Source organism: Geotrypetes seraphini, chromosome 1 (genome assembly GCF_902459505.1).
Source record: "Geotrypetes seraphini chromosome 1, aGeoSer1.1, whole genome shotgun sequence".
In the NCBI taxonomy this organism is placed as follows: Eukaryota; Metazoa; Chordata; class Amphibia; order Gymnophiona; family Dermophiidae; genus Geotrypetes; species Geotrypetes seraphini.
In genome coordinates, this window is record NC_047084.1 from 367,743,674 (window position 1) to 367,815,762 (window position 72,089).

Below are 72,089 nucleotides of genomic sequence, written 5' to 3' on the forward strand. Positions count from 1 at the left end.
ATATATTCATTTCTCAGAAATTTCCAAAAAATTTATTTTTTTTGTGTGATATGTGTTATAATACCAGGTGAATAAGCACAATGCCAGCTTGTGGGAAACAGAATGTATTAATCGTTGAGTTCAAAAGTATTCATTTGGAAACTTTCATCATTGAAATTCAGTTGTGTAAACATGTGAGAACTCTAGTGCTTGGGAAAACAGCAAACACCTAAAGCTACTCTTCTGTTTTGTTTACTACCTTATTTTAGAATGAAAAATGTTATACGTTAAGATTAGATTTATATCCTTAGGCTCTCTGTATGCCATATTATTATATAATAGTCCAATGTTTTAATTAAAAAATGAGACATTGATCATCAATGAAATATTGCATTCAGATAATTGACATTTTCCCATAATGAACAATAATTTAAAAATGCAAACTAATTGTATTGGGCCATTAAGACATAAGAACTGTTATACCTGGTCAAACCAAAGGTCCATCTAGCCCAGTGTCCTGCTTCCCAACACTGGCCAATGTACTGTAGATTACAAGTACCTGGCAGGATTCCAAAAAAGAAACAAGATTTTATGCTACTTACAGCCAGAGATGTTTTATGGATGTTACCTCTAGGAATTTATGCAAACCCATTTAAAACATAGCTATATTAACTGTTTTTATCACATTCTCTGGCAACAATGAGTTGTGTAGAACGGATAAAAGTGAACTGATTTTTTATACTTTCAAAAATTATAAGACTAGGTGACATTCAATGAGGCAACATAGAAATACCTTTAAAACAAATAGGAGGGCATATTTTTTCACTCAATGAACAGTTAAGCTCTGGAACTTGGGAAAACTGCCAATTCAACTTCATTTGACAGAACACTTAGAATTTATTAGACAATTTCTTTTAGCGGCAAAACTCTCTATAGTACAGAAATAGAAAGATCACCTTTTACCTTCACTACAAGAGTGGCTAGATAAAAGTCTGGTGTATAGCTGGTATGGAGAAATTCATTTGGCTTTTCAAACACAAATTATGGAAATATGAGCTCTTTGACATTATTAAAAAACAAAAACAATTTGGAAAGTTCCAGGAGGAAATGTCCTAGTGTGCTATTGAGACAGATATGGGGGAAGACACTACCTGTCCTAGGATCAGCAGCATGGAATGTTGCTACTATTTGGGTTTTCTGCCAGGTTATTGAAATATGCAAAAGATTCAACAGAATATACCATACATTACATTTTCAAATATAATAATTGTGAAACAGTTATTTAAAGAAACAAGTGCAAAATAATTGTATGGAATTTACAACAACTGTAAATAGGCAAGTATTATTAATAAACAGAAGAAATAAAGACGATGTCTGGAATACCAAAATGCAACTATGTATGAACAAACTAATTGCAGCTCATTTTTGTACCAAGACCTCAAACACCTAAGACACTACTTAGTTTGTTTTGTGTCCTTGCTGGGCTGACGTGTTCATCATCGGTCTTAAGTTTTTGTAATGCAGGTTCTACCCTAATGCATCTATGTGGTGCTACACATAATTTTGGAAGAGCAGTTAACTTATAGCCTGGTGGAATGTTTCCTCAGGGGCTGTTACTCTTCTCTTCAACGTTATTCTTTAGTATCCCTGGTTATCCAGCGGTGAATCACGACACATTTGCTCCTGCCTGTGCACAGCCACTAGCTGATTGGCAATCTGCCCACCCCCCACTGCAATGATCGTAGCAGGAGAGATGCCTAATCTCTCCTGCCACGATCGCTATCCCCCCTGAACTGCCGCAAAGCACGGCAGCAGAGATGCTCCGCTCTGTGAATGGCTGCCGCCATTTCTTGCGGGTCCCATTCATATGACTAATTTAGGAAGCAGCTGTTAACGTGATTTAATTTCAGAAGGTTAGCATAGGAGGCCCCCTAATGCTATCAGCAGTCAAGTCTTCTGTATTTATGTTAGCCCAGTCACCTTTGCTCTATGCTACACTTTCGCCCTCCGCAAAAGTGATCTAAATAACAGAAACTCTTTAACCCTTATTAGCCTTCAAACACACATGCAAATTAATAACTACATGGCACTACCTATCTCTTGTCTGTGATACAATGTGCAGTTTTCGGTGATTTCTTTAATTGTCGTTCATGTGCAAGATGGCGGATCCTACCATCTATTGATTTCTGTATTGTTTGCTATGCTCAAAAAAGGCAGGGATCAAAAAATAAATATGCATTTATTTCTAGAGACCAAGCTGAAGTTTGTGCCTAACATTTAGCTGTTGATCCCTAACCCTATAGAAGTTGCATGCCCTCTGCAAGTATGTAGCACACAAAAATTGACGATACCATAAGTAGTAATGAAATTTTTGTTCAAGTGTTAGATTTCAAGTTTATTAGGGATCTTCTTATATTAAGGGCTCCTTTTACGAAGCCGCATTAGTGGTTTAACGCACACTAGTGGTAATAACGCACACTAGTGGTTAGTGGTAATAACGCACTAGTGGTTAGTGGTAATAACGCACACTAAACTGCCGGCTGAGCTAGACACTAATGCCAGCATTGAGCTGGCGTTAGTTCTAGCCATGTAGCGTGGGTTTAGCGTGTGCTAAAACCGCTAATGCGGATTTGTAAAAGGAGCCCTAAATTTAGAGGGGGAAATATCTAGGTCAATTAAGAATATTAAATAGATAAGAGACTGGAGTGTTTATAAATTGTATTCTGTGTTAGAGATTAATTAATTAATGAGAGCTGAATAATTAATTGATTTCACATAGTGTTCATATTGATATCTGTGGCTCCTATTTTAAATTTTATTTCTATACATTATTTGTTAAATTGTTGGTTTTATTTATTTATTTTATTTAAAGTTTTTGTTGTTCTCAAAGAGGAATTGGGGTAATAGATTTGCTGTTTTTTAAAGTCAGAACGGTAAGGTTGGTGTTGGGTTGGGGGAATATTAAAATCTAACTTCAAAAGTAAATGAATTTTATATTTATTAGGGTTATACTATAATTTCTATAATTTAATGGGAAGAATTCATGCAGAGGTAATTGATGTTAATATGCTTATAATTAGGGTTATATTATTTAATTTATTACTTTGTAAGTAAATATAATTTTATTATTATTAGATCTACTGTAACTTAGTTTGTCATAAAATGGGTTAAAACTATTAGTAGCTGGTATTACAGGATGATGTGCAAGTGTGCCTTGGGTACTTCTATTCACTAGTCTATATGGATGTATCCAGGTGTTCGTATGTTATAAAGGGTAGGGGGGTGGAGGGAGGGCTAGGAGGGATAATGGGTTCTGGATGTGTATGGGATTTATGTTATTTATGAGTTATTTGTTGGGATATAGAAACATAGGTCTCCTTTTACGAAGCCGCGTTAGCGGTTTAACGTGTGCTAATTTGCCAGCCGCACTAGCTGCTACCGCCTGCTCTTGAGCAGGCGGTAGTTTTTCAGCTAGCGCAGGGGTTAGCGCATGCTAAAAATGTGCGTGCAATAAAGCCACTAACGCGGCTTTGTAAAAGGAGCCCATAATATGAGTCGTCATATAAGGTTTAAGAACATAAGACCATAAGCATCGCCTCTGCCGAGTCAGACCATAGGTCCATCGTGCCCAGCAGTCCGCTCCCGCGGTGGCCCGGTCAGTGACCTATAAGTGATCCTTTACTTAAGACATTTTATCCTATATAGTACCCCTCTATACCCCTCATCCCCTTTTCCTTTAGGAACTTGTCCAACCCCTTTTTTAAACCCAAAATCGTACTCTGCTCTACCACCTCCTCAGGAAGCGCATTCCAGGTATCCACCACCCTATGAGTGAAGAAGAACTTCCTAGCATTTGTTCTGAATCTGTTTCCCTTCAATTTTCTTGAGTGCCCTCTTGTTTTTGTTTCCCCCCGCCAGTCTGAAGAATCTGCCCCTCTCTACCTTCTCTATACCCTTTATGATCTTGTAAGTTTCTATCATGTCCCCTCTAAGTCTCCGTTTTTCCAGGGAAAGAGCCCCAGTTTCTCTAGCCTCTCAGCATATGAAAGGTCTTCCAAGCCCTTTATCATTTTTGTTGCTCTTCTCTGGACCCTTTTGAGTGTCGCCATATCCTTCTTAAGGTATGGCGACCAATGTTGAACGCAGTATTCCAGATCCGGACTTACCATCACCCGATATAGCGGCAGGATAACTTCTTTGGTTCTGGTAGTGATTCCTTTTTTGATAATGCCCAACATTCTGTTCGCCTTCTTTGAGGCCACTGCGCATTATGCTCCCGACTTCATTGATTAGTCCACTAAAACCCCCAAGTCCCTTTCTAGGTTGCTTTTCCCCAATACCATCCCCCCATCTTGAAGTTGTACATCGGGTTTCCTTTCCCTATGTGCAAGACTTTGCATTTATCTATATTGAAGCACATTTGCCATTTATTTGCCCATTCACTCGGTTTGTTCAGGTCCCTTTGTAGTTCTTTACATTCTTCAACAGTTCTAACCCTACTGGAGAGTTTTATGTCATCCGCAAATTTTATAACTTCGCACTTTGCCCCCACTTCCAGGTCATTAATGAATATATTGAACAGCAGTGGTCCAAGCACTGACCCCTGCGGGACACCGCTCGTGACTGCTTCCCAGTCAGAGTAGTGTCCTTTTACTCCTAGCCTCTGCTTCCTGTCTGCCAGCCAATTACAGATCCATCTATGCACGTCCCCTTCCACCCCGTGGTTCCACAGTTTCCTTAGCAGGCTCTCATGGGGTACCTTTTCGAAGGCTTTTTGGAAGTCCAGATACATGATGTCTATGGGGTCACCTTTGTCCAATTGTTCGTTTATCTCCTCGAAGAAGTGCAGTAGGTTCGTTTAGCAGGATCTTCCTTTACAGAAACCATGCTGGCTAGTTCTCAGATTACTTCTTTCTATATGCTCATTGATGCTGTCTTTGATTAATGATTCGGCCATCTTCCCCAGAACTGTGGTCAAGCTCACCGGTCTGTAGTTCCCCAGGTCACCTCTGGATCCCTTTTTGATAGATAGGTGTAACATTCGCTATCTTCCAGTCCTCCGGGACTACCCCTGTTTTCAAGGATAGGTTGCAAATCTTCTGTAGTAACTCCGCTATTTCGTCTCTGAGCTCCTTCAGTATTCTCAGGTGGATTCCATCTGGTCCCGGCAATTTGTCAGTTTTAAGTCTATCTATCTGTTTGAGTACGTCCTCGAGGCTCACCTCTATTAATAATAATTTTTCCTCTTGATCCCCCCCTTGAAGATTTTTTCCGGATCCGGCTTGTTAGATGTGTCCTCTTTTGTGAAGACTGATGAGAAGAACATGTATAATCTGTCTGCTACCTCCTTTTCCTCCTTTACCACTCCTTTTCTGCCTCCCTCATCCAGGGGTGGTGTTAAAATTGTTTTCTTTAAATGTTAATGGGCTTAACAATCCCATAAAAAGGAAAAAGATCATTAATGTCTTAAAGCAACAAAAATCTGATATTTATTTTATACAAGAGACTCACTTGTCGGCTATTGAATTAATAAAGTTGGAGGGTGGTTGGGTTAAACAATGTGTTTTTGCTCCATTTATATTTGGAAAAGTCAATGCTGATCCTTTGGGAAGATGGATTCAAGTTGACTTGAGCTCTGAAAAAGTTACTCTGAAGCTTCTTAATGTCTATGCTCCCAATTCAAATCAAGCCAAATTCTTTAAGTCTCTTCAACAGCTGATCTTACCACTGGCTACTTCTAATTTAATAGTGGCAGGGGATTACAATGCTGTTATGGACCCTTTGTTGAACAAACAACCAAGGAAACTTATAAAATCTATGGATTGGATAAATTGGTACATTCTTGTGGTTTGAAGGATATTTAGAGCACAGTTCTTCAACCGCCAGTCCGCAGAAAATTTCTGCCGGTCCGCGCAGGGCCGGCGAGATCAAGTCGGCAGTTAAAATTCCTGTCGACTGCGGTTCCTCCCGACTGCGGTTCCTGCTGACTAATGTTCCTCCCAGCCTCAGGCGATCAAGACAGGCTGCCGACGTCGGGGCCTTCCCTCTCTGAGTCTCACCTGTTCGGAAGCAGGAAGTTGAAACAAAATAGGCGGGACTCAGAGAGTAAAGGTCCCGACGTCGGCAGCCTGTCTTGATCGCCGCCCCTGCCGAGTTGCTGAAGAGGGCTGCAGGGAAGTTGCAAGTAGAACGGAGAGAGCTGCAGGTACAGGTGCAGTTGGAGGGAGATGGTCAGAGTGTGCGAGCAAGATCCTGGGGAGCCTTCACAGTGGCTGTCTCCCCTCCCAACAGCTCTCCTACTTGCCAGGGCAGTGATTTACCAGCAACTTCCTGCAGGCAAGTACTGAGAGCTGGAAAGGGATGGGAAGAGAGTTAATGTTGGATAGAGGGAGGAGGGAAGGAAGAAGGAAAAAAAGGAAGGAGGGAAGGGAGAAAGAAAAAAGGAAGGAAACAGCTGGCAGGGAGATTACAGGAGGGGAAGGGGGACAGGGTAGAATGGAGAGATCAGATGAGGGAAAGGGGAGAAAGGAATGAGAAAGTAGAGAGACATTGATGCTAGAAAGGGAGTCAGCAGAGAAATGAGAGAGGAATAAAGATGCTAGATCTGGAGAGGGGAGTTAGACAAGGATGTCCGTTATCCCCTCTGCTTTTTGACATTGTATTGGAACCTTTATTGTTAGCTATTAACAAGTGGAGGAGATTCAAGGTATTCCTTATGCAGTTCAGGAATATAAAATCTCTTCATATGCAGATGATATTTTGCTTCATTTGAGAAATCCTGAAGCTACCATACCACATTTACTGGAATTAATTGACAGATTTGGTAAGTTTTCTGGCTATAAAATAAATTGGAATAAATCGGAAATTCTTCCACTAAATGTTCATTGTTCAAAAGGTTTATTAGATTCATTTTCTTTTATTTGGAAAGAAGATGGTATAAAGTATTTAGGTATTTGGATACATAAAACGGTGGAAGAAACGAAAGTAAATGAAAAATTGCTTTTGGCAAAGGTTACAGAAATGTGTGAGCATTAGAACCCTTTACATTTGTCTTGGTGGGGGAGAATTCAAACTGTTAAAATGATGATTTTGCCTGTGGTTTGTTACCAAATGAGTATGATGCCAGTGTTTTTTCAGGTGTCCTTTTATAAGAAGTTAAACTGTATTCTTACTAAATTTGTTTGGCTAGGGAAAAAAACTAGAGTTGCTTTAGCATCTTTACAAAAATCAATTGCAGCAGGTGGGGTAAATTTTCCAAATTTTTATAGGTATCATCAGGCCTATATTATGCGTCAGGGTATGTACTGAGTCCTTCCAGAGCTCAAGGAGCATCTTCCGGACTGGTTGTATTTAGAATGGCAATTGATGTCCCCATTGAGATTGCCACATGTATTGAGTATTAAGTTACCAACCTATGTTAAGGATATTATATTAATGGATACATGGAAAACTCTTTTTTTTTTTTAAAAAAAATATTCTTTATTAATTTTCAAAGTTACATTAAGTGTTAAATATATTCATTCAGATTAACATTAACTACATCACTTACAAACAATCATTAATATATTACATAAAAACATATCCCTTCCCTTTTCCCACCCCACCCACCCTTATATTCCATTATCATATAAAACATGTAATAATAAAATTCCCCCCTCCCTACCCCTTAAATTGATAAGTATAAGGGAAACAATTTCAAATTAATCTTTACAATACTTTGTTAATGGTTTCCACACATCCTGAAACTCTAAAATATATTAATAATCTGTCTGATATTCAAATAGAGAAATCCACATGTCACTCATTATGGGTAAACTCCAAGATTCAAATTGGCGGGACGAAGATTGTCTGGAAGCATTGGATGCAAGCAGGTGTACGTACTTTAGATGATGTTGTATCTCATGGGAAATTGCTTGAATTATCACAATTGCAACAGTCCTTTGGTATTTCTAAGACTCAAATTTATAAATGGTTGCAACTGAAGCAAGCCATTCAGAAAGGGTTCCCTATGTTTTCAGACTGATTCCCTGGCCTCCCGGTGGTATAAATTAATAACTGACTTATTGAATAAAAAACCAAAGACGAGTCTTAAAGACATTTGGAACATTGAGATCAAGCAGCATATTTCTGCAGCTCAATGGCCATGAATTTGGACTTGGAGGATGAAATGTACAATGTCAGCGTCTATGAGACAAACCTGTTTTTTTCTGTTACATAGAAGCTTTTGGACCCCTGTGCGTTTACAAAAAATAGATAGTTCCAGATCTAATAGATGCTGGCATTTTGTCATACAGATATTGGGACATTAGATCATCTGCTGTTTTTTTGTCCTCTGATACTCAGCTTCTGGAAATCGATATGGGGACAAATCAATGTAATACTTGATTCTGCAATTCCAAGTTAGTGTGGGGCCCCTAAGCAGCATTTGTTGCATCTATTTAAGATATGTAATTATATATTTATGTCTTATATCTCTTTTAAATTAGGTTTCATTCCCATACACATCCGGGGGAGGGGGGATACCGCCTATATATTTGATGTATGTTTACATTTCTGAGTTATACAGGGCTGGGGGGTAATGATGTCTTTTAATTTCTGTAGATCAAAAGTGCTTTGTAATGGTTTGATATGTTTCAAATGTATATATTTATATCACAACAAAGAAAAATGGGGAGACCCAATTATCCACAGTGAAAACAATCCACCGATGAAAACAAAAACTGGATACAGATGTTCTGGAGATAATTTATTAAACACTGACATATAAAACCATGAAAATTCAATTTAAAAAGTACAATGATAAAAAATACTGTGATAAAAATCCAACCGGACCCTACACGGTCCATGTTTCAGCAAACACGCCTTCCTCAGGGGTCCAATGGTTTGCAACTTCACATAACAGTCTATTGTCTTTAAACATGTGAGCAAAGAACATCGCAGACAAGCTGACGTAGCAAAAAACTGAGGGAAGATCTTCTCTCAGTATTCCTGAATCCTTGCTGAGCTCTGAATAATGCAAAAACCCTCCTCGACCCAGAAGACCAGATGCGGCTGGGAACCCTTAGAGCATTGCAGATGTGAATAGATATGCAGTAAGGAGCTGTGTTGGCAGAATATTCCTGACTGTGATTAAGGCTGACAGCCAGAAAAATAGAGGTAATTATTCTGTTCCACATTTTTGCAATACGGGGAAGTGTTAGTTTCTCCACTTTTTAAAATTCCTTTGAGAAAATGCAGATGTTTCTGGGATGATTGAATACTGTGAAAAAGAATGCACAATTTACTATGCAATGTAGACATGGAGGGGCATTTTTGATATGACATACAAATGTAAAGAAAATGTTTATCACAAAATATGCAAATACTGAAGTCCATAATGAAAAAGGCAGACCTTTCCAATACACCAAAAAAACATATATAAAAACGATGCACTGCAAATGTTGGAGCCATATAGAGGTAGACATCTGTGCCAATCAGAAATATACTACACAAAATGTGCAACGGCGATAATGGTCCACTGTGTCCAGAAAATATCCATGGCAAATACCAGGACATTCCCTGCATGTGCAACACATGCATATATACCTCCATAGAATTTTTTTTTTTAAATGGGAGGGAAGGTTGCCTGTTATTGGGGGTGGGGGAGGAGTTGAAGAGAGAATTTGGGCCTGATGTTTGTGGGGGGAGGGGAAAGAGAATATGAACCCGATGTGTGGGGTTGGGGAGAGATTTGGGCCTGGGCCAATGCGAGTGGCATGCTTCTTTTTTAAAAACATTTAAATGTCAGCATTCATGTCAGTGCTTGAACCAATCAGTAATCAGGCACTGATAGGAAAATTCGCATAGAATAGTGAACAGCTACTTAAAACCGTGATTTTAATTTGTACGCTCATTATTCATAGCCTGCTGCAATAACTTTGTTGTGCAAGATTCACAGCAGAATTTGATCCTACCATGAACCTCTGAGCATCGGCCTGCTACTCAGCAAACTCACAAAAGCCATATTCATGTGAGGACTTAACAGCATCAAGACCCCATCAATGCTCCCACCACCCATTGGGATCTCAATAACGTCTTGAGACAGCTTACACAACAACCCTCCAAACATTTCTCTTCAGTCCATCCAATATTCCTCTCCTGGGAGACCTTCTTCCTAACAGCAATTACTTCTGCTTATTGTATTAATGAGGTTCATATACTGAATTCTTCTTCAACAAAGTAATTCTATGCACCCCTCCTAAATTTCTGCCAAAAGCGATGTTGGAGTTCCTCCTCAGCTACCTGCTTTCCAAGTTTCCAAATTTATTCCTAGTTTATTCAAATCTTACTATCTTTTAAGTGGCTTACAATCTAAAATCCAAATAACCAAAAATTAGTTACACAAAATCACTAATAAAATAAAAGCACAGTTCAATTAAAAAAAAACCCATATAAAATCAAATTGTCTCGTGTCTTTACAGGATTTTCTCAGTGCTGAACTATTACTATTTATTTTCATCACTTCTGGCGAGTTGAGAAACCGCCACGTTTGCGGCGGTTTTAATGTAATGAGGAGCACAATTTCACCACAGAGAGAGCCCTGGAAGACACAAGATGAAATAAAATCCTTTCTTCGCCCACTCTTCACTAAACTTCACATTGGCAGGCCATGCTACATAGATTGAACTACAGAAGTGCTCTCACCCACTACAATGAACCCAATAGGCTTTTTTTTTTTTTTTGGTGATCTTGTTAACTGTTTTTCTCTTTTGACCTGAATCAGCCTGGCTGCCTAGTAACCAAACAGACTTTGTCTATGTGGATCTTTGCATCACATTTTGCTGTCAGCAAAAATCCATTTTGCTGCTCATCAGAGTAATAGTGCATTGGCTATGTACCATATCAATCTCAGTAGCACATCTGCATTCTTCCTCTGTAGAGGATATTTGCAAAGCAGCCATCTAATTATTGGTATACACCTTCATGACACACTATTGTCTGGATTTTGCTTCCTCCTCAGATCTTTGGTCACAACCTCAATTATGACTATGAGAGTAGAGTACACTATTCAATTCTCTCAATGCTGCTTAGATTTGTGGTATATATGGAATTTTTAAATAAATCTGTACTGAGTACTGTGCTTTATGACCTAGAAGGGGGAGCGGGAACTTGTACACTGCCTTCCTGTCACTTTGGCATTTCAAAGCAGTGGGTAATGGGAGATTAATTGATTTGCCCAGGATCACAAGAAGTAACACTGGGATTTGATCTCACAACCTCTGGGTGCAGAGGCAGCAGTTCAGCCAGTGAACCACAGCCCTTGCTGAGGTGATCAAAACTATTCAAAGTTGTTAAATTCCATACAGACTGTGTAAAGTTGCAAGAGGACCTTGGGAGGCTGGAAGACTGGGCATCAAAATGGCAGATGAAATTTAATGTGGACAAATACAAAAGTAATGCACATTGGGAAGAATGACTCAAATTATAGCTGCATGATGCTAGGTCAGGGGTGGGCAACTCCGGTCCTCGAGGGCTGGAATCCAGTTGGGTTTTCAGGATTTCCCCAATGAATATGCAATGAAAGCAGTGCATGCAAATAGATCTCATGCATATTCACTGGGGAAATCTGACTGGATTCCGGCCCTTGACCGTTGTGCTAGGTTCTATAATAGAGGAAAAGGATCTAGGTTTCATCATTGAAATCTTCTACTCAGTATGTGGCAGCAGCCAAAAAGCAATCAGGATGTTTAGACTTATGAAAAGAATAGTTGACAATACAAAGAATATCATAGTGCTGATGTGTCTGGTAGCGTTATAGAAATAATTAATAGTAGTATCACTCCATGGTGAGACTGTATTGTGTGCAATTCTGGTCTCTGCATCTCAAAAAGATGTAGAGGAATTGGAAAAGCTACAGAGGAAAGTGACCAAATGATTGAAGGGCTGGCTTAAGGGTTAGGTTTCCTCAGCATGGAGAAGAGGCTCCTGAGGGGAGATATGAAAGAGATTTGTAAAATGTTTAAAGAAATGGAATGCATAAACACAAATTGATTACTCTTTCAAAAAATACAAAAACTAGGAAACATTCTAGGAAGTAACACAGAAGCACATTTATAATAGGAGCAAATACTTTTTCACTCAGCATATAGCAAAAGTCTGGAACTAATTTCTGAAGCTGTTTACAAAACCAGCTGGACAAATTCTTGGAGGCAAAGTCCATAAACTGTTATTAAGATAGACTTTGGGAAAGGTACTGCTTATCCCCGGGGTTAAGTACCATGGAATCTTGCTACTTTGTGGGTCTCTTGACAGGTACTTGTGACTTGGACTTATCCTGAAGACAGGATACTGGACTGGTTGGATCCTTGTTGTGATTGAGTAGGGCAACTCTTATTTTGTTATTCCTGAGAACTGTAACACCACATCTCTGGACCTCTTCTCAGCACAACCTGAAAGTGTAGAATTTCCAACAATTTGCAGGGCCAGAGACTGCTCAGTGTAGATTTTCTACTTAAAGTGAGTTTAGATGTCTATTAGGTAGTCATATTTAGATAGCATAAGACCTGAACTTCATTGAATTAAGATTTAATCTGAACTGAGTGCTAGAAATATTCTTATGTTTCATTAAACACCTTTGAGTTCAACTACCAGAATAAATTTGTACAGCTGGAGGGCCAGCCATAGTCCTTTGAACTCCATCGAGACACTATAATTTAAACAAATCAGGCCTGAGAGCGATAGAACAGCCTTCTTTGTTTTATGTATTTGGATTTTATTGCAGATGACCTCTAGTGGTCAGAATAAAATATTGTATATTACTGTACAGTACATTTGTTGCAATATAGTGAAAATGATAACTAATTTTGTATTCTCACTGCCTCTGTGTGGGTTTTTTTTGTGTATGTGTGTTTTTAATAATCTAAAATTTTAACTTACATTGTGTGATATATTTTGTACACACTGGTTTTATTTAGGTAAGATAACTCTAATTATTCAAAGAAGTCAGGGTGCTGTTTGTTACAAAATGTTATCCTTCTGTTGGGAAGGAGTGAGAAGGATGCTAACTACTGTGAAGGAAAAGAAATGGGTAGCAGGTATAGAACCATCAGCATAGCTATAGGTGAGCCTGGGTAGTTAAAGCTACAGTCTCAGCACCCTGAGGTTGTGGGTTCAAATCTATACTGCTTCTTGTGACACTGGGCGAGTCACTTATTCCCCCACCCCATTGCTCCAGGTACATTAGATAGATTATGAGTGTGTCAGGACAGACAGGGAATAACGCTTGAGTACTTGAATAAATTCATGTAAACTGTTCTGAGCTCCCCTGAGAGAACATTATAGAAAAATCTAATGAATAAATACCTAAACAATATGAAGTCAGGCCTACCTGGTCAGCTGTGGTGATCTAGCCCAAAAGCAAGATACCTGTAGCAGTATAAACATCCAAACTGCCTACCCGTACCTACTCCTGTTTAAAAAAAAATCACTTCTGGCTAGGTTACTGTATGGAAGAGAAGCAAGGACCTGAGACACTGCTGAGATAACTGATAATGAGTGTGGCTGTAGATATACATGCTTTAGAATGAGATTTACAGTATGTTCTGCTATGTCTCATCTCTAGGCATAGCCTGTGTAACTGTGGAAAGCAGAATTTTGGGAAAAATCATGTCAGGATAAAGGGTACGTGAAAGGATACATGGAAATGGTTGAGATGGAAGGAGAAAAGCTGAGGAATAAGGGGAGATACTAGAAACAGGGTTGGAAGAAGGAAAACTGTAAATGAGAACAAAAGGTAAGATTAACAGGCAGAGAAAATGGGTGGTGGAAAGACTAGAAATATAGGAAATTAAAATAGAAAGAAAATATTCACAACCACCAAATAATTTAGATATAGAAAAGCAAACTAGACCCACATAAGCTCCAGCAGGTAGTACCAGAAAAATTACCCCTGGATATTCAATGGTGATGCCTGGACATAGACTAGCATTGGATATCTGGGGCTAAATTAGCTAGTGATAGTCAGTGTTAACCCCCCCTCCAAAAAAACAAAAAAAAACCCCAAACAAACAACAAACGCTGACCGCTGTCAGTTGAATATCTACTGAATAGATTGTATTTTTCTTGCTTTGATAATTGTGATTTGGATTTCCTTCATCTTTTATATTCTTTTGACTATAAATTTTGAGGAGTATTTCACCAAATAAAGGTGATTATCAAGAAAAAAGTAGAAGTATCATGGCCTGTAATTTTTTTGAAGACAGAACATAGAGGCAGTGATGCAGTGAGAGTTTTGGAGTCTCCTGCCAACTAGGACACTTTTCTCTAAAGTAACATCTCCAGAGTGGATAAAACACCCCACTCATGGGATTAGTGCTACTTACGTAAACCGAGCATCCTTGATATGAACACTGAAGTGACTCACTAGGTTAGAACCTGTTTGAGAGGAAGGCAATGATGCGTAGTGGTAAATGGCATTCACTGCAAGAAAAAGAGCATTACCAGTGATGTGCTGTAAGAACTGGTCCTTGGTTCTCTTCAGTATTTTTGTAAGTGATATTGCAGGTGAGCTATCTCGAAAGGTTTGCCTATTTGCAGAAGATACCAAGGTCTGAAACAGGATACATGTTTTTGAAGGTGTCGAGAACATGAGGAAAATGCCTCCTGGCATTGAGGCTTTGTGCTAATATTTCAGAGTTTAAGAAGTACTTGAAGGCCTATTTTTTAATACAAATCTTTTTAGTATAAAGTATGCCTAATTCTATTTTTACTTCATGTTGAGCATAGATTGGTTTATTACTGTTACTGTGCTTGTTATGCTATAGTAATTAGTGGTGTGGGGTTTTTTTTGTAATCCACTTTGGCTTAAAGCAGAATATAAATAAGAAAATTACATTCATATACAGATTTTGGTAGTTAAGATTTAATGCTAAAAAATGCAGGGTCATACATTTTGGGTTCAAATAAACAGAGACATATAAACATGATGGTAGATAAAGGTCAAATGACCCATCCATCCAGTCTGCCCTTCCACAGCATCCACTATCTCCTTCTCTCCCCAAGAGATCTCGCTTGCCTGTCCCATACTTTCTTGAATTCAGAAACACTCTTTATCTCCACCACCTCTACCTTAGATCAGTGGTTCTCAACCTTGTCCTGGAGGACCACCAAGCCAATCAGGTTTTCAGGCTATCCCTAATGAATATGCATGAGAGAGATTTGCATATAATGGAAGCGATAGGCATGCAAAGAGGGGTAGGGTGGCTGAAAAGGAAGCACAATAAACCCTCCAGCTAATTTTAAAGCTGTATCATAGCAATTTGGATAGTGTCAAATTGAAAAAAAAATCAATTGGCAAAACCAAATCAAATCAAAATTTTTTTTCCTGAATCGGATAGCTCTACTACACTGTAGTCCCAGACCCTGTATCAAGCACATGGAGCGAGGCACTAAAAGGAGGCTGCTCCCTGTTCTGCAGGTAAGGATGGGAGGGAGGAGTAGAAACAAAACCCAAACACTCCATGCAGCATAACTTTTAAATATGTGTATAGCACAACTGCACAATTTCTAAAGTTACCCGCCTCCACTGGGTCTACCCCATGATCCTGCCTCTTAAAATCAGGAAGTAACCAAAAGGAAGCGGGATTGAGACCGGCAGTGACTTGGCAAGAGGGAAGGCCACTGCAGCATCTGACTTCTTCATTGCCAGATGGTTTAGCGGGACCAGGACCAAAGGCAGGGCTTATCGCAATCCAGATATGCTGTTGACTCCTCCCGACGGCTGGCAAACAGCATGGATGATCACTGCGGCCAGTGGTGGTAGGAATCAGCTGTCTGCTTGCAGCAGAAGCAGCACAGTAGCAATGACTGGGCTAGGAGTGAGCAGGAATTGTATACACAGAAAGATAACACAGAGAAGAATCTAAAGGTAAAGAGTTGCAACATTCAGACTGAGCTACATTTGCATCTGTAGATCCCCAAGGTACATGACAGACACCATTGAAAACCCCACAAAAAAAGCTTGACTGAGAGCACTAAAACAGTAAGCTTTACATTTGAGAACATATCTGCATCTGGAAAAATCCTGGACATCTCTATTCATGACTCCTAGTGACTGCAGTAACAAAATTACTTTGCACAGTGAAACTGATTATGTGGCACTAGTAGTGTTGGGCATTAGAAAATTCATTAAAAAAAAATAAAAAATGAAGAAACTTGTTGAACTTTCGACTCCATTTTACTATACCCTAAATGAGTGTTGAAAAGAACCAAATTTCTTATCAGTGAAAAGTTAGTTTGACTTAACAGGTAAGAGAAGCATTGCCCTGCAAGAGCCCTTTTATCAAACAGTGATAGGATAATTGCTTCTGCCATCAACAGCAGAGATAGTAATTTGTCAGAATAAAAAGATGATATCTGCAACTTATGTTTAGATGACATTTCATCAGATTGATTTTCAAAACTAATGGTAGGCAGAGCTGTCCTACAGTAACAACTGCGTTTTGAGAACTCAAACTCTGACCCTCTTGTTAAAAACATCTTGGCAAACTATAACTTTGATCAATCGTTTTTATCCTGATTTGACAGATAGATGTTTAAATTATATATAACCAAATCTTTTCCATGCAGCCTTACTCTTTTTTTTTTTTTTTTTTTTTGCAGTGAGTTAGTGATTATATAAAAATGCTACCAAATAGAAAGCAAACCTATAGACTCATTTCTGTTGAAGTAATACCATTACTGTAGTCTATGAGAACAGCTCTTGAATAGGTGGTCCTTGGTGAAATCATTATTTTTAAAGCTGACATCTCTTTAAGTTTCAAGTTTAATACATTCTTTGATTAGATCACAAAATCTCATTTCAATGCGATTTACATCAGATAAAATAATAAAATCCACATATAATACATATACTGCTAATTGACATTAAAACATTAGAGAAAAGGGCAACTTAAATTACAATATTAAAAAAATAAAACCAAAAACAAGAGACTATGAGGGGCCGCTGAAAAGTTCTCAGCCCAGCCAAGAAGTGAATGGCATGGAGCCATGAAACTTACAAGTTATGCCACACTTTTCTTGACACTTTCATTTCCGAGAGGCAAATGCATCTAGTAAATGGGCACAGGTATAGGAAAACCAAGCCATTGTGACATCATCGATGAGGTTGGCTCTTAAGCATTGGTGGAATGAGGCATTATGGCATCACACTACGAGGGGCTGCTGAAAAGTTCTAAGCCCAACCAAGAAGAGAATGGTGTGGAGCCGTGAAACTTACAAGTTATTCCACACTTTTCTTGACACTTTTTGCTTCAATGATATGAAATGAAACGAAAAGTGTGGAGCAACTTGTGAGTTTCATGGCTCCACACATTCTCTTCTTGGCTGGGCTGAGAACTTTTCAGCGGCCTCTCGTAGAAACAACTGTGAATTTTTAAAAATAACTTAAAAAAAAAAAAAAAGAATGGCATCTGAAAGTTTGACCCATGTTAAAACCTTTAAAATTCTGAATTAAGGGCTCCTTCTACGAAGCCCCGTGCTAGCCGAAAAACTACTGCCTGCTCAAGAGGAGGCGGTAGCGCCTAGCGCGGCCGGCAAATTAGCGCACACTATTATGCGTGTTAAACCGCTAACGTGGCTTCGTAAAAGGAGCCCTAAATTTTGCTGCTTTTAGTATCCTCTTAGGGAAAGATGTACCAACGTATTTTTCTAGTTTATGTATCTATTTATCTACAGTATACAACTATCTTTTCTCTGCTTCATTAGAGTAGTTCAGTTAAAGATTGCACTGTGCAAAATAAGTTGGTATATATGCTTTTTAAATAAGATGACAGGGATACCCTTTAAATTTTGCATATCACATCATTTCTTCAATCTGTACTTAAAATTCAAAAAGAGTTGTACATAAAGGCCTTAATCAAGGAAACTGTCCTATCAGGATGCCATTATGCAAACTTCCAGGATAAAAGCTATGTTATTGTGAACATCTTGAATGTAGAGGTGTGAAACTCATCTAATGAAAACATGATAGTGACACCCAAAACTGCTATAGCATGAGAGCTCATTTGTGCTGAGAACTATAGATTGGTGTTACAAGTATTGAGCCATTGTATACAGTAAATTTCCCTGAAGCACTTCAATGTGTCAGACTAAATAATAAAAATATCCAGCCTGATATTCAACTGATGCAGTTAGCATGCTTTTCAGTGCTGGCTGTGGAGGATAAATAAAATCTAAATATTTGGATCCAGTAACCAACTTCAGAATAGTAGTTCAGGCAGTCTTGCTTCCATATCTGCATTATTGTAATTCTCTATAAAATAATATCCCAGTGAAAAAATTTAAGAGATTACAACTGCTCCAGAACACATTGGCTAGACTAATCTTTTACCTGAGCTGGTTCGAGATGGCCAGTCCACTTCTGGCAGAACTACACTGGTTACCTATAAGAAGTAGAATCCGGTTTAAGATTGCCTGTATGGTTCATAAGGCTATATGAACTATTTATGAAAGGTACTAATTCGTTGGGGCTTCCCTCCTCCTCTCAACTGGGCTCGGACCCAGCCTCTTGGTGGGATATCTTTCTGAACCAGAATCTTCCGAGAGCCCTCTTCTGATAACCTCAATTCAGAACTTGTCAACTATCCCGTAATATCAGGTGCTGATGTCCCTGTGCCTGGACTGACATTTGCCACTAAAATCAGGCATTCGAAAACATCCTAATATTTCAAAGTGGCTTTTTTTTTTCTCCACAAAAAATCCAGCGTAAAATGCTCTTCGAGTCTACCTTTGAATTTCAAGGTCCCAAAATATAGAACTCTTCCAAGTAGCTTGCAACAGATCTCTTACCTTCAAGTCAGGAAATTGCTAAAGACATATCTGTTCTCCTTGTAATCCCAAAACTTAAACTCAATATGATCTATGATTCTTGATGTAGCAGTAATGAAAATCCATAAATCTTATTGCAAACCATAAAGAATCCTTGCTGACACTTGTGGGGTATAAGAAACCGTATGGTATGGTATGCTATTTAGATTGTGGCCATCACTAAATATCCAGATAGCACTATCCGGACAGTGACGATATTCAAACCACTACGCATACAGCTAACTGAATAAACTTAGGGTAGTTCCTCTGGATTATTATCTGGTAGTGGTCTAAATATTGCCCCTAAGTGAGTAAATGCTCTGCACACTAGTGCTGCCTGATTCAGGAAAAAAAAATTTTGATTCGATTCAGGCTATTGAATCGATTTTTCGATTCGATTCTCCTGCCCAATTGGGTGTTTTTTTTAAACATCCTGGTGGGTTTATTTTATAGCCTCTTCACCCCTTTTATAGCATCTTCACCCCCTTTGCCCCTCTCCTACCCACACTGGCGCTGTGGTGTAAACTAAATAAACAAAAATGACTTTTCCTCTCTCTGTTAAATCCTAGCTCACGTTTGCGGTCTAACACCAGCTCTGGTAGGATACACTTTTCAAATCTGACATATTATAATCACAAAACAGAAAATAAAATGATTTTTTCAACCTTTTGTTATCTGGTCATTATTCAAATCTTGTTGGTCCCAGGCTCTGGTTGTCTTCAGATAACTTGCTTGCCAGGGTCTCCTTCTTTTTTCTTTCTCCATGCTAACCATCAATCTTCTATCTTTGTCCTCCCCTTCCGTTTCCCTTCCCTCCTCTGGAGGTCTGGCATCTTTCCTTTTTTTCATCTCCATCCACAGATCCACCTTTTCTCAACTACACTTTCATCCAGCATCTCTCCCTCCTTCCCCACCACCCCAGGGTCCACCATCTCTCCCTTTCTGTTCCTTTCATCCCTAAATCCCATTATCCACCATCTCTCTCCCTCTCCTGTTTTTAGACCCATTATTTCTTCCCTCAAAGTCCGGCATATGCACGTCTCTTTGAGCCCCCCTTCCCTCCCTCTCTCCCTCTATGTACTTCTACACCAGGGCCCCCTCCCCTGAAGGTCTGTCCGCCCTGAAGGCCTACATCCCACCCCTGAAGGACTGCCTGTCCCCCCTGAAGGCCTTCACTCCCCCGAAGGCCTGCACCCCACCCCTGAAGGCCTGTTACCCCCCCACCCGAAGGACTACACCTCCCCCAAAGGACTATCACCCCCCCCCCGGAAGGCCTGTGTGTTCCTCCCTGACCTCCCATGCCTCCATTTACCTGATTCCAGCAGGGAGCAGCCTGTAGAGAGAATCGCCGGTACTTTTAGCGATAATTGCAGGTTGCCATAGGCCTTTGGAGCTGTCTTCCCTCTGCCGCGGTCACACCCCTCCTCTGACATCAGAGGCAGGATCGTGGCAGAGGGAAGACAGCTCCTGAGGCCTATGGCAACCTACAATGATCGCTAAAAGTACCAGCGATTTTCTCTACAGGCTTCTCCCTGCTGGAATCAGGTAAATGGAGGCGCGGGAGACCAGGGGGGAAAGCCGGCCACTATAGCATTTCACAACTAACCCTCCCCTCTTGCCCTCTAAAGGAGGAGCGGCAGCAGCAGGCCAGCAAGAGGCAGCACTGCCGATCCTGCTTTAGGGGGCGAGGGGTGAGGGTCAGACAATGAATCGGGAGGCTGATTTTTTTTGTTATTTGTTTTTGAATAGATTTGAATCGAATCGGGCAGCCCTACTGCACACAGGCCAACCTGGCACTGTGCGGGTAATTCTATAAGGGGTGTTTTTACTAAGATGTACTAACCAATTTAGCATGTGCTAAATGCTGTGAAGTCCATGGGCTTTTTAACCTTTAGCGCATGCTAATATATGGTTTTTCATTCCCCTTTACATTTTGTTGTTTTTCCCCATAATATATTGTAAATCTTTCTTTCCCTTTATAACCAAATTGTGTTTGTTTTGTCATGGTTGATTTACCCTGTGTGTCTTTATTAATTTTATAATTTTTAACCCTTTTCATTGTAAACCGCTTTGGTTTAATAATCTTGTTTATTTATCCTAAAATGTCCCACCCACCTGCATGACCTACTTGTTCCACCCCCACATGTCCCACATGTTCCTCTCTATGGGACAGAACTTGGACTTAAACGGCATTGGGAGTGTCAGCATTCATCTCAGTGAGCCCGAAAACTATGGTTTAGACACTAATATCTGTCGTTTTCGATAATTTTTACGTCAACCCCTTCCCACCCCCACAGTATTTTACCCCCTCTCCATGCGTTTCAAAGTTTTACATGTCACCCCTTTCTCAACCCCACAGTATTTTTCCCCATATAGTAAGCCATATGTATACCAAGTTTGGTTGAAATCTGTCCATGCGTTTCAGAGTTATGCTGGAACATACATACATACACATACAGATACATCCAATTTTATATATATAGATACCGCAATTATTAACTGTAACTGTAAATTGGTTAGTGGACCTTAATAAAAGGATCCCTATAGAAGGTGTGAGCATTTAATCACTAGTTGCATACATAAAAGTTTAGAATACTAGCATATATCCTGAAATTCTCATAGGGCTGTTAGCCTGTTTTTTTATGGTATAGCATCGAGTCTAGACATATCTTATATAGCACATATTTGATGTGTATGCTTATTAGATTATTGATGTCCTGCCTTTGCTGAGCACAGATCCTAGTGGCTTACAGTAAAATGTTATGAAAGGGATTGCTAAAATAAGAGGATAGACGGCAGATCATTCATTCAGAGTATATAAAAGAAGTTAAAATTCAAGTGCAAAGGAACCCATACTAGCTGTCAAAACAGAGCAGGCCACATGGTGCTCATGGAGGAAGTTGGAGAGATATAGGAAACTTCAAACTGGTTTGGGAGTATGGGCAAGAGTAACCCTGAAAGTTATTCAAAGAAACTATAATAGAACTTTGAATTTTTGGAAAGATAGATCTGACTTAAGAAATGGTGGCAAATTATTCCAAAGAAAAGGTGAGAGGAAAAAGAAAGCTGAACTCATATTGAGCTATTTTTGTGGAAGGAAGCACTAACTGATGAGAGTTTAAAGAGCACAGGAAACAAGACAGGTGGGCATGCATAGATTTACAAAGATTCAAAATAGCACTCCAAAACAAAAGCACCACACAAGCCAAGAAAGCTAGCTTATTACTTAAGCGAAAAAAAAGCCTCAGACAAACGGAGAGGTGTACCCACACTCTTCCATCCAAGCATCATAGGCAAAAATAACTTTCGCACAAGTTTAAAGTTAGCAGGTGGGAGCAAAAAATAGCCGAGAATGATTAATGGTAAAAACCACTGAACACAGCTGCAGTTAGGATCTGCGTACTGATAGCCTGGATTTGGTGCTAAGGCCCTGAAGCATTGGTTATCGACCACGAAATGATCGTCGGCCTGGCCTGTTTGTGTTCAGTGGTTTTTACCATTAATCATTCTCGGCTATTTTTTGCTCCCACCTGCTAACTTTAAACTTGTGCGTCTATGATGCTTGGGTGGAAGAATGTGGGTACACCTCTCCGTTTGTCTGAGGCTTTTCTTTCGCTTAAGTAATAAGCTAGTTTTCTTGGCTTGTGTGGTGCTTTTGTTTTGGAGTGATATTTTGAATCTTTGTACTATACTTCCCTCCATTCCTCCCTGTTTTTTGTGCATGCATAGATTTATACATAATTATAGAATAACTATATGTTAAGTGCATACATGTAAGTTCATATGCACATGCATTATATACCCAGTGGAATGCCAAAGAAAGAGGATCCCAAATAAATACTACAAACAAGATACCTTTATTAAAGCTATCATCCAACGTGGTCCATGTTTTGCTCACATATGGGCTGCCTCAGATATGCAATACTATGAGAGGGTGCTTGAAAGGCCTCAGCCCAACCAACCAACTTCCTAAATGTTGAGCGTTATTTTGCCACTGTAGCTGAAAAGTGTATCATCTTATTTCATTAAGTGCTACTTTGCATAAATAAAATTCTGTGTTTTTTGACATTGTTTCAGATCATTGATTGAACCATATCCAAGTCATTCTCTTCTTGGCTGGGCTGAGAACCTTTCAGCACCCCTTTGTAAAAGCAATAATCAAAACAATACAATAACCACAGATCATAATATAGTATATAATTTAAATAAATAACAGAAAACATATAATACATGAGAGAACCAGGAAAATATATATGCACTAATAAGAATAAAAACAGCATATAAATTAAAACATACCTTTATACTTTAAATCATTTTTATTGAACATGAAGAAGTACAATTAGAATTAGATATAAAATAAATTTGTAAATGTAAACATCAAAGATCAGATTTAAATAATTTCAATTATCAATCTCTATCTCACCAACCCATTTCCCACCCATTACATTACCTACCCAATTTATAGAGCAATAAATATGTAAATATAATAATTGAAAAATAAATAAATGAGTAAATAAATAATGAATATATCTACCCATATCCCCTTCCAGAACTGCATAAATATAATAATTTTTTTAAAAAAATTAAGGTCTTCCTGACAAAACATGACTGCGAGAAACTAGAGTCAATGTTTCTAAAAATGGTTTCCAAATAATAAGTAAATTTCTACCTTGTTTCATATCCCAGTCAGAAACGGACATAGCTTCCATGAGTACTAGATATAACATTTGTGCTCTCCAATAACCATAATTCGGTCCCATAGGTCCTATCCATGAATAAAGAATTGATTTCAACCCAGAAAGAATCACCCTTTAAAAAAAATCTTTAAGACCCTTAGGTACTGGATGCTGTATATCAAATAAGCTGTAACTATTATAATGCCATTTAACATGCTACATGCTACTAACCTTGGAAAAAATCTCTAACCAAAATTTACAAATCAAAGAACATTCCCATAACATTTGTGATAATGTTTCTTAAGATGATCACATTTTAAACAAGAATCTACAGAAACAATTGTCGCTCTATAGGCTCTCCAAGGTGCTATATACATACGACAAAGAAATTTATAGCCCATCTCAAAATAAGTGATGTCAGGTAATAAAGATAAAAATCTTTTGAGATGAGTACCTTGTAAATTTATCTTCAATTCAACATTCCAATCTTGGGCTACTTTGTCATAATCCATATTCGGAGAAAATTCTAGCATTGAATGTCTAAAATATTTTAAAGGTACCATTTGCTGGGCCTCTAACCAAAATACCTCTGACAACGTCTCATAAATTTTTGAATTTAAAAATTTGGAAGATAACGAGGATATATAAAGTTTTAATTGAAAAGCTCTTAACATAAAAGAACAAAAATGGATTTACATGTTAAATGCTTTATCCCCCAGTGGATTAAACGAGGAGATCGATTGGATGTCCTTAGTGTGAATTTATTTATAGTCCCTTGCAAGTTTTTTCTGATGCAATGCATGGTGGGTCCCTTGGGGGTTGGTTTTCTCAAGGGTTTAAAAACCGGATATGACGACAGACGCTCTAAATTAGAATGATAGCACATCGAATGGAGCGATTTATGCTGAGCAAAATAGTAAGCTGAAATTTAATATTATTATAATATAAGATGTGGGGCATGATTAGCCATATGAAATTAATTAATTAAGATTATTTGAAATTAAATAGCGATGGGTGAATGCTTGATATTTAAACACATTCAATGTTTTACAGATATATTAAGGGAGCCTCGACCCTGAGGAAAGCGTGTGAAACATGGACATGTTGGTGGAGGCGCTCCCCTCTTTAAAATAAGCTTACAAGCTAAGTAAAAGTTTTATACTCACTATTTATATTGAAATTATTGATATAAAAAGAAAAAAAAGAAAAAAAAAACCAAACACGTTATATTTTGATCCAATGAGATCCTATGAAGATCGGGTTCGGTGGGCTCTGTTCACTAGAACCAATGGGAGATTAACCCTCTGAGGATCGAGTATCAAAGTATTTCCTTATGAGTATTCATTTATGAATGTTTGAAGATTATATTCAACTGGGTGTTTTTTGATATAAATCACATGGACTAATTCCGGTTATAAGTATAGCCACTAGAGTATCTTTCAAATCTTACTATGGCATGTGACAGTCCAAAGGTTATAATGCATGCTTCTTAAGCTCTCTTGATTAGCCTTGCTCAGGCAAAGTCTGATTGTTGCCCATATAAGGGATGCTTAAACAAGATAAGAGAAAAAGGGTAAATGTATGTCAGGTTAATATGTGGCAAGAGTCAGGGAGGGGGGAATGCCTCAGCCTTCTGCTCAAGGTGCAACCCTTGTCCTTGCTTAGAATGTATACGTGGCAGGAGGGAGAGGGAGAGGAAATGAGAAACAGGGCCTTAGAACCAAACCCAGGCCTGGATCCACACACAGGTCTCGATCCGCACACAGGGCCTAGGTCGTTGTGCCGACCCGGCCTGCGTTCAGAACTTCCTGTGTGTTGACCCTGCCTGTGTTCTGATGCCCTGGATCAGAACTTATCAGATCTCCATCCCTACAAAATTGCAAGGAAATACTTTTAAAACCAATAGGGGAGAATATCTATGAGCTCTCCAAAACCCACTAAAAACTTATTATATTGGCATATACTCTTAGGTGATACCTGCAGGCTTAAGGGCTATTGGGGTGGTATACAGTTGGGTCCAGTAGTATTTGGGTGGGTTTTGAAGGGCTCACCATACAATTTAAGGGGTTTATGGTGAGATGTATACCTGGGCCATTTTATGTGAAGTTCACTGCATCACTGCTCTGCTGAGATGGCTGTGTCGCTAGTCTACTAAAAACATTTGCCCCCTCCTACATCCAAATGGCTTGTTTTGTGTGTTTTTCTTTTGAATGTGTTTATTTCCCTCTGAAAATGGCATTTAAAAAGATAGACGCACCATGTACAAATACGTCTAACAAACGGCCATTTTTGAAACAAAAAAGAGTGAAGCTTTCTTGTTCTGAAAATGGTTATGGTCATTCCTGGATTTTTGTGTGCGTTCCGCAAAACGTCTAAACTTGTGTTTAGATGTCATATTGACAATGTCCCGCCACCTCATCTATTAAATGACATGTATTTTGGGGGCTGCAAGAAGGTGAAGAAAATATGGAAAATAATCTTGAGGCAATAAGTTCCCTTTGCACATATGAGAGATAATTGCCATAGCATATGGATAAACACAGTTTCTCCATTTGTATTCCTTCCTTTTGCTGTGAAGAGTCAAAGCCCATGTCTAAAAGTCTAAGACTGTTTGAACTGCTTGATGTTGTCATGGGAACAATGTGTTGTTTTATGCTCAAATCCTCACATAATATCTTTTTTCCCCCAGCAGGAATTTAAATCTAAAGTTATTGTATATATAATAGACTATGCATAGGTTCTATATTCAAAAAGAAGCAGAACAAATGCTGAAGCCCCTCTCTCCTTGTTTGTACACTTACATTTAATTTAACCAAGCATGCAATATGAACACCAAAGAACAATTCACAAATGAATCAGATAAAAGGGCATTTTTATAACTCATCCCATATGTTAATAATACATTCATACTGTATGCTGTGTTGGTACCAGCAAATTAAAAGACCCTCCCCTCCAGTAAACAAAATCCTTTTACAAAGGTGTGATAGAAAGTGGCCTTTGCAATCCCTTACACATGCGCTTAGGCCTTTCATTTCTACCACACCAGAAAAATAGATGAGTTTCTATTTTTCAAATTAATGGCCATGTGTTAATGTTGAAAAGGAGAGAGGGAGTTAAAAGCACAGGAAACCACCCAGGAACAGGGTCGGAAAGACCGCTTGGGTCTGCTCTGCTCCAATTTTTGGCTGATTCCAAAAAAGCTATTAATGCACAAAAAAGTTTGCATGCAAATGATTTGAATGGAGGTTTGTTGTAATCCCTGTGAGAGTGGCTCGCATACATGCGCAGAGCCGGCAGGGGAAGCCCTGAAGCAGCCTCTTTCTACTCAGCTCTTCAGGGCAGGAAACCTTTTAATTTTATTTATTTATTTATTCATTTTCACACCAAAGAACACAATACTTTGACAAAGGAAATTAAATATACATCTTAAAAGAAAATAATACCAAAGAAAATGGTGAGAATATTCACACCTATTAATAGTACCATGAACATAGGGCTAGATTCACAAACCTGCCCGATTGGGACCAATCCATTCCTGATCTGTGCAGGTCCAACGAATTCTTCAAAGTTGAATATGCAGATGGAGCGATCGGAGTAACACCCCCATCTGCCAGCACGGATTGCTGGTGTGTGATCCCGATGCATGTGCAGACCATCTGTAGATGACTTTTTAAAAACGTATTAGCTTTGCAAGCCTGTGGGTTTTACCCGCTTAAATCTGTGGGGTAAAACCATGGGCTCACAGTGCGGGAAAGCGCAACAGAGATTTGGGACAGCAGGCAAGAGAAAACCGGGGACAAACAGGGCGGTGATTTGGGTCGAGCAGGCAGGAGAGATCCGGGCAGAGCAGGGCAGCGATGTGACAATTTGGGGCAGAGCAGGCAGGAGAGATCTGGGCAGAGCACTGCAACGATTCGGGGTAGAGCAGGTAGGAGAGATCCGGGAAAGATCATCGGGGTGGCAGGCAGGAGAGATTCAGGGCAGCAAAGAGCAGGGCATGCAGAGAGCAGGGCTTCTATGGAGCTGGAGAGTCAGAAAGATGTTTTCGACTGGTCCACAGTAGTCGCTTCTTGGGTTGATCGGCCAGCCCAGTCTGTTTAAAAAATTTGGTTGGTGATCGCATCCCTGACTACTTTGCATGCATTTCTCTTCATTTGCATGCATGGATTCGAAGCGGATCGCAGGAGAGGCTAGTGAATAGTGCAGGAGAGAAATCTGGTTGCAAAGGGGTCGCAAACCGATTGGTACACGATTTATTTGCTTTGTGAATCTAGCCCATAGTCCACAATTAGAGAGGGGAGAAACCATACCCAGTCAAGGGAAGTTGAACTTAAGAAACTATAATTTTCACGGTCATATCTACACAATACTTAAAGAAATAGAGTTCTTTTGCTTTTTACATTTAGGCCTGGGTAGCAGAAGTCACAAAGGGGTCTGCAACTCTTATGCCAGCCTTGCCTTCCAAGAAGAATTGCAGTTGATCTGGTATTTGCCTGATAGGTGATACAACATTTGCAAGGATATCGAAGTTGATAGGTTGCTCCCAGACTTAGAACTAATTGACAATACGCCAAAAATTTCTTCCGCCTAGCCTGCGTCCACTTTGAAACATCAGGAAAAATAGCAATCTTGTGGTCATAAAATTCAACATTCTCAGTTCTGTAAAAAAGACGAAGAACAACTTCTTTGTCTTGCATAAAGACAAAGGTCACAAGAAGAGTAGCTCTCACTGAGATTTCAGTCTGTGAAGATTCCAACATCCCGGAAAGATCCAAGTCTCCAGGATGTGTAGGAGACTTATCTTTTTCTTCTTTCAGTAAATTAAGATAGACATTTCTGCAGCGGAAGCATATTAGTCTCAGAAAATTTCAAAACAGATGTAAAAAAAAGAGTGGAAAAGCTCTCTGGGACACTGTTCTTCAATCACTGGTCCACGGACTGGTGCTAGCATGCAGGAAATTTCTGCCGGTCTGCACAGTGCCAGCAAGATTGCTGCTGCTGCTAAAGCCAACAGGAAGTCTTCTTTCCGACGTCAATTCTGACATCGGAGAGGACGTTCTGGGCCAGCCAATCGCTGCCTGGTTGGCCCAGAATGTCCTCTCTGACGTCAGAATTGATGTCGGAAAGAAGACTTCCAGTCGGCTTTAGCAGCAGCAGCAGCAGGGCGGTAAGATAGCAGCTGACCCAGGGAAAGGAAGGAGGGAGGCTTTTTTTTTTTGCGCGACAGGGAGGGAAGGAGGTAGGCAGGCAAGGCAGGTAGGCAGGCTGGCTTTGACCAGGGAGGGAGGGAGAGAGGTAGACAGGCAGGCAGGCTGGCTTGGGGGTAGGTGTGGGACAAAGTGTGGAAGGCAGTGAGAGGGACATAGGAAGGAGGCACTGGGGGCACTAAAGACAGGAAGGGGCACTAAGAACATGGGAAGGAGGCACCGGGGGCACTAAAGACATAGGAAGGAAAGAGGGAGGGAATTGAAAGTGACAATTCTTGGGCCTGAGTGCAGAAAGAAAGAAATGAAAGAAAAGATGCACAGACAGAAGGAAACACAACCAGAAACTTATGAAATCACCAGACAGCAAAGGTAGGAAAAATGATTTTATTTTCAATTTAGTGATCAAAACGTGTCAGTTTTGAGAATTTATATCTGCTGTCTATATTTTGCACTATATTTGTCTATTTTACTGAGGTGACCGACCTCGCGGAGATGGGGCGGAAAGGGTTTTTTAAAAATTTTAGTCCTAGTAGTTTGCCGGTCCACAAAATAATTATTTTATTTCTGCTGGTCCACGGGTGTAAAAAGGTTGAAAAACACTGCTCTAGGAGATTGTATTTCAATTTTCCTGATAAATAGATTTTTATCTTTCATTTGAAGATTAGAGGAAACTTTTAATTCGGAGATCGAATTCTTTACTTGATCCAGTCTACCAGACTGAAGTTGAATTTTTTCCTCATAATTTTTAATTTGAGTTACAGTTTTTTGTGTTGAAGTTTTTGTGTAGAAGTAATAAACTGGGAGCATACCACGGCTCCCCACAACGCCTCCATGTCCACCACAACTGGCTTAATCAGGGGTCTCAGAGACTGAATTGGAGGAGTTAGAGTTGTCTGACTTTGAACAGAAGATAATAATGCTCCATTTTCTTCACTCGTCGCTCCCCGAATACCTCCTCCTTCTGCTGCCATCTGATGGTAACTCGGCAGATATCGAATTACCTCGGCAGATATCGAATTACCAAAGGTAAAACCCACGGCTCCGATGGAGAAACACACTCCAACACTCCCTGCTGAGCTGCTGGAATCCCCAACATCGTCCCAGGATGGGGAGGTATAAGAGGCCAAATTGGGCTCAACGATAAATCGCTGTCCATCTCTGAGGTCGAAGCGCAGATCCGCCCATTCCAAAAGGGACAGCATAGTTAGTAATAACTGTCTGGTGTATAACCAAAGAAGCAGAGGATGCATGGAGATCACTCCTCTGTTTCCCCCTGTGTTTTGGCATTGCAGGAACCAAGCTCAGAAAAAAGCAGATAAGCAAAGATTTAGCTGAAAAGAGAAAATGCCGAAAGTGCAGGAGCCTCTTCCAAAACATCTCACCCTGATGCCATATTGGTTTTTCTCTCTCTCTCTTTTTTTTTTTAAAGGACACAGATGTTTATGTGCTACATACACACAATATCTGTCTCATTGAAAAAGAAAAAAGGGACCCCTCCCCTACCGCTCTTGATGGCCCTCCTGGCACTGGGAACCAACCACCCCATGTGCCAGTGAAAATTGGCAGGAGGGATGCCCACTCTTTCCTGCCATTCTGACCCCTCCACCCCACCCCCCTAATGAGAAAAAATTGACAAGAGGGATATCCACTCCTTTCTGCCACCAGATACTCCCCCGAACCCCCTCCACACCCCAACCCCTGTACCTTTATCAGAAGTCAGGAGGAGAAGGGAAGCTCAGTCCTTCCTGGTCTGAGGCCTGCAAATCCAAAATGGCGGGCCTTCCTCTCCCCGGTGCAACATCCGAGCCAATCAGAGCCTTAGGCCCCTCCCCGTGCATCACATGATACACTGGAGAGGGTAAGGCCCACCATTTTGGATTGGCGAGCCTTAGAGCAGGAGAGACCGAGCTTCTCTCCTGCTCTCGACTTCTGACAAAGAAACAGGGGGGCGGGGTTTCAGGGGAGCATCCAGTGGCAGACGAGAGTGGGAGATATGTCCTGATTAAAGGTGAAACTGATTCAATAGGAAACTTAAACAGTCATCATAATTTTATTTTATTTTTTTTACATTTTTTATATTATTGCATTTTAAATCATACAAGCATACTCATATATCATGCATTTAGGGGGAAAAAAAAGTTCACATGAATGTACATAATTAAAGGAAATAATTTTTTTAAAAACCCAACAGGAAACAGATAAACACCTCTGCTAAATTAGAAAAATATCACTGAACTATAGAAGAAAGATATCCAATTAAGAAAGAGGCTAACATATTTAGGAAAAATAAACAAGAACAAGCTCCGAACCACATAGGGAGGAGCGATGACAAATCGGCCGAAGCCTTGGGGGCCAATCGGCTAGGCGCAGGGGGGGGGGGGAAAGGGGGGTAGGATAGATTAGGGTGAGCGGAGGGGAGGTCGCCCCTTTCGATCCGGCTTCACATGAGGCGGACGCGGCTTCCCTTCCGCTCACCCACTGCAGCAATGGATTTGTCTCTCACCTGGAGGCGGGCACAGCTTCCTTTGGTCGCCTCCGCGGCAAGGAGCAGTCCCCAATCCATGGGAGCGGAAGGGAGATCGCGGGAGACCATGGCAACGTGTCTCCTAATTGCCAGGTTTGTCTCCCCACGTGCATCGCCGGCTCGCTCATGCTCTCGGCGTGCACTCACCCCTACGGAGCGACGCGCAGCTCACACCCCGACTCTCCATATTGTGTCGCGGCCAAAATGGCAGGGCCCGCCGAGACGCTCCCTCGGATCCTGCGAGATAGGAGCGTCTCGGGGGAGCCGCCGCGCACGACGGCCGCTGACGGTTGCGGTCCGTGCCCTGGGCCCATGGCTGGTCTTTGTGCATGGCGGTATGGCTCTGGCGGGGCCCGGGCCCGTTGCGATGTCGCGTGGGAGCGGATCGGGTGTCTTCTTCGGCCTGGAGCGGCGGCCGTCTACTGCGGTCTCGCCCGCTCCGCGTGGCTGGCGTCCTTCCCCTCCCTGGGCACTCCGGCTCCCAACCGCCGTGCTCCCACCCCGAGCCAGGCATCGTGGCGGCCTGCGGCCGCACTGGGCCACGTGTCATCCCGTCTCCGGCCGGCCGCTGACGGTTGCAGTCGCGGCGGTATGGCTCCGACGGGGCCCATTGCGGTGTCGCGTGGGAGCGGATCGGGACTGTTCTTCGGCCTGGAGCGCCTGCCACCTACTGGCCCCGGCGCGACCGGGCGGCGGTCTCGCCCGCTCCGCGTGGCTGGCGTCCTTCCCCTCCCTGAGCATTCTGGCGGTGGGGGAGGGGAGGATTTGGGTCTCTGCGGTGGGGGAGTGGGGATTTGGGTCGCTGCCTCCCTGCCGCCGTGCTCCCACTCCAAGACAGGCATCAGGGTAGCCTGTGGCCGCGCCGGGCCACGTGGCATCCCGTCTGCTGCGGCAGGGGGGGGGGGGCGGCGGGCACTCGCTGTAGCGTCTTAGTGGCCTTCCTCTTCCCCCTCTTCCCCTGCAATGGGAGATGGCAGGCTGTGTGACGGTTGCGGCATGTGGTCATTCCTAGAGAGGATTTGAGATGACCTTGTGGTTGATGTGCTGGGTGCTTGTGCCAAGTAATGCAGGTTCAAAACCCTTATAACTTTCTGTTTTGGACTTGTTTTGTACTGTTTTGTACTTGTGTTGCACTTCATATAGAGTCTAACTTATTTATTCAATTTCTGTAACATTCTCCCAAGGGAGCTCAGAACAATTTACATGAATTTTCAGGCACTCAAGCATTTTCCCTGTCTGTCCTGTTGGGCAATGGAACAAGCTGGCCGAATCCCTACGTCGGGCTCAGTCTCAGGCAGTGTTCAAGTCCCAGTTAAAAGCCAACCTCTTTGAGAGTGCTTTTGACTCCTAACTCATCCCCAACCCTAAATGTCATGCCTGTCCAAGTTAGATTGTAAGCTTTTCCGAGCAGGGACTGTCTATAAATGTCAAAATGCACAGCGCTGCGTACGCCTTTCAGTGCTATATAAGCAGTACGTAAGAGTAGTAGATTGGGTGACTTGCCCAGTGTCACAAGGAGCATTGGTTTGCACTCACAACCTGAGGGTGCTGATACGGTAGTTTTAACCACTACGCCACACTCTTCCTTCCCCCTGACTTGAGATTTGGGGTTTCCAGTTCTAAATTTTCTGCACATTTACATTACTAGTCTGGGGGCATTTACTCTGCATTTGGTGAGTCTGTACAAGTCACAGTCGCAATCACAGTTAAAGGAACCTTTGTAGTCTTGAATTTCACCGTGTGGTGGTCTCTCAAATTCATATATTTCATAAAAGGTTGCACAACCTGCAAAGAATATAACTTGGTTACAACATATTCATACTTCTAGCTAGTTATTAATTTTAAATTTCTATTCCGCTTAAAACTTAAGCGGATTACATTAAAATCACATGCATAAGCTCTTACATATAATATTTAAAGCAACGTATGCCCTTGCATCTATCTTCTATTATCAGGATATCTAATTATATACTGTACATCTGCAGGACTTCTCCGACTTAATGATTGAGAATAGGGGTTTCCCTTAATACGCTTCTGCTATATAACTTAACCTCCCAATCACTCAAGCCACAAGTTGGAGGCCTCTCGGTTTCTTGTACATGACATGCTTATTGGTCCCACCCTACTCCATTCGCTTAGTATTTCTCGTAGCCATGCCATCTCGGCGCAAGTTACGATCCACGGTACAACAACCGATAGCCATGCTCTTTATTAGCGGGTTCTCTACCTGCCGCAAGCTACGGGCAAGATACATCAAGCCCTACACACCCGACTCCCGCCATAGGGGCATCCTAACCTTCTTGGTTCCCCTTGATCTTGCAATCTCATTTTCCCTCTTTGTCACCGCTACACAAGTCTCTCTCATGGATGTCTCCCCTTGTACTGCCCCGGACATCCTGTATTCGTCCATCGATTAGTTATTGACATGCTGCTCTTCTTATATTCCCAACACATAAGTAATTACGGCAGCTACTGTAGCTGCATAGGGCAAATGAGATAGTCCTGTGGCTTAGCCTTGGATAGGATCTCCCGAGATCGGGGCTGCATCCACTCGGCGGGGACTTAGATTCACAGGTCCTGCCCTTAGACTTCGATTCACGGCTCCGATGCATACTACTGTACAACACTTGCTCCATACGAGAGCACATGTAGTCAGGTGGTTTCGTCTTCCACGAATCCTACAACCGATAAAACCAGATCCAGGCATTTTACAATGGTATCACTTTATCTTCTCTTCGACAGCATTACAGGGTTATCTGATTGAGCTTCCTTAAATTTTCTTTTCTTGACCTTAGCGGGCCCCTTATACGAGGACGCTATACGAGCTCCATTAGACACGCCAGATCGTTTTACCTCAATTCCTGCACACCTCATGTATTAACGGTTTTCTTTCCCACACAGTCTATTTATACTATCTTGCTTACGACCTCATCACCAGAGACCACAACAGCTGACATCTGGTATCCGGTACTCGCAATCAGCGGCAGTACGACAGCTGACATCTGGTATCCTGTACTCGCAATCAGCGGCAGTACGATAATCAGCATCTGGGAGGTAAGTTCGATGCACGAAGGGACAGGGCTTTAGAGGGATATAGATGGACGTGCACACATATCGGCGACAGATAGAACAATTTTACTTTGGTTATATGAAAGTTATAAAGGGATAGAAGCTGGGTCCTAAATCAAACGAATTGACAAGGAAGCTGGCTAGATTCTGGCTTTAAATTCACAAATTATATTAATTTACCTTACGGGGTCTACTTTCGCTTTATCCATTTAACGACTTACATATGGGATGAGTTTACTTTACCTCAACAGCATCTACGGGACATTATGTCCGATGCCTCCCTTACGGTTTGCATTACTTCCAGACCTACTACACACAGGCTAGGCTTATCAGTACATTGGATATGCTCCTCTGTACATCGGGTAGGTTTTTCAGTACATGGGATATTCTCCGCTGTATCAGTACATTGGATATGCTCCTCTGTACAAGGGCTAGGCTTATCAGCACATTGCATGTGCTCCTATGTACAGTGACTAACCTTATCAGTACATTGGATATGCTCCTCTGTATGTACATTGGCTAGGCCTATCAGTACATTTGATGTGCTCCTCTGTACATTGGCTAGGCTTATCAGTACATTGGATATGCTCCTCTGTATCAGTACATTGGATAAGCTCCTCTCTACATTGGCTAGGCCTATCTGTACATTGAATGTGCTGTCAGTACATTAGATGTGCTCCTCTGTACATTGGCTAGGCTTATCAGTACATTGGATATGCTCCTCTGTATCAGTACATTGGATATGCTCCTCTCTACATTGGCTAGGCCTATCAGTACATTGGATGTGCTCCTCAGTACATTGGCTAGGCTTATCAACACATTGCATTTGCTCCACTGTACATTATCAGCGCATGGCATTTGCTCCTCTATACATTGGCTATTGGCTAGGCTTATCAGCACATTGCATGTGCTCCTCTGTACATTGGCTAGGCTTCTCAGCACATTGCATGTGCTCCCCCGTACATTTGCTAGGCTTATCAGCACATGGCATGTGCTCCTCTATACGGCCTATCAGCACATTGGCTAGGCTTAGATACATTGCCTAGGCTTATTAGCACGTCGCATGGGCTCCGCATTGGCTAGGCTTATCAGCACATTGCATGTGCTCCACGGTACATTTGCTAGGCTTATCAGCACATTGCATGTGCTCCGCTGTACATTTGCTAGGCTTATCAGCACATTGCATGTGCTCCGCTGTACATTTGCTAGGCTTATCAGCACATTGCATGTGCTCCTCCGCTGTACATTTGCTAGGCTTCTCAGCTCATTTCATGTGCTCCTCTATACGGCCTATCAGCACATGGCATGTGCTCCTCTGTGCATTGGTTAGGCTTATCAGCACATACAGTTGCTAGGCTTTCAGCACCCAGGTACATTGGCAACGCTTATCAGCACATCGCAAATGCTCTACATTGGCTAGGCTTATCACAGCAGAGGCTTCCACGGCCTCAACTGCAGCGGCAGCTTCTACGGCAGCACAATATCAGCAATATACAACAGCAGAGGCTTCCACGGCCTCAACTGCAGCGCCAGCTTCTACGGCAGCACAATATCAGCAATATACAACATCAGCGGCTCATCGGTACAGTGGCAACGCTTATCAGCACATCGCATGTGCTCTACATTGGCTAGGCTTATCACAATATGCTATGGCTGGCTATTGTATGCTATTTAAAGTCTATTACATGCTAGGATATCCGATTGGCCATTATATGCTATTGCTGGCTATTGGATGCTCTTTACATGCTATTTTATGCTATTATATGCGATTGGCCATGCTCTTTACATGCTATTTTATGCTATTATATGCAATTGGCCATTATATGCTATTGCCGGCTATTGGATGCTCTTTACATGCTATTTTATGCTATTATATGCGATTGGCCATGCTCTTTACATGCTATTTTATGCTATTATATGCGATTGGCCATTATATGCTATTGCTGGCTATTGTATGCTCTTTACATGCTATTTTACGCTATTATATGCGATTGGCCATTATATGCTATTGCCGGCTATTGGATGCTCTTTACATGCTATTTTATGCTATTATATGCGATTGGCCATGCTCTTTACATGCTATTTTACGCTATTATATGCAATTGGCCATTATATGCTATTGCTGGCTATTGGATGCTCTTTACATGCTAATTATGCTATTATATGCGATTGGCCATGCTCTTTACATGCTATTTTATGCTATTATATGCGATTGGCCATTATATGCTATTGCTGGCTATTGTATGCTCTTTACATGCTATTTTACGCTATTATATGCGATTGGCCATTATATGCTATTGCTGGCTATTGTTTGTTGCATATATAACTTTGAGTAAGCTGAGACAATGAAGTTAGCAGGACCTTGGCAAATATCAGTTGATGAAGTTTGCATATATCAGTTGATGAAGTTACCCGTACCTTGGCATATATAGTTGGAGCGCTGTACCCGTGCAGTGGGTTGCGTATATTTCATTACACTGAGGCGATTCATTGCGAAAAGTTATTTCATTACACTGAGGCGATTCATTGCTAAAAGTTATCAGTACCTGAGGCGATTCAGTACGAAAAGTTATCAGTACCTTTGCATACCCATGCAGTGGGTATCATATAGGCCGCAGCTACAGCACTTGGGGGGAACCCGCGATAAGCGAGGTTTCGCTATCCCGGGTAGTGGAGGGTAAGCACAGCATATGAGTCAACGACATACACCTTTACATTGCTTAGGAAATTGGGCATGTCACCTTGCTTGGACGGCAGGGAGGCCAGGCCCGGATCTTCACAGCAACGTACTGCTGATGAGAGGACACATCCTTGAACGGGATAGGTCCAGCGAGCAGGGGAAGCTGTTACGTCAACTCAGATTCGGAGAGGATGAAGAGGCATATGCTGTGCACCTGATCATGTGGTGGTCATACCTGATTGGTTATTCTGCTCAATTGATGATAGTTGTGATGTAATAGTGCTGTTATGGCTGCGGCCTAATAAATTCCACACTAGTTGAAAACGCTTGTGTAGTGTCTTTGTTTTCCGGACCAAGGGGTCGAGCACCAAGTGCTGAGTGCACGATTTGATGAAAACAGCAAACATATCCTATGCAGTTTACATTACATTTCTAACTTCTCACATTAACCTAATCTACTGTAGCTACCTAATTCCCCCTTACCCTATAGGTAGCTAAACAGGATATTTGTTTCAAAATATAATATGTATTAAACATATGTGAAAGAAAATAAATACCACATATTTAGTAAATATTTACCAAAACAACAAAAAATAGAAAGGACAAATTCCTAAAGTCCACATCATGAGGAAACTGAATACGGCTAAGCCCAAAATCCTTATCTTTTCGCCTAAACCCACCTCCCTCTCCCCCATTCTCTATTTCTGTGGACAACACTCTCCTTCTCCCTACCCTGTCAGCTCGCAACCTTGGTGTCATCTTTGACTCCTCTCTCTCCTCCGCTCAGATCCAACAAACTGCTAAAGCCTTTCACTTCCTCCTCTGTAATATTACCAAAATCTGACCTCTCCTTTCTGAGCACAGTATCAAAACCCTTATTCATACTCTCATCATCTCTCACTAGACTACTGTAACTTGCTTCTATCAGGTCTTGCACTCAACCATTGCTCTTCCCTTCAAACCATTCAAAATTCTGCTGCACGACTTATGTTCCGACAGCAGCACCATACTCGCATTACCCCTCTCCTCAAGTCATTTTGAAAGGTCACTCAGACACAATAATCAGAGACTTGAAGAAAGCAACAGGGTTTATTCAGCCTATATGCGACTCCCGAGCACCAAGTTGACAGCTTCAGAAGTCCCGAAACCAAGAAGTTACAAGAGATATTTATTCATTTTTCTGGCTATACAACTGAATTCCAGAAAAAACTTTTCATGTGTTACTTTTCTTAACAATCATTGGTCCTAAGCTCACACTAGCAGGTCACTTATCTAAGCCCTGCAGTCTTTCTGTTACATGTCCAGGAGGGTGGAATACAATATCGTGTATGCTAAGATAACCATAAGAAGCTAAAATGCCCAAGCTAAAACACCCAGTGCAGGCAGGCTAGAACATGAGATAAGTTAGGTCTGCAGCTAAACATAATTCAGCATTTTATTAAAGAGAAAATGTAGTTCAACACTCAGGAAAACCAGTCCCAGACTCCTTCAATTTCATTGGCTCCCCATCCATTTCATTGGCTCCCCATCCACCAAGCTTCTCTCCTGCTCCCGACTTCTGACAAAGAAACAGGGGGCAGGGTTTCAGGGAGGTACCTCTCCTGCCAATTTTTTCTCGTGCGGGGGGGGGGGGGGATGGAGGTCAGCATGACAAGAGGGAGTGGGCATCCCTCCTGCCAATTTTTGCTGGTGCGGGAGGGAGGTTAGCCCCTGGTGCCATTTGTTGAGGGGATGGTCCCTGTTGCCGTTCGCCGAAGGGACATCATGGAGGGCCGTCTTCGGCAGGACTTTAACATCAAAAATTGATTCCTACACTCTTGTGTAGCTCGAATCACAGCCAGAACAATTCTTTCTTCACTTTAAACTACAATTTAAGAATCAACATTTTTTTTTTTTTTTTGAGTTTTGGTTGTGAAAGTCACCAATAGAGAAGCATGAGAAGAAATACTATCCTACATGCTTTCCAGGAAAGCAGTCAGTTCCGCAGGTCCAAGCCTGAGAATTTCACTGGCTACTGGCCCGGCAGGACTTCCCACAGGAAATGATAAATAAGAACATTACAAAAAGACAAAAGAATCAATATTTTCTATTTTCACTACTTCCCTCTCATATATTTCTTTAACAGTTGTTCTCACAAGATCAATGGGGTAACAGGGAAATTTAGAAATCTCAAATTTGTCACAGATTTTCAAGAGATTCAGGGCTCCTTTTACGAAGGTGCGCTAAGCGTTTTAGCGCATGCACTGGATTAACGTGCGCTAGCTGAAAATCTACCGCCTGCTCAACAGGAGGTGTTAGCGGCTAGCACATGCAGCAATTTAGCATGCACTATTCCGTGCGTTAAGGCCCTAACGCGCCTTCGTAAAAGGAGCCCTCAATTTTATGGTGAAGCATCAGACTATCCTTTACTGCTGAAACTTCAACAGCCTGCAAGTCTTCATCTGAGCTTGCATACCATCAGTCACTGTGTTCATTTTGGTGAAATTACTTTGCATATCTGAAAAATTCTTAATCACTTTATCTGAGAAATCACATAATTAAGCTATTATCCCTTTCAATAATTCCTTAGTCCTAGTAACAAACCCTCCAGATAATTTCCCCTTTTGAAAGCAAAGCCAAAGGGACATCGATTGCTGCATCAAAAGCAACAGATTCTAATTTAGGGGGTTGTAAATCAAAGGAGGAAAAAAAAGGGAAGAAATTCTAATATCATTTTGCTGGGGCGACCACACTAGGTCATCCTCTTGATGAAAGCCAACACTTGTGGGTGGTAAGGAAGGAGTACATGCTTCCAGACTTAAGGAGAAGCCCATGGGGAAGGGGGAGAGAAGTCTACTACAGGCATAGTTGGTACAAGATGTTTCTCCTCTTATCACAGGCATAGAACATAAGAACATAAGAATTGCCGTGGCTGGGCCAGACCAGTGGTCCATCGTGCCCAGCAGTCCGCTTACACAGCGGCCCTTATGTCAAAGACCAGTGCCCTAACTGAGACTAGCTTTATCTGCGTACATTCTAGTTCAGCAGGAACTTGTCTAACTTTGTCTTGAATCCCTGGGGAGTGTTTTCCCCTATAACAGCCTCCGGAAGAGCATTCCAGTTTTCTACCACACTCTGAGTGAAGAAGAACTTCCTTACGTTTGTATGGAATCTATCCCCTTTTAACTTTAGAGAGTGCCCTCTCGTTCTCTCCACCTTGGAGAGGGTGAACAACCTGTCTTTATCTACTAAGTCTATTCCCTTCATTATCGTGAACTTTTCGATCATGTCCCCTCTGTCTCCTCTTTTCAAGGGAGAAGAGGCCCAGTTTTTCTAACCTCTCACTGTACGGCAACTCCTCCAGCTCCTTAACCATAGATGTCAACAAAGTCTTTAGCCTTCTGTTTTCCCATCAGATTGCCGAGAGACACCATGAAGAAGAAAAAATAAACTCACAATCTCCTACAGTACTTCAAGATTCTTCAAAGTAGCATGCCCCTTTGGTCACACCCCAATGGCTACAAGGGGAGAGTGTGGTACAGTGGTTAAAGCTACAGACTCGGCACCCTGAGGTTGTGGGTTTAAACCCACACTACTCTTTGTGACCCTGGGCAAGACACATAATCCCCTCATTGCCCCAGGTACATTAGATAGATTGTGAGCTCACTGGGACAGACTAGGAAAAATGCAAGAGTACCTGAATAAATTAATGTAAACAATTCTGAGCTCCCTTGGGAGAAGAACATCTTTCTTCCAATGGAAGTTTCCTCCTTCTTTCCAGTACCCCCAGGCACCAGGTGCTCTCAAACTCTCCCCATCACAAATTTCTTACAAATATCAATTTCTGATACTGTAGGCAAATCTGGAAAATTCAAGAATCTTTAAAGCTTCTGATTTTTGATGAACAGTATATAAATCCTTCATAACAATTGATTTCTTCTGTTTCACTTCTTTAATTACATTGTCTGGCTTTTTTAGGTCCAAAATATCAGCTTGGTAGTGTCAGGTCTCAAAGAATTCCAGGATAGTGGGATTAGGGGAGGAAGAATGTCATGTAGGATCTTGAAAATTAGGCTCATTTAGGTTGCTTTTTATAGTGACATCGTAAATTACAGCAGATAAAGAGACCTGAATGGTCCATCCATTCTGCCCAACAGTCACATACTTTATAAATTTCATTACTATATTGTCTTTTTTTTTTTTTCCTTTGATTTTTCTGGGACCAGCGCCCTAACTGAGACTAGCCATACCAGCGCACATTCTTGTTCAGCAAGAACTTGTCTACCTTTGTCTTGAATCTCTGGAAAGTGTTTTCCCCTGTGACAGAATCCGGAAGAGCATTCCAGTTTTCTACCACTCTCTGGGTGAACAAAAATTTCCTTATGTTTGTGCGGAATCTATCCCCTTTCAACTTTAGAAAGTGCCCTCTTGTTCACCCTACCTTGGAGAGGGTGAACAACCTGTCCTTATCTACTACATCTTTCCTTTCAGTATCTTGAATGTTTCGATCATGTCCCCTCTCAATCTCCTCTGTTCAAAGGAGAAGAGGCCCAGTTTCTCTAATCTTACGCTGTACGGCAGCTCCTTCAACCCCTTAACCATCTTAGTCGCTCTTCTCTGGACCCTTTCTAGTACTACCGTGTCCTTCTTCATGTACGGTGACCAGTGCTATATGCAGTACTCCAGGTGAGGGCGCACCATGGCCCAGTACAGGCCTGATAACCTTCTCTGATCTGTTCGTGATCCCCTTCTTTATCATTCCTAGCATTCTGTTCACCCTTTTCGCTGCCACCGCACATTGCGCGGAAGGCTTCATCGACTTGTTGATCAGAACTCCCAAGCCCCTTTCCTGAGAGGTCTCTCCAAGTACCGCCCCAGACATCCTGTATTCATGCATGAGATTTTTGTTACCGACATGCATCACTTTACACTTATCCACGTTGAACCTCATCTGCCATGTCGATGCCCATTCCTGCAGCCTGATTATGTCACATTGCAGATCTTCACAATCCCCCTGCGTCTTCACTACTCTGAATAACTTCGTATCATCCGCTAATTTAATCACCTCGCTCGTTGTACCTATGTCCAGATCATTTATAAAGATGTTGAAGAGCATGGGTCCAAGCACTTAGCCCTACAGCACCCCACTGGTGACGCTCTTCCAGTCTGAGTATTGTCCATTTACCCCCACTCTCTGTTTCCTATGCTCCAGCCAGTTTTTAATTCACGTGAGTATTTCACCCTCAATTCCATGGCTCGCAATTTTCCGAAGTAATCGTTCATGCAGAACCTTGTCGAACACCTTCTGAAAGTTCAGATATACGATGTCGACTGGATTGCCTTTGTCTATCTGCCTGTTTATTCTCTTGAAGAAGTGCAGCAAGTTTGTCAGACAAGATCTGCCTTTGCTGAAACCGTGCTGGCTGATCCTCATCAAACCGTGTCCCTCAAGTGTGATTGACACGTGACTAGTGCCATTTTTCTAGGTGCTGGACGATTTAGGCACCATTTACAGAATCTGGACCATGCCCCCTACGTAGCTTCTTAAACATTTGATTCCCTAGTCATGTGCTACATTGCCTTGCTTTACGAGATTATCGAATCTTGCTCTGGCTTTAATTCTTAGGCAGTGGCGTACCGCGGGGGGGGGCGGGCCGCCCCGGGTACCAGCCCTAAGGGGGTGTTCCCGGCCTTGCCGTTCAGTCCCCCGCCACCCCCGAAGGACCGCTCGCCCCCCTGGCCTCCCCGCACCACCTATGAACAGCCGCAGCAGGATCGCGAAGTCAGCGTCAGCATCCCTGCGCTGCTTCCTACGACGCGATCCCGCCCCTCCTCTGACGTCAGAGGAGGGGCGGGACCGTAGCGCAGGAAGCAGCAGGGATCGCTGACGCTGACTTCGCGATCCTGCTGCGGCTGTTCATAGGTGGTGCGGGGAGGCCAGGGGGGCGAGCGGTCCTTCGGGGGGGGCGGGGGACTGAACGGCAAGGCCGGGAACACCCCCTTAGGGCTGGTACCCGACGCTGACTTCGCGATCCTGCTGCGGCTGTTCATAGGTGGTGCGGGGAGGCCAGGGGGGCGAGCGGTCCTTCGGGGTGGGTCGGGGCATCAGGCCTTCAGGGTGGGGCGGGCGGGCAGGCAAGCAGGCTTTCAAGGGGGAGGGGGGTGACAGGCAGGCAGGCAGGCCTTCAAGGGGGGACAGGCCTTCGGGGGGGGGTGCAGACATTCAAGGGGTGCAGGCCTTCAAGGGGGGCAGGCAGGCCTTCAGGGGGGTGCAGACCTTCGGGGGGGGGTGTAGGCCTTTGGGGGGTGCAGACCTTCAAGGGGGTGCAGGCCTTCAAGGGGGGAAAGGCAGGCAGGCCTTCAAGGGGGGGACAGGCCTACAAGGGGGGGGGACAGGCCTACAAGGGGGGGGACAGGCCTACAAGGGGGGGGACAGGCCTTCAAGGGGGGGTGCAGGCCTTCAAGGGGGGGTGCAGGCCTTCAAGGGGGGTGCAGGCCTTCAAGGGGGAGACAGGCCTTCAAGGGGGGGAAAGGCAGGCAGGCAGGCCTTAAAGGGGGGACAGGCCTACAAGGGGGTGGGACAGGCCTTCAAGGGGGGGACAGGCCTTCGGGGGGGTGCAGACCTTCAAGGGGGGAAAGGCAGGCAGGCCTTCAAGGGGGGGACAGGCCTACAAGGGGGGGGGGACAGGCCTACAAGGGGGGGGACAGGCCTACAAGGGGGGGGGACAGGCCTTCAAGGGGGGGTGCAGGCCTTCAAGGGGGGTGCAGGCCTTCAAGGGGGAGACAGGCCTTCAAGGGGGGGAAAGGCAGGCAGGCAGGCCTTAAAGGGGGGACAGGCCTACAAGGGGGTGGGACAGGCCTTCAAGGGGGGGACAGGCCTTCGGGGGGGTGCAGACCTTCAAGGGAGTGCAGGCCTTCGGGGGGGGGTGCAGTCCTTCAGGGGTGGGGTTTAGGCCTTCAGAGGGGGACAGACCTTCGGGTGGGAGGTAAAGTCCTTCGGGGGGTGCAGGTCTTCAGGGGTGGGGTGTAGCCCTTCGGAGGGGGGACAGACCTTCGGGGGAGGGGGGTCCTGGTGTAAAAGTACACAGAGGGAGAGAGGGAAGGGGGGGTTCAAAGATACATGCATATGCCAGACTTTGGGGGTTAGAAATAATGGGTCTAAAAACAGAGGAGTGGGAGAGAGATGGTGCATAATGGGATTTAGGGAGGGAAGGAACAGAAAGGGAGAGAACTTGGAAACAGGGGATGGTGTGGAGGGTGGATAGAGATACTGGATAGGAGGATAGTTGGGAACAGAAAGGGAGAGATGGTGGATCCTGGGGTGGTGGGGAGTTGAGAAAAGGTGAATCTGTGGATGGAGACAAAAAAAAGGAAAGATGCCAGATCTCCGGGAGAGGGAAGGGAAACGGAAGGGGAGAACAGAGATGGCAGATGGATGGTTAGCACGGAGAAAGGAGACCCTGGCAAGCAAGACAACAAGAGCCTGGGACCAACAAGATTTGAATATTGATCAGAGAACAAAAGGTAGAAAAAATAATTTTATTTTCTGTTTTGTGATTACAATATGTTAGATTTGAAAAGTGTACATGAGACAGCTTGAAATGGGAACTTTTCTATTTTTGTGAATGGCAAGGCTGAGTTCAGTTAAAATATATGCTTTATAAGAAAATATAATAATGTGTTTTATAAAGTTTATAAGCATTGCTGGCATACTCGGTGAGGTGTTCCTAGTGTTGGTGGTGGTGGTAGCATGTCAGTGTGTTGAGAGGAAGAGGTAGTCTGGGAAATTCTGCTGAGCAAACTCTGGGCCCATTTCCACCCCCAGTTAGTCCACTCCACTCAACTGGTTCACACACTGAGTGGGTCTTTGGGTGTTATTTCTGGGTAGTTGTTTTAGAATCTCTTCCAGTGGTTTGTCAGTATCTCCTTCTGGTCCAAGGAAGGAAACTTTGTCAACCTTAGCATTGACCTTCAGAATATGTTTGTAACAGCGCTGCTTGTGTGGCATTAGGCTATGTAGTGATCGAAAGAAAAAAACAGACCTTTGCACATTTTTGCACTATATGGTGGGTGTATGAGGAGATTCATTTCCTGCACAGTTAAGTCCATTTTTTCTACTGAATAATAGTATAGGTACAATGAAAGTAAATAGCAAAAATGTTTGAGTAGATAATTAAGGAAATCTTTTTCATATTGCTTGCTTATGGACTGGGAAAAAAGACTGTTCAAGCAAATGTCTCCAGAACTGCTTTAATGGAAAAATGTGATTTTTTTTTTTTTAAGTACTTTGTGAAATTTATTGTTGTTGTGAAATTTATTGTTATACTTTGTTTAAACTTAAAAAGCGGTGTCATTAACAGTGAATCTAATCGAAAAATCGATTCAACAGGGTGAATCGGATCGAATGAAATATTTTTCTCTGAATCGGGCAGCACTATTGGCTACCATGAGAATGGGCTACTGGGCATGATGGACCATTGGTGTGACCCAGTTAGGCTATTCTTATGTTATGTTCTCATCTGTAGGGGCCTTTGTTTTCACTTCTTATTTTAATGTATTTTTTTCCTGGGAACTTATCAGTGTTTTTTTATAATGGGAACAAAAATGGAAGAGAATTAATGTGTGTGGAATGGGGGGGGGTAACTAATTTCTTCAGCTAAATAATTCAATCCACTTCAAACAGACATAGGAGAACTCACGCACCATTCACACACCCTCCAACCAAAAACGTCAAAAGAAAAAAACTGTTCGACAACCTCCTAGCCATTCGAGCTGCAACACTTGACCCCCAACTCTACAACCTATTGACCTCGACCACAAACTACAAAACCTTAAAAAAAGAAATAAAAACCCTTCTATTAAAAAAACACATAAAACCAAACTAACATAATCAGAACTGTCCCAAGCATCACCTGCAACTACTCCATATGTACTTCTGATGTCATGACAATTCAGACATAATTTATGTTATGTTATGTTTGGAATAATGGTTACATAAATGAGGTTCAATAAAAGAAAATTTTCTGTGGGAGCATTTGTTGGAACTTCTGTTATCCTGATTTCTTCTATCTGTGGGCTTTCTTTAGCTAACCTACTTATCTGGGGCTTTCCACTTCTGCAGCTGCCCTTTTCACGGTCCACTTTGCGCTTGCACTCTCTGGGGAGGGGGGGTTGGGTCTGGGCTTGGTGGGGTAGGTGTGTCTGGTAGTTTTGTCTGGGTGGTGGCTGGGTGTTTCTTGGGTGCTTGTTGTGCGGATTGGTGTGTCTGGTGAGCGGTCTGGGTGTTGTTGCTTGTGGGGGTTTTTTTCATTATAAAATATGGCTGAGGGTCTAGTCCGGCTTATTATTCTTGTGGGTTCTGGGGTGGGATTTGTTTGCTTGCCCCAAGTTTTGGCCTTTTGTTGTGTATTGCTATGCCTCTCATTGGCAATTTTCTCTTGGGAGAGGCTTGTTCATGCTTGTTGTTGCTGTTACTCTCATTCTGTGTTCTTTTTGATAATGTATAAGTTTCTGTACAGACCATGGTTGCTTGTCTGGACCTTTTGCCATTCTAAAAAAAAATACTTTGAAAAAAAAAAAAAAAAAAAAAAAGAAAATTTTCACTGCCTGTTTCTATTCTGACCATTTATTCCATTTCATGGTTATTGCAAAAAAAAAAAAAAAAAAAAAATTTACATGAGGGGGGGGGGGTGTGTCAAAAAATGATGGGCCCCGGGTGCCACATACCCTAGGTACGCCACTGTTCTTAGGTTATTGTGCCTTAAAGCAATTTTCTTGCGCTATTTATTTTTGGCACACCAATGAACTGAGTATCCTTTTTACAAAGCCATGCTAAAAAGTGGCCTGAACTATATTTTTAGTGTGGGGGTTTTCCATGCAATAAGGCCACTTTTTAGTGTGTCTCTAAAATGGTCATGCGTTAATTTCAAAATTAGCACGTGGCCATTAGCGCATGAGCCCTTACCGCCATCTATTTTGTAGGTGGTAAGGGATCACGCACGAATCCTGTGTTAATTGGTCAGTGAACATCAATGTCCACATGCTTACCAGTTAGCATGCTTAATCTCCCTCCAGTCTTGTTACATGGGCTTGTCGTGCTACTGGGGCTTGGATGCATCTGAGAAGCTGAAAGTTATGCTGTCAGTAGTTTTGCCAGCGGGGCCTCCAGAGGCAGGCAGGTTTCAGCAGAGATGTCGGCAGCAGATGGGCAGTGTTAAAGGCAAAGGATCGTGTTTGATATGACAACGGCAATAGCGTCAAATTTATACTGCGCAGAAGAAAGACCCGGCAATCTACTTCTGTATCCTGCCACAAAAATTTGATACCCTCTTTTTCTATGGTGCGCTAACCGATTAGCGCGTGCTAAACGTTAATACGTGCATGTTAGTCTATGGTCGCGTTAGCGTTTAGCGCGCGATAATCGTTTAGAGCACCTTAGTAAAAGAGGGGTTAAGTCGCTAGGACTCAAACATGAGTCGATAGCACCTACCATGCCTAATCTCCACACCTGCGCTAAAATCTAAAATCTATTATTTAGAACATGGGAAGCATATGCTGATTCCAAAACTACCACAGAATGCCTGAGCGCCTTTTTAATCTGCTACTGCAGCTTACCCCCTCTTTTACAAAGGTGCGCTAAGCTTTTTAGCACACGCTAAACACGTGTTAAACATGCGCTAAACACTAATGCATGCATGTTATCCTATGGATGCATTAGCGGTTAGCGCACATGTTGATTTAGCGCGCATTAAATCTGCGCTAAAATGCTTAGCCCGCCTTTGTAAAAGAGGGCCTTAGTAAAAGGACCTCTGAGTGTTTTAACAAATACATATCTCTAACATTCTGATAATGTTTGTATAACAACTTTTCCTTTACAAGTTATTGATCCCTTATACCCCAATCAGATCATTGAGATCTATTGACCAACATCTATTAGTTATGCCCTCACTTAAAGTTATTAATACACGGCGGCACTTTATCTTCTCTGTTACAGCTCCTCAAACTTGGAACTCCCTCCCTATTTATCTCAGAGAAGAAAAGAACTTAGATAAATTTAAATGTAAACTTAAGAGCTTTCTTTTCAAAGATGCTTATGATATTTAGGAGTCCCAGCCTATTTTTGCTTATTTTCATAAGGCTACTTCTTTTATTTCCCTCCTATTGTTTTTTTACCATAATCCTCCTTCTTTCTATCATTATTATTGTATTTCATTACCCTGCCTTTCCCTTTGTTTTCCCTTTCTGTTTATTGTTAGTCGATAATTTAATGTTTTGTTCATTGTTCATCTGTTTTTTTATAACCCCTGTATTATCTGTAAATTGAAAGATTTGTTCATCACTTAGAAATTTGAGTAAGCGATTAATCAAATACACAAACTTGAAACTTTGCATACAGTAAAATAAAGGTGTATAGGTAAAAAAAAAAAAAAAAAGCACATTTTATTTACATGTTTGCTATATTTTGTATTTAAAAGACTTTTTCTTATTGTAGTAGCCTCAGGGACTTTCAAGGGTGTTCATTCTAATACATAATGAGAAAGCCATCTTGATGGAATCATCCAGAAATTTGATTTACTTACTGAAAAGCTAGCAGCAGCTAAAAAATAAAAGGAACAAAAAAAAAAATAGTATTACAAAACTGTTTAGAATATATATTAAAAGAAATTGAAGAATTTTCATTTACTGTACAGTACACATTATCATGGTTACAGGTGCATCCAACAAGGAGTTTGCCCTTCTGCCAGATCTTCTCCGCTAGTCACATTCTCCACTGTAGTGCTTCCTACAAGTAAGTCCTTTTTTTCATCAACACAAGTTGGTTATTAGGGTGATGTACAATATGCCCCCTTCCATTTTGGGGAAATTTACATTCCACTCAGCCACTAAAAGCTTTCTGGTCAGAATCCAAACAAACCCCCACCTTTACTAACGCATAGTGTGGGTTTTAGCGCCAGCAGCGGCGGTAACTGCTCCAATACTCATAGAATTCCTAAAACCCGCACTACGCATTAGTAAAGGAGAGGGAAAATTAGAGTTCCAATACTATATGAAGTGACGAACACATCTTTGTCCCAGGAAGATGTATTCTCCCTGCAGTACTCCCATCAAAGGCTTTAAGTTTGGTCATGATGGGTTCATGCTGTGTGTCTTGTCTCTCCACCAAGCCCACTTCAATCCTGTGGTAGGCTGGGACCCTTCTTCTCTACAGGGAGCTATTCCAGCAGTTGGTAATGGATTCCATGTGGGATGGGGGCCATACTGGACTTAGTGCTTATGATTGGGGAATGTAGTTTTGATGTTATAGTCGGTGATAAACTCATATCTAGTGATCACTGCATAGTGTGGTTTAATATTAAGACAATGTGGAAGGGTATTTAAAAAAAAAAAGTCTAAGTCCAACTTGGATGTCTCCAGCTGAACGTCCAAAGTAGGAGGAACAAAAATGATCATTTTAAATGGCAAACTGCTGGTGTCCAAATATATATATATATTTTTTAAAAATTGTCTGTTTAGACATCTTGGCCACCAGGACATCTAATTTTATACCCATTTTCAATCAGAAAAATATCCATGTTGAAAACATCCTAATCCTGATCATTTGGATGTAGGTGGAGCCAGCATAGTATTTTATTCATTTATTTATTTATTTATGTATTCATTCATTCAATTTTCTATACTGTTCTCCCAGGGGAGCTCAGAATGGTATACATACATTTATTCTGGTACTCATGCATTTTTCCCTGTCAGTCCTGGTGGGCTCACAATCTATCTAATGTACCTGGGGTAATGCGGGGACTAAGTGACTTGCCCAGGGTCACAAGGAGCAGTGTGGGTTGAACCCACAACCTCAGGGTGCTGAAGCTGTAGCTTTAATCACTGCATCACACTTTCCCCCACATAGACTGGCCACATAGACATCCCGACAGAGCAGTGGGGCACCTTAAGAGCACAGCTGTGAACTTCACATTAAAGGGTGATATCTTGCCATAAACCCCCTATAATTTAGGTTGAGACCCCACAACCCCCTCCCCCAAAACTTGCTATACCCTCATGTGTAGCACCCCAAGAGCACTTATTGCTGCAGGTGGCACCTATATGGCAGTATAGTAGGTTTTGGGTGGGCTCACACATTCTACCACAAATGTAGTGGTTATAGTTGCTTATGGGCCTACGTCCTCCTTTCTATGGTTCATTATCCCACCTACCAGACTACTTAAGACACCTGTGTGCAGCTCTACTAGGCTTCCCCATGCCAGATGTTGCTGTTATAGAGACAGCTATGTGCATTTTTGTTCTCATTTTTGTGTGGTGGAAGGGGGTCAGTGAGCACTGGGGGAGTGTGGGGGTGTCTTACCTTGACACGTGCAGTTGTCATCTGGTCAATCAGAGCACCTTTGTGGCACTTAGACCCTTCTAAAACTAGTCTAGTTCCAAACATTTAAGTTTCATTTAGGATGTCTTACAAAATGTTTGATTATCTCTGCAAGACATCCATGTCTAACCCGCCCTTGGGAACACCCAAAGCCCGCCCATAGCATACTTCCACCACATGCTCTGAATGACAGAGGCAGGAACACCTCGCTAGATGTACAGAAAGACGGTTTCGATTATCGGCACTTGGACGTCCTGGCAATTAAGACGTCCAAGTGCTGATTTAGGATGCTTTTTTGGACACCTATGTTTTTTTTAAATTATGAGCTTGTAAGACAAATATAGTGAGGGTACATTCAAAAGTTAAGGTTCTAGATAAAAAAATAAATAATAATAACTTTGTTCAGATGGAGGATTTTGTCAAGGAGTTGTATGGATGGGAGCATCTGGAACAAGTAGGAAAGCAGTGGACAAACTGAAAGGAGCTATTGTAAGGGCAACAAATCATTTTGTAAGGAAAGTAAGAAAAAGTAAGAGGAAAAGAAGGTCACTTTGGTTCTCAAAAGTAGTAGCTGAAAAGGTAAGGGAAAAGAGGGTAACCTTCATAAATTACAAAAGATTGCAGAAAGAGGAAAGTTAAGAGAAGCTGGTAGAATAGTTAGGAAACAAAGATACAACTGTTAGAAAAAATAGCTGACATGGTTAAAACATGGGGACAAGACATTTTTAGATATACAGTGGTACTTTGGAATCTGAACTTAATCCGTCCTAGAACCCCGTTTGAGTCCCAAAACGTTCGAGTTCCAAGACAATTTTTCTCATTGAAAATAATAGAAACTGGATTAATCCGTTCCTTGGTCCCACAAACTCAGATTTTCCAATAAATTTAACAGTAAACACACTGGATTTGGCAGAGACAGCAAAATTGGGTTCCCCTGGCAGAGGCAGCAAGATCAGAACCCCCACCGGCAGAGATAGCAAGATCGGGCCCCCCACCGGCATAGACAGCAAGATTGGCAATGGCAACTGCAAGCGGTGCTCAGCTCAAAGCTTCCCTGCGAGGCAGAAACAGGAAGTTGCATCAGAGGGGAAGCTTTGGGCTGAGCAATGCTTGCAGTTCCCGTACGTTCAGATTCCAAAGCAGTGTTCGGATTCTGGGGCAAAATTTAATTTTAAAAAAGTTCAGATTCCAAGTTGTTCGAGTTCTGGGGTGTTTGGATTACGAGGTACCACTGTATTAGTAATAGGAGGAACGGCAAAAGTGGAGCTGTGAGACTCAAAGATGAAGGAAAGGAATATGTAGAAGATGATAAAGATAAGTCTGAATTGCTAAACAAATATTTCTGTTCTGTATTCACAGGTGAAGGCTAAGGAGCGGGACCGCAGAATACAAACAGAAATAGAAATGGAGATGTGGTAAATCCTGAAAAATTAGAGAATTGTCTTCATGAGGAGCTAGCTAAACTTAAGGTGAAGTAAGCAATGGGGCCAGATAGTGTATATCTGAGTGTACTGAAGGAACTTAGGGACGTTCTGGTGGTTCAGCTGACTGATCTTTTCAATAATTCTTTAGAGTTGGGAGTGGTTCCAGAGGACTGGAGAAGGGTGGATGTAATCCCTCTCCACAAATGTGAAAGTAAGGCACAGATAGGAAACTACAGGCCGATAAGTCTGACTTCTGTGGTAAGTAAATTAATGGATATGCTTTTAAAACAGAAAATAGTGACATTTCTGGAATCCAATTGATTACAGGATCTGAGACAATATGGTTTCACCAGAGGCAAGTCTTGTCAGACAAATCTGATCAGTTTCTTTGACTGGGTGACCAGAACGCTAGATGTGGTGTATTTAGACATCTAATAAATACACTGAGTGCCCTCACAGTAGTGTAACTAGAACATTGGGGGGCCCCCTATAATATTAAGGAAAAGAAATATAAACTAAACTAAACTAAGCCTTAAGTTTATATACCGCATCATCTCCACGGAAGTGGAGCTCGACACGGTTTACAATGTTTAAAAATATAGGAAGAGAGAGGAGAAAGATTTACAAGACCATGTGAATAGAGGAGGATGTGGACAGGGGAAGAGATGTTAGATGTTAGAGAAAAGCCAGGTTTTCAGTTGTTTTCGGAATAGTTGGAGGGAGCCCATGTTCCGCAGCGGGATAGTGAGATCATTCCAAAGGCCTGTGATTTTGGAGAGAAGGAATTTTCCCAGTTTGCCAGCGTGGAGGATGCCGTGTAGAGAGGGGAAGGATAGTTTATATCTGTGAGCGGATCTGGTGGTAGCAGGCGTCCGGACGAGGAAGGATAGAGGGATTAGGGGCGGAAGGATGCCGTGAATGATCTTGAAGGCCAGGCAGGAGCATTTGAAATGAATTCTGGAAAGTACTGGGAGCCAGTGGAGATTGGTAAGTAGAGGGGAGACATGATCAAATTTGCGTTTAGCAAAAATCAGCTTGGCTGCAGTATTCTGGATAAGTTGGAGTCTGCGAAGACTTTTTTTTGTTAGGCATAAATAAATGGTGTTACAGTAATCGAGTTTGGATAGGATGATGGATTGTACAAGGACGGTGAAATGTTGTTGGTGAAAATAGGTCTTACTTTCCTCAGCATGTGGAGGCTGAAAAAGCATGATTTTGCCAGGGAATTCAGGTGATCGTTGAGGGAGAGGGAGGAATCGATAGTGATGCCGAGGACCTTGCTTGAGAATTCAAGGTGCAGAGCAGGGCCTGTGGGCAGTGTGAAGAGGGTGGGCAGGTGTAATAATATTGGGCCGAGCCAGAGTAATTTTGTTTTTGATTCATTTAATTTCATCTGTACAGAGAGGGACCAGGCGTGAAGTCTCATTATGCATAAAGTGATATTCTCTTGGAGGTTTGTGAGGTTCTGGTCTGTTTCAAGGAGGATAAGTATGTCGTCTGCTTCAAGGGGGGTTAATTTGAGGAGCTTCAGGGAGGTCATGTACATGTTGAAGAGAATAGGGGATAGGGGGGAGCCCTGTGGGACACCACAGGATGGTGACCACGGAGCGGAATCGGAGCCGTTTGTGTTGACAATGTAGGAACGCGCGCGAAGGAAGTTTGAGAACCACTTTAGGACAAAGGAGTCTATTCCTATCTCAGAAAGTTGGTAGATTAATATGTCATGGTACACGACGTCGAAAGCCGCAGAGAGATCGAACTGTAGAAGAATGGCAAATTTGTTTCGAGCGTGTAATTGTTGCACCTTTGAAATTAAGGAGACTAGGAGGGACTCGGTGCTGAAATTGGGTCTAAATCCGTATTGGTAGTGTTGGAGAATGGAGAATCTTTCTAGGTAAGAGGAAAGCTGAGTAGCGACTATAGTCTCTAGAAGTTTTGTTAAAAGAGGGATGTTTGCTATGGGGCGGTAGTTCGATGGTAAGGAAGGGTCGAGATCGGCTTTCTTCAGAAGAGGGGATAAGGCAATGTGTCCCATTTCTGTGGAGAACAGGCCCGATAGTAAAACTTTATTTATAAGGTTGGTAAGGGAAGAGATGGCCTGTACAGGGATGTTTTCATAAAGGTAGGATGGGAAAGGGTCTAAGATGCACTTGCAGGATTTAAGTTTGAGGCAAAAGACTTGAAGAAAAAAAATTAATAAATAGAATTTCTTTGAAATAAATTTTTGTACACCGAATATTTATTTGTTGTGTAAGAGACTTAGACGAGTACATAGGTGGTTGGCAACTCAGATTTTTGGGGAAGTTAAAGTGGGGTGGGTCTAGGGTTTTTTTAGGGGGTGGGGCTGGGAACAGGGTTGGTTGGGATGAACATGATGGGCCAAGTTAGTAGTGGCAATGCCTGTGTCAGGAGTAAAGGGATAGTGGAATACTTTTGAACACAGCTGCCTCTACCATCTAGTACCGCTATTACTGATATTATACACACTGAGCACTGCTCCAGAGAATTATTGCCAGAAAATTGAAATAATGCATCAAAATAACACAACATATTAAACAGAGCATTATTTGCAGTATTCTGGAAATATATGCAGGTACTTTAACACATGGCTGCCAATCAGCCCTAATTCCCCAGTCCAGCATCTCCCCATTAGTGCACTCATGCCTTCCCATTCTGCTTCTCTGATTTCTCAGTCTTTCACTAATTCTTCTCTCTTTTCTCCTGCCATGCAGCATCTCTTGTCTGTGTGTGTCTCTCTCTATTCTCATCTATTCAGCATATCCTCTATGTCTTTCTTCACTCTACCCAGTCATGCACAATTTCCTCAATGTCACCCCCATCCTGAACCTCCTCTATCTCTGTCTTCCTGCCCCTGCCGAGCAGAATTTCCTTCTTGTCTCCCTCCTTTCCCCTCTACTCCACCCCAGCCATGCAGGATCTCCTCCCCTCCATCCCTCCCATCAAATTCATCCAGTATCTTGTCTATCCCCCCTCTCCCCAGTCATCCAGGATATCTTCTGTCACTTGGTCTTTTTCTGTTACACCCCCAATTCATTATTGTCCCTTTGTCTCTTTATTTTCCCACCATCCAACATTACCTTTCTCTTTCTTCCTCCCATCCAATTGTCTCTGTCTCTCACCTTCTTCATTTCTTCCCCATCTAAAATCCAGGATCTCTTCTCATCTCTCCTCCCATCCAGCTATGCACCTATGCGTATCCCCCCACCATCCAGCATTGCCTCTTCTTCTCTCACTCCTCACTCTCCTACGATTTAACATTGCCCATGTCTTTTTCCACTATCCAACTTTGCTCCTCTGTCTCTATCCCCCCCACCAAAAATCCAACTTTGCCCCTCTATCTCTTTGCTCCCCCAATCATCTTCTCTCTTTCCTCCCATTTCCCCCCTTCAGCATTACCTCTAGAAGAGTGAAGAGGTACGTGACGTAGGGGCTGAATTTAAGAGACATCCCCATCTTCAGGGGAGAGGAGAGATGCCAGTGCCCCTGCCAAGATGGAGCCCAGCGTGCTCCACCTTCCCCCACCCTGCCCTTACTAAACCACTGGTACAGACTAGAGAATGACACGGTGACAAAATTCATCACCGTTTCCGTCCCCGCGGATAACCGCGGGAAACCATCTTCATGTCATTCTTTAAGGAAAGAGGGAAGAATCAGAGTATGAATGGCAACAACCACTGACCCGCTAGCTTTGCTTTGAATAATTCTGGTGTAGAAGGACAGAGGATGAAATAGACACTAGAAAAATGACATGGGTTTATTTCCCGCGGTTATCCGCGGGGACGGGGACGGTGATGAATTTTGTCACCGTGTCATTCTCTAGTACAGACCTTATCATTCATAGGACATATTAGAAACTAATGTGACAGGACCAAGAGTATACCTCTATTCTCCAGCCATGCTAAATTCAAAATGACACTGGATGACCTATTACACCTTCCATATGATGAGCTAATGTTGGTTAACTGTGGAAGGAGGGTTGCCAAATGAATGACAGTATATTTTTATTGACAATCAATTACAAAAGAAGGTAACTTAACTGATAAATAGGGAGAAAAGGCCACTATTTTTTTTTTTTAATTATGAACAGTATATAGAAGTTTGGCGCAGATGCTATGAGTATACTTGAGTACATAAAGATATCCCCTGAAGATAAGTGATCATTTTTTATTTATTTCAACCAGTGGTGATGATATAGGGCTACATTAGCTAAACGGAGCTACTGTGTTACCACCAGCTAACATATATTAACTGCAGAGATTATTTTATGCAATGGAACCTATTTACTAATAATGCTGTTATCTACATTGGTGCATGATAACATATGACACAAACATTCCCACCAATCCCCTTCATTCATGCATACATATTCCTGATATTAACAACATTTACAAAGACAGGCATGTGACAAAAATTGGCCGCAGCTTTAAATGAGTTGTATTTTACAATTTAAACCCTAACTATTCCCATTCCTCAGAAACCTAAGCAATCAGAATTAGTTTTCAGCCATTAACATTTTAACTATGCAAACAACATCAGTTAATCGATATCAAGCTGTGAACCTCTTAGCCAAACACTTTGAACATATCCAATAGACATGGTCTGAGGTACCGCTGAACCATGCTGTTTTCATGGCTTATGATGGTATCATACATTAGCCACTCCCTTCCCTCTTTGATCACCTTTTGGCTTCTATACTTTATCACTGCCAAAGTAATCCTCCATTGGGGAATAATCAAGGAAACTCCACTACAACTGTCTTCTAAGACCCTTCAAACCATAATCACAAACACAACAGATTACTAGAGGCTCCATCCTTTTTGATGTACTATATTTGTATTTATTTATTTATACACCACCTTTCTCAAGGCGGGTCACAATTGAGTACATACACAGAGTCACATACAGTACAACAAATTGAACACCAATAGAACATAATAGTGATAATGTAACCAAATATGTGCTGCACCATTTCAGCAAAGGCTGTCCACCGACCCAGGTTCCCTAAAAAAAAAAAAAAAATTAAAAAAAATGTTTCCTAAGTCTGTGAAAACAGATCTTTTTCATAAGAATACTGCCCCCCTTCTGATTGGTGCTGAGTGGTTGGCAGTGCACCAATCAGGGCACATCTTGCTTCCATTCCTGATCATATTCCCTTTCCTTTGCTCTTTCCCCATCTTTCCTCCACATAGGGCCACCAAGAGAATGATGGGCCCCTCCCTGTTTCCCTGGACTCTCCCATCACCACCACAGCTGCCCCCCAGGTCTCCCACCCCCTACTTGGTTATGGTGTTAACTTTGTTCTGCAGCTGGCCACGGGTCCTCCTTCTTCCTGTTGTTGTCCCCTTCTCCTGCATGAAGTTCTTCCTGTTTCTGCATAGGTGGGAGGGGACACAACAGCATGAAGGAGGACCTGTGACTGGCGGCAGAACAGCATTAACACGTATTAAGGGCACAGCAGGGGATCAGCACCACTCTTCTATTGCTGCTGCCTTTGGGCCTCCCTTGGAGGAGGTCAGGATTGTGGAATCTTGGTCTCCTGCTCCTCCTTTCAATAGCCATGCCTCCACAGACCTACCCCCATCCATCCTATGTACACCTCATTTAAGTAGATGGGAGAAGGGAAGGCTAGCTCAGCTAAGTTATGACACCTTCTCTCTGAAACTGAGAATATACTTAAGTACCAGTATATCTAGCTCAAACTGCAAAATGCACAGCAAACTTGATTGTTGAAATGTGATATATTTGATATGAGATATTTTATTGTGCCCCATTGAAGATAAAAATTTTATTTATACATTTAGCTACGCACCAGCTTTTTGCCAATAATTGTCATGTTCTAATACTAATACATAATACTAATCCACCAAATTCATGGTGTTAGTTAGAATGGCTAATATTAACAAAAAAACTATTTATTCCTCTTAGGCAAGCAAGGACAAATTCTAGGAAGATCTGTACAACATTAGCCACACTAATCCAATTAACAATGGACATGATCCCAGTATGAAGTATTCCTGCACTTTGGTCTAGTTTCAGGAGAAAAAATTTAGAAGAATTGCTAACAGTTATAAGTAGGAAATATTCTCTTTGAGAATTCAGATGATTTTGTTGAGTATGAATATTTATAGCCAACAACTAAAATCCCAGGTCTCGGTGACCCTATTAATATAAAAAAAAAACAACTGTCACGTAAATCCCTTCTACCTGTTTTTAGGTTCAACATGCACTCAATACAGCAATGCATTATCAGTTTTGTTGTATTATATCTGAGCTTCATTATACCTTATATCACAGGTTGACAAGATAATCTGAGTAACTGCCAAAAATCACAGGTATTATCTCCAAGGGACGAAGAAGTTCCTGAGATAATAACTTTTGGCTAGGAGGTGGTTCTTATGCACAGAGAATAATTTTGTATATATCAGGTAGGTGGGGAAATGAATGTCTAAATCTTATTTATTAAAAAATTTATATACCGCATAAAACTATGTGGTTTCCATATCACAAACACAACATTTATATCCTCCAGTTCAAACGCTGACGCTAAAGCTCAAGGCTTAACTATTTTATCCTAAAGCATACAGTTGAAGCACATTTGCAGGGGAATTTGCCTCAGAAGCTACCGGGCAGTCATTCCTCCAGAGCTAGGAAGGAAAACCCGAATTCCTCATTGGTTAACCTTCAATATTCTATCATAGGTAACCCCACTGTGCCAACTATAAAGGTAAGGTGATTAAATATTAATCTAACAAAGTGCAAGCACACTTATCTGTTGCTTCACGGCAGACAGGCTTGATAATGTGGTAAAGGCACTAGTGAAAGCTTCCTCTCCAAGCAGCCGACAAAGGCCTACGTTTCATGATTACAAAATCATTTCTTCAGGACTCTAAGGAAAGACAAAAACAATCATGAGAACACGAAATTCATAAACAGTGTCCTATATCATCATCAGAATTAAAGCTTCCCAAACCTGCAGTTTACTAATGCTGAGAGTCTCACATAGTGAAAAAAATGGCGCTGCACAGTACAAATTATGAATTCAAAGATCTGAAATGTTTTGTGTTGGATCATATAACAGCAAATCAACATGGAGGGAACAGAAAGCTAGGGCTTCTGAGGCGGAAGCAATGTTGGATTTTTCAACTAAAATCAATACAACCTCATGGTTTAAATGCTTTCATTAATTGGATTCATTTTTACTAACTTATACCTGGTTATTTTTAGCTTTTAGCTGTTTGATGCACTGCCATTGTTCCTTTAAATCTGTTCTGGGTATGCTGGTCATATGACAGTTTTCATGTGACCAACTGAGCCTTTTTAATGATGCTGCAGCACCATTTTTTTCACTATGTGAGACTCTCAGCATTAGTAAACTGCAGGTTTGGGAAGCTTTAATTCCATAGTTCTAAGCCATCCACAGATATCATTGATGCTCCAATCCTAGCATGCATAGTCAACATTCCACCCTCCAAACTTAATTTCATCCCATTTACATCTCTAAGCTCTCTTCTCGGTTTATAGATCTGGAAGAATTCTTGTAAGATCTTTGGGGAAGCATGATACAATGTCTGATGTATAATCGCAACAATCTTAAACTGCACTCTTTGTTGCATAGGTAATCAGTGTAGTTTCTTTAAAACAAGGCCAGTATTTTATAAAAGGCTTAGTAAGAGATTAGCTTCTTATAAGATATATGCTACTGAAGATGTATCTGTGGCATTATGCATGAGAGACAGGGCCATTTTCTCAACACACATGCCCAGTATAAAATAAGATCAACTTCACTCTGTACAGGGGCGTCAATTGCAAGCCATTTGGGCACCCTTTTGGGCCTCATTAACTGTATATGCTTGCAGCGATGTCTTGAATATTTGACTGAGTATTGCTTCTTCTTTGCTGTGCTCTCACACCACTAGGGGATCCTTTGGTTTCTTGACTGTTTTGCTGTTGTAGCAAGCTCTGTTTGCATTGTTTTATTTGACCAATAAAAGAGATTTGAGATAAAATAAAATCAACTTCACATGGGAGATAGATATATGCAGCCAGTGGCTTAGCGAGGGAACAGGGAGGGTTCCAGCCATGAGGAAATGGCTGCTGTGAGTTCCCGTAGTTGGGGGTGTCGGGAGTCACGGGGTTAGGGAGACCATTCAGGTGTTCGGGAGATGATCAGGGGTTTGGGGGCAATCACAGCAGGGTGCACCATGGGCAGGAGGGCTTCGGATCTCTCCTGCCGGTATTGTACGGGTTCGGGGGTGGAGGGTGGATTGCGATCGTGGCAGGAGAGATTGGGCATCTCTCCAGCCACAATCCCCTCTCCCGAACTGCCGTGAACTGCTGCAGGAGAGATTAGGCATCTCTCCTGCTGCGATCATTGTGGGGGATGTGGGGGGATTCTGTAACCGGTGTTGTTTTTGACAGACACCGGTTACAGAATCCAGCTTTTAGATTGATAATGTGTTCTAAGGTTAGATGTAGTGGTGGTCTGGGCGATTAAACTGCTGAAGATTGAAGTAGGCCATTCTAAAAAAAAAAAACAACCCTCATTTTGGACATTTTTTATAGAACTGGCATTTTCCCTGCTGCTACTTTCAGCGTTTAGGGCCTTAGGCCAAAAGGGGACTTAGATGATTTTTTTATTATGCTCCTCCACGGATTTTCAACTAGAATCATCCTTGAAATTCTTTAGTAAGCTTGTTGACCCAATGTTATTTTTAATTCCTCAGCGAACTAGTGTAGTAAAGAAATCATTTATGGTACTAAGGAACTTGGAAGGATCAAACATTTGCTTATATTTGAACAATTTAGAATATTAATCCAACCACTATTGCAATATCATTTATAATGTCTGGATTTTTCCAGGATTCTAAAGTTGTTCATTGCCTATCTGAAGGCCAAAAAGATGGCTAAGTGGGTTCTTTAATACATGTTATCTACATTTTAGGAATCTTTTGAAAACTTACATGTTAAGGAATTTTTTAAAATAATGATATTGCTATTTTATTTTGATATTGTTATTAATGACTAAATCTGGTTTGGTAATTTATTGTAATACACTGTCTATGTTTATGTCTATGTCTATGTTTATGTCTATGTTTATGTCTATGTCTATGTAATACACTTTGCTATGTTACCCGCATTGAACTGAAAGGTAATGTGGGATAGAAATAAATTTTTATTTTTTCAGTGATTAGCCCACTACAGCTCTCCATGCTCCACCCCCCCTATTGTACTGCAGAGGCTGTGGTAGGATCCAACCAGTGAGAAGTTTGCTCTAGTCACAGGATCGAGGTGCTGAGCTGCAAGAGCTATGGGGGAAGCAGATCTTTTGCACGGGGTCTTTGGAGAGAATCAGTGGAGCTAGCGAGTGGGTGTGGGATGTTGACAAGGATTAGGACTGAAGAATGGGAGGAAATGTGAATGGTTTGCTGTCAGTTGGGGAAAAGAACAGGCAGCAAATGCCAGAATTTACATGATGGTAGGCAGACCTGGTAGATGGGAGGCATTGCTTGAAGGAGCATATGAACAACAGGGCAGCACTACAAAAGAGAGCTAGAGAGGACAGTGCCATATAAAGTTTCCCTTTGAAAATCTGGGCTGGGATGGAGAAGTTCCTTGGTACATGTGCAAATACAAAGTGAAGGGAAGTTTACAGCTCACAACATTTACAGTACCTTGTTAACTACAGGCAGTCCCCGAGTTACAAACACCTGACTTAAGTTCAACTCGTATTTAGGAACCTGGTCACAGCTTCATTTGATTTCACTGAACAGTGTTTCCAGTGGCATAGACTCCCACACTTCTCCTGCAGCAGATTCAGGAATGATGTACGGCCACATTAAGAACAGTGTGTGGTTGTGCATGCTGTACCTTAGAGGGAACACTGTAATAGGGCAGTTGACCTTTTTGTCAGCTGAGAGCAGAGGTAAGCAGCACGAATCTTAAAATCTACAAGTTCTGAGTTACATACAAATCTGACTTAAGAACAGCTTTAAAAACGTAACTCATTCTTAACCCGGGGACTGCCTGTATTGAATTACTTTGGCAAATTCCTTGAACACTGCCTCCACTCTGCCTATATCATTTCAGAAGCATAAAAAAAAAAAAAAAAAGAACTACATTTTTATTTTGCTTTTCCATTTGTGAAACTTTTTTCACTTGTAAAGCTTTGTAAATTTATATCTTGTACTCATTGCCCTTAAATCTTACTCTTTTGAGCAATCTACCCTTGGAATCTCTGGTTTGTGCCAGAGGCAATGGAGAATGAAAATGACTTGTCCAGCTTCCCTGATTCTCAGCCCACTGGTGCAGAGCTGTGAAGTTACCCAGCTTCAGGAGGGAGACTTTTTTGGCCAGTCCTGTTTTTGAGCATATATCCCAAGTCAGTATTCTATTTGTAGCCTCTGATACCACCAACTGAAATCAGCACTTCAGGTCCCAGAACGTACCAGGATAGGGTTGCAGAAATCCAGGACTGAATTTCCCTTTTATGTGTAACTTGACTGTTCTCCAGCTCCACCAATTAAGCTTCTTCATTCGAAGCATGTGCTTGCATAGTCTCCATGCTCACACGCAAACTATTACTGCTATCATGCTGACATCTAGTCTCTGCACTTTTCCCTGCTACTGCTGGAGAGGTGAAATAATGGTGGGGGAGGGGGTCCCAAAAATATATGTTTGCTTAGGGACCAATATAGGGCTCCTTTTACAAAGGTGCACTAATGCCTTAACGCACGCAATAGCGTGCGTTAAATTCCTGAGCATGCTAGCCACTACTGCCTCCTTTTTAGGAGGCGGTAGATTTTCAGCTAACGCGTGCTATAGTGCGTGGTAATTATGTGCGTGCGCTAAAAACCCTAGCGTACCTTCGTAAAAGGAGTCCATAGTATTAATCTGGCCCTGCCAGCGAGCATTCTCCCCTACATATGCTTTCCTTCTCTGGAATAAACACTGCCTCTTCAGTCTGGTATGACTTTGCTTTCTGAAACTAGCATACCCAGAGAAGATACAGCTAGTATTCTTATTTCTGGTGTTCAGGTTGGATCTACTAGACCTCCGGTAGTAGTACAAAGCTCTGAAAGGGCTTCTATTCCAACAGCAGTTCAAACTCTTTCTGATCTTATTCAAGAAAGTACATTTGTTCCAGATAATCAGCCTCTCCACAGGATATTTACAGTAGCAAGTAGTTAATAGAATTGAACGCTCTGTTCAATAGTCAATTCCTTTATTATGCATCTTTTTGCAAGAGGAGGCTGTTACATTTGCTGAATGATAGAGATTACATGATGTTGAAAGTATAAACCGCTTGCAGAAAATAGATTCATCTCTAAGTACTTTGCGTTCATCTGTGGTTTCAGCAGTGAAAGATAGCTCTTTAATAAATTCTTAGCTGGAATTATTGGAGAATCGTTACTGGATTTGAAATCTTAAAATTTTGAACTTTCCACCAATTCATTACTTAGCTCACTTTGAGCTTCTGAAAATGTACCTTAAAAAATCTGAATAAAACCATACATACCTGTCTGCAGAACAGTAGCATCTGGTATGGGAAAGGTTAGTAGAGCATCGTACAGGTGTCTTAAGAAGCCTGGTGGATGGGCTGAGCCATAGAGAGGAGGACCCAGGCCTATAAGGCACTCTAACCACTACATTTATGGTAGAAAGTGTTAGTCCACCAAAACCCTACTTTAAATCCATGTAAGTGCCACCTGTAGCCATATTTGGGTGGTAGACAGGTGGGTATAGTAGGGGGGTGGAGTTTTGGAGGGATCACCATATATTATAAGGGGGTTATGATGAGATGTAAATCTGGCACCCTTTATGTGAAGTTCACAACAGTGCCCTTTAAGGTGCCCCACTGCTCTACTGGGATGTGTATGTGGCCAGTCCATTACAATGCTGGCCCTTCCCATGTCCAAATGGTCTAGATTTGGACATTTTCAACTTGGATGTTTCTGTGGCCTCACACTTTCCACCATAAATGTAGTGGCTATAGTGTCTTATGGGCCTGTGTATATCTCTGTATGGCTCATTAGTCCACCCAGGGAGAAACAAAAAATATCCACCAAGAAAGTTCCACAAAAACGGAAACAGAGCAAAAAGCAAAGAATGTGGAACATACTTGTTAAGATATGTATATATCTTGTATCTTTCTCTATCTCTTCCTTTCCTATCTGAATATGATCAATGGAGTTCCTTTCTGTTTTTAATTGTTACATTGTAAACCGCTTAGGTCAGTAAAATGCGGGTGCGGTATATCAAATTTTTAATAAACTTTTGATAAATTTTTGATAAAAACTTTCCAATATAGAATTGGCTAAACCGACGACGCTTCTTATTACAGTAGCCTTAGCACCAGATAAAAACTGGTTGCTTAGGCTTTTCTTTAAAAATAGACAAAAAAATATTTTGGGACTTAAGATATTGATTTTTCCAGATCTGGCACGGGACACGCAAAAAAGGAGACGCAAATTTCTTCTTTTAAAACCAGGAGTTACAGCTCTTGGGGCAACCTTTTTTCTCCGACATCCTTGTAAATGTGTGATACAATATCATATGAAAAAATATGTTTTCTTTGATCCAAGCCAGCTGACAACATTCCTATCTACAGCACCCCAGGTTTAAGGGGAATATGAAGGCTATATTGATTATTAGTTATCCTGTCTCAGCCTAATGAGCCTCTTTTTCCTTTATATAGCAATTTAGATTGTTAAATTTCCTTAAATTTCTCACTATTTATACCTTGGGTCCTAATTGTGGACTTGAGCTGAAGTTAAGCTGTATTAATTTTCCTATTTGATATTTGAGATGTTAAATGGAATGCTTTTTATTGGCTTATCTTTATTTTTCTGTACAAGTGGATACTTGATTTGTAATTTGAAAATGATAAATAAATTAAACCTCTCCCCCCAAAAAAACACTTTAATTTGAATAAGGTGCAGATATTGACAAAATAAATTGTTCAATAATTTAAAAGAACACAGTATATGAACTGTGGTATAGACCTGACACGGGCCGTGTTTCGGTTGTAAAACAACTTTTTTCCCGGGTCCGGTACTGCTAGAAACCACAAACTCAAAATTTGCCAGAAACGCAACAAGATCTGTGCACTTGAGCTTCTGTGGAGGTGTTATAATACTAAGTTACAAAGAGCTTCTGCGAGGTATTACAATACATAGGCTCTATACAGAGTTACAGGGGTTTCTGTAGCAGTGTTATAATACAATATTCCTGGCATAAGCAGCATAGAATCTGTTTTGCTATTTGGGATCTAGTTAGGTACTTGGGACCTGGGTTAGCCACTGTTGAACAGTATACTGGACTTGATGAACCTTTGGTCTGTCCCAATATGGCAATTCTTATGTTCTTATGTATTGGGAACCTGGAAAGGGAAATCTGAGAAGTTCGTATGTGGAAACTAGGGATGTAGGGTTGAGAAAAATAAAATCCAGTCTTTATTTTAAATAAAGTTTTGTATGTATTTTATGTTTTTGTGTATATTTATAATTTGTTGCCTGCAATGTAAGCACATAATATTTTTTTAATGCACATAAATTGATCTTTTGCATATGAATTAATGTGTGTGATTAGTTTTTATCAGTGGTCTCAAACTCAAACCCTTTGCAGGGCCACATTTTGGATTTGTAGGTACTTAGAGGGCCTCAGAAAACATGGTTAATGTTTTATTAAAGAAATGATAATTTTGCATGCGGTAAAACTCTTTATAGTTTATAAATCTTTTCTTTTGGCTAAGTCTTAATAATAATATTGGCATTTATAGCTAAAGAGACACATGATCAAGAAACTGTTTTATTTTACTTTTGTGATTATGATAAACATATGGAAGACCTCAAAATAGTACCTGGCGGGCCGCATGTGGCCCCCAGGCCGCGTGTTTGAGACCACTGGTTTATATGTACACGTATGATTAGAAAGCATGTTCATGAATACAGAATAACCCTAGTAGGGGCAATAGAGTTCATTTGGTGAAAAAACAAAGAGCTGAAAGTTACCTTTACTATTTGTAAGCTTCAAAACAAAATGTTAAGGGTTTGATTCATACTGACATTCTGAATTGTTCAACTTGAAAGCAATGTTCTAAAGCATTTATTCTTCAACACTGTAAAAGATGTACTTCTGTGCTGATTGTGTATTGACAGTGTGAAAGATAATAGTTAACGCAAATAATTTGTCGTGAGCCATTGCCAACTCTAAGGATAAATGAAAAAGATTATGCAATACAATATGATGGATATAATGTGATATAATGAATTGAAATTTGCATTCCACTTAATCTTACATGTGAAAGTTTGTTTTGGGTAAAAGTCACTAGAAAGAAAGGGAAAAATATCAAAGACTCATTGTGCTCAAGAAAGAACATGAATAACAGATAAGAGATATTTTGAATAAAAGAACAAAGAAGACTGAAGGTTTTGAATCAGTTTGACATATTTATTCAAATAAGAAGGTAAGATTGTTAGGAATAAGATCGTTAGATCCTTTCTTGATAACTAAGTGGAAAAGTCATCCAGATTAAAAGGTATGGAAGCATACTTTTTCATTTCTCGCACCTAGAGATTGGTAGGAAGTCAACATAATGCCAGTTTTTAAAAAGGGTTCCAGGGACAATGTGAGGAGTCAGACATCAGTTTCAGGCAAAATGGAAGAAACTATTATCAGTAATAATAAAACCCTAAGCGCGCATGCACACTCCTACCTGCGTGATCCGTGCTCTGTAGCTCTGTGGCTTCGCATGCGCAGTAGAAGGAGTCAGCGGTGGTTTCTTCTGCGCATGCGGAGGCACCTTAAGCAGGGATACACGGAGGCGACTCCACCCTCCTGCCCTCACTCCGTCTAACATAGCTCGGCCTGTGGTCTGGCCAGCTCACTTGCCAAAGTTATTTTTAAGTTCAAAGCCGGCTCCTCTCACGAGCTGTACCTGCGTCGGAAGCCTCTCTGATGTCACATCAGAGAGAAGCCTTGTAAGGATTGTAAGAGGAGCTGCCACGGCAGCTTTAAACCCAAAAATAACTTTGGCAAGGGACTGTAAGGGAGCCGGCCAGAAACAAACAAAAATGCTGCTGCACAGGGAAGTGGAGGGGGAGGGAATGCTGCTACACAGGGAAGTGGGGTGGGGGGAGGGAAATGCTGCTGCTGCTGCACAGGGAAGTGGGGGGGGGGAGGGAAATGTTGCTGGTGAGAAAAGGGGGCTAGGGCTGGAAGCTGAAAGGGAAAAGATGGGAGAAGGGGGCTGGGGGGAGGTAAAAATAGGTTTGGAGCTGGGGCTGAAAATAGGGGACATATGAGGGAATGAGGCTTTACTAGCACCCATTAATTTAACGGGCTTAAACACTAGTAAAGAATAAAATTACTCAATGGGACAAAATCCATATTGATTCAGCCGAGGGAAGTCATGCCTCACCAATCTGCTACGGTTTTTGAAAGTGGATATACCGTAGGTGAGCCAGTTGATGCGGAGGGGCATTTTCGATGACAAATCCAAGTGTAGACATTTTTGGAAGTGTGTTTTAGAAATCAGGTAGAGAAAATGGCCCTTTTCAAAACAGCAAAATGTCTAACTTATGTTTTTTGAAAATGACCATTACTACTTGTGTTCGCCCTTAGTGTGTCTGTATTTTTTGACCATTAAAAAAAAGTCCAAAAGAAAAACATACAAAATAAGCCATTGGGATGTTGGAGGGGCCAGCAGTTTTAGTAGACAGACTACACAGACATCCCAGCAGAGCAGTGGGGTATCTTAGTGTAACTGGGGAGTAGGAGTGGGGGTAGGGGGGTCAGGAGAGACCCAGATGCCTCGAGGCACATGCTCTTTACCTATGGTTACACAATTGTGCATGTGCAACTGTGGGAAGGCAAGGAAAACCTGGTGGATGCTGGGAAAAATGAGGGTGGGGAAAAATGAGAGCCAAAAATGGCCTGGTTATCCTGAGCATGCTCAGTACAGGCAAAAGACACCTGTTCTGATACCTGCTCTAAGAATCCATTTACAAGTGTCCCTGTTGATTATAAAAATACATAAAATTAGTCTTAGGTTTTGAGGTGTTGTTAATGTGGGCTGTACCTTTAAATAAGTCTTTAAATAAGTTCTAAATAGGTGCATAATGCTGGAAACAGTGAGGGTCCTGTTTTGAGGCCTGGAGGTCCAGAAATGTGCTAACTTTGACATAATTCAGATTGGCACTAGAGCTTAGTCTGTTTTACGGGGGATAGAAGTAGAAATAAAATTTTAAAGTATGTATTTTAAGCAAAATTAGGAGATGGAACTTACATACATTTGAAACAGTTTTGAAAGCTAGCTCCTGATTGGAGGCTGTGCTCTGTAAGGGAACTTTGCATAGTGACAGTTTGAGGAGCGCAACAGACATTTAGAAGAAGAACAGGAAGTTAGGAAGATTTCTCATTTTCTTTTCCACAGGAATAGCCTTTTGAGGATTAGCAGAGTTTTTAGTTTAGTAATTTTCTCCTTAAACAAAATAGTAAAGTCCTCCTGATAGTTAGACTGTCAGCATATTTTTTAAATTTTCCTGTGGTGAAGGAAAACATGTCTGAAAGTTTTCTGAGGAACTCCGGAGTTTTGAATTAAAGGAAAATATTAAGTAGGAGGAGCCACTGAAAAGTTCTCTGCCCAACCAAGAAGAGAATAATGTGGAGCCATTGAAACTTACAAGTTATTCCCCACTTAAGTTCTCAGCCCAACCAAGAAGAGAATAATGTGGAGCCATTGAAACTTACAAGTTATTCCCCACTTTTCTTGACACTTTTTGTTTCATTTCAAATCATTGAAACAAAATGTGTCAAGAAAAGTGGGGAATAACTTGTAAGTTTCATGGCCCTACATCATTCTCTTGGTTGGGCTGAGAACTTTTTAGAGGCTCCTCATATATGTAGGTACAGCAGGATATGGGTGAATTTTGGAAGGCTCAGATATTCCACTATAAGTGTAGTAATCAAAGTGGGGTATGGGCCTGAGTCTCCATCTCTGTGGTTGACTATACCACCCAGTTTGCTACTCCAGGAACCTGCTTGCAGCTGTACTAGAACTGGACATATTATCAGAAGCTATTATACAGACAGGTATGTATTGTTTCATTCACATTTTTGGGGGGAAGGAGGGCGGTCCATGCTACCAATGCATATTCCATGCTACCAATCCAGGCCAAGCAGTGGTTTCCCCCCTGTCTTTGTCAATAACAGACTATGGACTTTTCCTCCAGGAACTTGTCCAAACCTTTCTTAAAACTAGCAATATTATCTGTTCCTACCACAACCTCTGGAAATGCGTTCCAGAGTTTAACTATTCTCTGAGTGAAATTTTTTTTCCTCCTATTGGTTTTAAAGAATTTCCCTGTAACTTTATCAAGTGTCCCCTAGTCTTTGTAATTTTTGACGGAGTGAAAAATTGATCCACTTGTACCCGATCTACTCCACTCAGGATTTTGTAGACTTAGAAACATGACAGCAGATAAAGGCCAAATGGCCCATCTAGTCTGCCAATCCACAGTAACCATTATCTCTTTCTCTCTCTCAGAGATCCCACATGCCTATCCCAGGCCCTCTTGAATTCAGACACAGTCTCTGCTTCCACCACCTCTTCCGGGAGACTGTTACACGCATCTACCACCTTTTCCGTAAAATAGTATTTCCTCAGATTACTCCGGACCCTATCACCTCAACTTCATCCTATGCCCTTTCATTGCAGAGTTTCCTTTCAAATGAAAGGGCATGCACATTTATATTATGGAAGTATTTAAATGACTCTATCATATCTCCCCTCTCCCGCCTTTCTTCCAAAGTATACATATTGTCCCCATATGCCTTATCATGAAGACCACACACCATTTTAGTAGCCTTCCTCTGGACCAACTCCATCCTTTTTATATCTTTTAAAAGGTGCGACCTCCAGAATTATACACAATATTCCAAATAAGGTCTCACTAGAGTCTTATACTGAGGCATCAATACCTCCATTTTCCTACTGGCCATACCTCTCCCTATGCAACCTAGCATCCTTCTTGCTTTCACCATCACCTTTTCAATCTGTTTGGCCACCTTAAGATCATCACATACAATCATACCCAAGTCCCACTCTTCCGTCGTGCACATAAGTTCTTCATCCCCTAAACTGTGCCGTTCTCTCTGGTTTTTGCAGCCCAAATGCATGACCTTGCATTTCTTAGCATTAAATTTTAGCTGCCAAATTTCTTCAAGCTTCGCCACCAATCATATCTCCCCTCGGCCGTCTCTTTTCCAGTCCTGAATTTCTGCTAACCTCATCCTGGTGCATTATGGGACCTGCAGTACTGATTTTGAATGGATAGAATCATGGTCTACTAATCCTACACCACTTTGGGATGTAATATTAAAACCAGAATTGGGTAAAACGTCTCCCTTCTGGAATGGGTAATCTGGTCACCCTAGGAACCACCCAGTAAAGTGTTTTGTACTCTCTTGATATTAGCACTACCTTTAATTCTGTTAATCATGATACATTGTTAACCACATTTGTTCAGCATACTAGCATAGACATTAAAAATAATAATAATATTATTATTATTTATTTCTTATATACTGCTATACCCTAAGTTCGAAGCGGTTTACAATGAGGGTCATGCCGAGAGAGAGTACAGTGTTAACAGCAGGAGACATATGTTTACAACGAGATACATATGTTTACAGTAAGATAGAGGATATTACAAAGTGAACAGGTACAGGATGTTTACAATAAGATATAGGATGTTACAATATGAACAGGATACAAGAGATCAACGCTGTTTACAGCAGGATATATACCATGTGCTTAAGAGAGGAATACAGCATTAAGCGTTGGAGAAAGGGAAAAGGTAGGGGTTGGACTTTCGAGGGGGATTATAACTGGTAGAGGGGGTGGAAGCTTAGGTGGTGTTGAAGAGACGGGTCTTCAGTGATTTTCTGAAGTCAGTATATGATGTGGCTTCGAGTATTGGTTTTGCTAGCCATGTGTTCAGTTTGGCTGCCTGGAAAGAAAGCGTTCTGTTTAGGTACTTCTTATAGTGACATGATTTCAGGGATGGGTAAGTAAAGAGGTTTGCTCTGCGGGAGGTCTTTTTTGGGCAGTAGGTGAGGAATTGGGAAGCTAGGTAAGTTGGTAGCATCCCGAAGATCGCTTTGAAGCTGATGCAGGCAAACTTGAAAAGTATTCTGGATTCTACTGGCAACCAGTGAAGTATTTGAAGATATGAGGAGATATGTTCCCATTTCTTTAGTCTGAACATGAGACGGACTGCGGTGTTTTGGATTAATCTTAGCTTGTGGAGGGACTTTTTGTAAGCTCCCAAAAATATTAAAACCTAACAACCAGTTAAAGATAGTCCAATAAACTCTACCTTTCTTTTTCTTCCCCTAAACCTGAGAATCATCCACCATTTTCCTAAGATCTTCCTGCAAATGTTCCAACCAGGAAAATACATCAGCATATCTACTGTGTAAAATCCTTCTCTTAAGCTTCTAAGAGATCTTCCAGCGGGGCAATTTCACATAAAGTATGCCCAGACCGTGAAAACTGCACCACATCTCCTGAAGGAACGGCTAGACTAGGACGTGACCTCGAGGGAGTGTTAACTGGTACAATCTCTGAAGAGGAGCAAGAAGAAGGAGAATGAGAAGCGTCCCATTAGTCCCACATCTGCATAGGGTCACCCAACACATCTCACTGATTATTATTCTCCCTACCAGGTGCTTAACGACATGTTGCAAGTAATGCAAACATTTTTTTATCCCGAGGTCACTTACCCAATGATTTACCCCCATGTTCCCCAGCACTACCCCCAATCCTACCTGCCCTCCCCTTGTCTCCCCCCTGGCAGCCACCATACCCAACAAATCAGACACACATTCAGAGAGCTCACTGGAAGGGGCCTGAACCGGGTCTGAAGCCACCTCCAACTGAAGAACCAGGGATAGTGGGCACCTCTACAAACATCGAACCGCCCAGCTGCACTACTCCCGTGCACTGGCTGTAGTTTGGACAGACTGCCCCAGTAGCTGAGAACCAGCTAAACTAACTGCTGAAGCCCTCCGATCTCGAGAACCAGAAGAGTCCACTCCCACAGCAAAAGGAGCAAATCTGCTAGCAGCCCTCTGAGCTTGAGTACTGGTCCACCTTACCCTTAGCACTTTGGGAGTTATCTATATATATAAAATCGGAGGTATGTATGTGTGTATGTATGTGTGTATGTGCCGCGATCACGCAAAAACGGCTTGACCGATTTGAACGAAACTTGGTATGCAGATCCCTCACTTCCTGGGGTGATATGTTCTGG